The sequence below is a fragment of the Euphorbia lathyris genome, chromosome 2 (genome assembly GCF_963576675.1).
Source record: "Euphorbia lathyris chromosome 2, ddEupLath1.1, whole genome shotgun sequence".
NCBI lineage: Eukaryota > Viridiplantae > Streptophyta > Magnoliopsida > Malpighiales > Euphorbiaceae > Euphorbia > Euphorbia lathyris.
In genome coordinates this window covers 73779428-73851516 of record NC_088911.1, presented here as the reverse complement: position 1 = coordinate 73851516, position 72089 = coordinate 73779428, and the positions used below count along the sequence as shown (strand labels likewise).

The following is a 72089-nucleotide window of genomic DNA, read 5'->3' as shown; positions in this document are numbered from 1 at the left end:
TTGAGAAATAATTGATAGACATTAGTATATGTTATTTTTGGTATTTAAAACTATATTAGTTATGTATATATATATAGTGTTGGGATATTTGGGTTATTTTGTTGATTATTGAATGAAATTATTTTTGGGTAAATGTTATTTTCTTATTCATAAGATTTACTTATTATTTTCACATTTTTTTTTTGTATAAATGTGTTGTACCTATTATTTTCATATACATATAGTTTCTTTTGTGTTAATTCTTACTTTCATATCTTCTTTTTTTGATTTAAATGTATATATATATATGTCTAAATTATTTTCTTTATTCTTTTAGCCCATTCATGGGTCCATGTTCCAAATAAGTATTATTTGAGTGTGAATATTAGTTTAAAGGGGTTTATTATTGTAATTATAATAAGTAGAGAATCCATTAAGGAAAAAGGGGAAAAATAAATCACAAAAAGAGTTTTCAATTTAATTATTTAAACTAAAAGGTTTTTTTAGAGATTCTTAATGTAAATAAATAGTGTTTTCTTGACATTTCAAATCGTTTCTTAAAACATCACGCTTTAAAACCTTAGTCCGTTCCAAACGACGGATTAAGCGAGCCTTGTAATTAAAATCGTTTTCATTGTAAATAATAGAGTTTTGAATCATTTTCTTAAATGATTTGTACAAAATAAAATTGACTTGTATGTTTAAACCACGTTTTCTCATCAAAGGTTTTTATCTCAATGTTTTCAAACCTTCGAGTCGTTCCAACGGCGATTCGGGTAAACTTCATCAAACGGGGTTTTAAAACGCACCTAAATCGTTCCAACGGCGATTAAGGTGCGAACCATGTAAATAAACTCGTTTTGGAGGAACAAGTTAGTGTAGAATAAACACACGACATGACTTTTAAATACGGTTGTAAATAAACCACTTCTTTCTCCCCCCTCTCTGTGTATGTATAACATAAATGGGTGATTCATTACTAATATGGCTTTTCAATAATATATGCTCAAAACGGTTTCAAAAAAAGAGAAAGAAAAGGGTTTCAAATGAATTTTAAACTTAAAGAAGTATACGATTAGTCCGTTATCGCCTAACATGCTGAGTAGGAGGCCGATGGTTCATAACCGGGCGATGTCGGGGTGCCTAGTAGCCTTTCTCCGGAAAGGAGCTAGCCTTCTCGGCTCGTACCTAAGTTTTCCGAACCCACACCGGTCTCCCGCAAGGGATCGGTGTTCATTTTCCCATTCGTGGGTGGCGACTCTTCTATATCTCCGAGCTCCGGTCCTGCCGAGCAGCTTGATTCCACGATTGGTTGCTTTCGGCGCCAATCACCGCTTACGTCGCCATGAGGTTGTCCACCCCCCGGTCCGCCCGGGAGATTAGGCCGCGGCACCTCGTCTAACAGCGGCGGAGGTACGATTTCTACTTATACAGCAATAAATTGTTTAAAATATATTAATTTACTTTTATAATAATTAACTTGTTACATTTGTAGGTGATGTGGATGCCATACGGTCCTGACATAGTGACCCGCACTCCTAGGACTATTTATAGAGGATGGATACGATACCGGGATATCATGGAGCCGTATATGCCTGGTAGATGTCTCCGTCAGTTGGGGTATATCCAGATTGTACCCATGCCGGCTTTCAGGGGCACGAAGGTTGTACATCCTTGGAATAGCAGTCGGTATCGGTTAGAGCATCCAGTTGTGGTTGCTGACGATAGTTGGGGATTTTTCCCAGCAGCATCTACGCTCATGTTGATTATATACACTCTTGCTCAGATTCCATCAGCATTTGATGAGACGTACATGGAGTGGTACACGAGATATTCACATCCACACATCATGCCCGATATGGATGAACACCCACAGACAGTTCTCACTCGTTCGAACAGTGAGCTTGTAAGTATTTTTGATTTTATCTGTTAATACGAGTTTTTAACAGTAATATTAATTAATAACATTTTGTTTTGTTTTTTGTTTTTTGCAGTGGGTTAATCGGTGGACTACTGTGGGCACTGGCATGTTAGCAGCTCTTCGACGCGTAGATGAAGAGACGGCAGAGGTGTGGGCGGAGGAAGTGGATAAGCTTATGCATGATTGGCATTTGGCCAAATGATTAGTGATGTTTTATTTTAGTTGTTTCATTTGTACTAAACATTATTAATAGTATGTTTTATTTTAGTTGTTTCAGTTGTACTAAACAGTATTAATAGTATGTTTTATTTTAGTTGTTTCAGTTTTACTAAACAGTATTACTAGTATGTTTATTTTATTTTAGTTGTTCCAATTAAACAGTAATCTGAAGTTCAGTAATGACAAGAAACAGTAATTCCAATTAAACAGTAATCTGAAGTTCAGTAATGACAGTAAACAGTAATTCAAATTAAACAGTAATCTGAAGTTCAGTAATGACAGTAAACAGTAAGTTCACTAAAAAGTAATGACACTAAACGCCATATCCTGCAGCTCTTGATAATCTATCCCACTGTGCTCGCCGATCTGCATACAAAAGGTCCCATCCTTCAACGATACTGTCACGATAGATGTTCCAGTTAATTAATATCGGCGGCACTGGAAAATCTCTGGATAAATCCAGCCGAATATAATGTTCGTACCCACTACCTAAATGAGCAATAATAATTTCTCGTTGTGGTCGTGTAGCAGTTGCCGGTGCATACAGCGGTAGCACAGTACCACATGAAAATAAGCTCTCTCCATTCCCATATCCGAACAAAAATACAGCAGCATTGTATAATGACGCAATCGGATATAGGTTATCATAAGTTAGCATCCAATGTTCCCTTGTACAATTCCTACCATCCCAAGAAATCCGCTTAACTGCCGCTGCAATCCCATCATAGTATATTGACTCGTATAAAGTACGTTTAGCAATTATTTCATTCACTATAGCCGTTCTAACAAAATACCAACTCTCTTCATCACCGAATACTCGGTCTGCCACAACACGGAACCCACAGTTACCATCACCCTTGACATCGAGATAGGATTCAATATAAGGCTTTATGATTTCAACGATTTTGTCATAATTATGGTAATCAGTAATATCATATTCAGTGGCAGCAGTACCTATAATAATATAACTTTGGACTTAATAAACATTTAATAGTAAAAGGAACACAATCGATTCTATACAAAAATTATTACGTAAATTAAAAATAATGGTAAAAAATACCTGCTGATCGGTTAGAAGAGCGTCCACGATTCCGACCCGAACTGGAAGACCGAGCCCGTCCACGACGACTGTCACAGTACTCCCACACACTGGGCATACGTTTGGTTGATAAAGCTCCTTTCGGTCGTCCTCGAACATCGGCTTTGACTTCCGGTTCACCATATCTAGCTTCGTCTGGATGAAGTTGCCGATGAATAAATTGAGAAACATTACGTATAAAGGTTGGATCGCTTTTATCGACCTCGTCAATAAGAGAGTGAAAGTATTCCCGGTCCCCGGTCCCATGAACATACTCCAAATTGCCACTGGTATCAGGTTGACCAATGACAAGTGTTTTCCAAAATGGATGTATCTTGGAAATACTTACCGATTTACGTGAACGACACGCTCGGCTAAGCTCGCATGCACTCGGAATCTGGTAAGAGGTCCTCAACCTATGATCGCAACGTTCATCCACTTCATAACTCAACTTTTGCATTCGCAAATATTCAGCACCAAGCAACAACAAACAGTGGTGGGACACTTTGCACGTCAACAATTCGAACGGAGGTCCGGAATGCGATACAAGCTTTTTATGTCTTGAAGATTCAAGAGTGCCCCTGATACGAATAAACATGTAGTATCAATCAAAATATATATTACTAAATTCAAATATAGTAATAACAATAAGGAAATGGAATAAATTTGTACTTGATTTTGACGACTTGCAAATCAATTTCATGGTGAACCTTGGCCCAAACTGTATCGAGGGATCCAGTAGAGGAATTCAGCCATTTCTTTAAAGAAGAGTGCTCACTCTCCACTCTACAGGTTGTTGTGTTGCCAAAATGTAAGAAATCTTTAGTCCACGCAACAACAAACTTCTCTTTGTGGACTAACCATGTATTCTCAACGTAAGTTACCACATTACCTATCCTTCCCATTGTATCCTTCATCTTGGCCACTTCCAACTCATATTCATCTACTGTTTGAGAATTTATTATTTTCTTCCATCTGCCATTCTTGAATTTTGAAGCAAATTTCATGTCTTCACCCATGAGTTTGTAGACTCTGTTTTCTACATCCTTGTTAATATGCCAAGTACATAACATGTGTGCAGAATCTGGAAAAACCTCTCGAACAGGCCTCATCAATCCCAACTCTCTATCAGTCAAAATAACTGTCGGGTTTATGTCAAACCCAATCAAATTCCTCAAACACTCCATAACCCAACGATAGCTTGCTTCGGTCTCATCCTGCATAATCGCATAAGCGATCTTGAAATTGTTGTTGCATGGAGTCATCCCAACAATTTCAAAGAATGGCATTCTATACTTGTTGGTCTTGTAGGTTGAATCCATGCCAATATACCAGTGGTACGTTCGTAGTAATTCAACAGAAGCTGGATGTGCCATAAATACATGTGTTAATACATTAGTTTCTGAATCAGCAAGCGAGGCATGATAATACTTGTTCGTGACGGCAAGATGGAAAAACTGACTAACCATATCTCTACCCTCAAACCCATCCTTCCTCAACCGGTCTCTATAATTGTATACATGCTTAATTGTTGGGTTATCTTCTGGATGTTTCTTACGAAGTGCCGCCATAATAGCACACAGCTTTGCTTGATACGAACTCATGTCACGCACAATTAGCTTCGCTGCGGGACTAAGCCCGCTTATCTGTCGGTGTCCCTCCGCATAAACCATCATTTCATGATTATGCGTACTCTGCTCCCCAATATTAAGAACGATTTGCCAACCCGAATAATCTTGCAACTGCCTGACTTTTAGCCGAAATGGACAGCCGCACGCTTTAGTTTTTGTTTTCCTACTTAAACCATCTTCTAAAGGAATAGGCAATCCTCTATACCGTTCGCCACGTGAACATCTCATAAGAGTTTGTTTACCTCCGTGTTTATGCGAAGAAATAACGAGTTCGAAACCATTTTTTATTGCAACGTTTTTCGCCCATTGCATTGCTTCCATACTTGTTTGAAATACCGTGCTCGTTATGAAATAAGGACTATAATCGATTCCGTCTCCAACCCAAACTCGAGCTGCCTCCTGAAAATACATGCAAAAAAGGACTACATTTAGATTAGTCTCAAAACGGGTCCTCGGACCTCCTACACATAGGCAGGCGGGTCCAGGACCCGCCAACATGTAAAGGGAGGCGGGTCCAGAACCCGCCTCCCTTTAGACAGGGGCGGGTCACGGACCCGCCCCGCTTAAGACTAGGGCGGGTCCAGGACCCGCCCTAGTTTAGTATAGACGGGTCACTGGACCCGTCTTCACATGTAAGAGGGCGGGTCCTGGACTCGCTCTCGTCTGAAGCGGGGCAGGTCCGTGACCCGCCCCTGACAAAATAAAAAAAAAACAGAAATTAAATAACATTAAATTTAAAAAATTTAAAAATACATTAGATTATTACCTCGTGTTCGGAGTTTTCGTGTTCCGACGTTCTCGGATCCATAATTTTTGGTTATGTGCTTTGTTCGGGAAAGAGAGAGAGAGAGGAGGGTGATTTCAATTTTTTTTGAAAAATAATGAAAAGGGCATAATAGATATGTAGGGGGCGGGGGCTGTAAAAAGGGGGCGGTGTACGGTAAGACCCACAATACCATCACATGTATTGTGATTGTATCTCAAGTGGTTCACCTAGCTCCTCGACTGATTCTAGTCTTCTTTTTCCATACATCAATGAAGACATGATGCATTTTGCTCTAGTCTACATCAATTTGGCCTCACAAATCAATCGTGTGTTAAATGCATCGTCCTAATATAGTGTAACATGAATTGGTTGATCCATGCGAATTGTCTTAAATACCGAACATGTTGGTGCCACTCCACCATACAAAAACATACTATATTGCAATATCGATCCCCATATTTGTCCATAGACTATATCACAATATTACTATAAGCAGTGGCGGATCCAGGATTTGAGGGAGGGGGGCAAAACTTTATGTAAATTTTTTTAGACAAAATAACATTAATTGAATAAAAAACACTTTAGTACAAAATTGTTATTCGATACAAAATGTCTTAAAATAATAATAAAAAAACTTCTAATGCTAAGTAGATCGACGATTACGAGGTGACAATTGACATCTAGGATTTGTCATAGCTTGAAAACGATCTGCTGCCTCTACCTATACTGCTTCTTTTTAGGGTTAAGGTGCAAAAATACCCCTAACATTTTAGGTCAGGAGCAATTTTACCTTTAACGTCTAAAATTGTGTAATTTTACCCCAAATGTTTGTAGCCAATAGCAATTTTATCCCTAACGTTGATAAATTCGATCAATTTCAGACACTATTATAAATTGTTAGACAAACAATATACGTCTGTCTTAAGAATGTTGGATGTGATTAACCAAAAAACAAAACGAACACAGAAAAATATATAAACAGTAAAACTGGAAATTAAAAGGAAAGAGATAGACAAATCTGAGGCCTGTATTAGCAGTTTCCTTAAGACAGATGTCGTCGCTATTGACGATCGTCTCCCAGGATACAACAAATTACGCAAGCGAACTCAAACCGTGTGTAGCCTAGTTATCACCGGAGTAGGAAAACAAAAACAATGTGAACAGACAAAGAGCAGGAAAAATTCTAGAGAACATTTTCTAACCGTATGTGAATTTGACAATCCATTCTATATAAATAGAACTTGAAAGGATATGACTTTTCACGAACGAACACGACTGTACACGGATAGACACGACTGTTCACGTACGAATACGACTGTACATAACAGACACAACTGTTCATGAAAGGAGGTATTTGTTGGTATTAAAATTAACAAATAATTTTATTCAAAATTTTCCAACAATCCCCCACATGAATAAAATTAGAAACGAGACGATTACGACTTGGTGATAACTTTCTACATGAGATATCTGCATAGGATAGGTAGCTGTGCCTTGAACCTTCCCTTGTGAAAGTATATTTACTTTACTGGCTGACTAGTAGACGCGATGTCTTTGAACTATTCTGCCGTTTGTGTAAACGATAATATACCCCACACAGATACCAACATAACACGGTATGGTTCTCATGGTTATGTTCGTTATGGTCATGAACATCGCCTGGTTCTGCGAGAGTTTAAGAGAACTAGGCCCCACACTAGTCTCCATCGACGCGACCCCACTTCATTCTGACATAGGTGATTTATTTACTCAGAATACTGACACAATGTATCATTAAAAGCATATAGCTTAACCTTTTTCCGTTGGTGTCACTGTTTACATCTAGGAATGGACGGGGATTTAACCCCCACAGTGAACGCGCAAGGTTTATGCAATTAGGTTGTCCTTTTGAACCTATATCTTGGGATCTCCAGTCAACTAGGTAGGGTTTTCCTTCACATAACGCCTCTTCTCTATGGGCTTTAGTCCAATTCCTTTTGATGATTTTTCAATTTGATCTCGGTTTAACCTCTAGGTTAGTGGATCCGCTGTGTTATCCTTTGATTCTACAAAATCAGCAAGGATGAAACTCGTTGAGATCAATTGACTAATGGTGTTATCACACGGAAGCTTTTCTACCCGAGTTCATCATTCGGAAGCTTTTTATACCGCATATTCACCAATTGATGTGATATTTTTCTTCGATTCCATCATTGAGACGTACTTATTTTAAGGCGATTTGATTTCTACATTTTTAGTGACTTTCATAAATTAAATCTAGCCAACTAATGTTCATCTACCAGCGTCTAACTCGGCTAGATAACATCACTGCTCAGATTTGTCAATTTATGACATTTCACATTTCTAATGTAAATCAACCCTTACGCGCGAGAATATCAAATATGGAATTTTCACATATCATCATCATTTCTAAAGAAAACATATTTTCTTTTATCACTAAGTCTTTAAAATTCATACTGATGAATTTTCCTACACTTTCATTGTGGCTTACATGTTGCCACTGGTACAAGTAGGCTTAAAGCCTCTGAAGTGATCGTGTTCTTAGAACTGGATCCATCTTCAATTAACGTATGTACCAACATATGTCAAACGACAATTAATCTGTTTAAACAAACAGAAACATGACAACAACTTTTTCTTCCTGAAATTCCAAACAAACCAAGTCAGAATCAAAAAATTATAATCTGTTTAAACAAATAGACACGTAACTAATAATTAACAAAAATATAAACACTATATATATTTTATGTTGTCCACTTTGGCTCAATACAATATTTCAATTGTACTTTGTTTGTCAAGGTAATCCATCAATATATTCCTATACGCAAATATCTTTGAAAAAAAATATATATTCTGTTAGTCCAAATAAACAAACCAAACAGGAACCATAATAATAGTATAAAATTATTATTAAAACGAATTAACACTAATTATGAAAAACCTGAATTCACTTATCATTCTGCAATACATTGCGTGTAATTATTCCGATGATGATCATGTTTTTTTTCCTTCCGTCTTTTACCAGTTGTGTATTAACAGGAACGAAAAAACATTTAGAACCAATAGACAAAGTATAAAACGTTGTCTGATATGGAAGCTTTTCATTATATTGAGAAAAAACAATATCATGTAAGCAAACATTAAAAATATAACTTACTGTACATGGATAGCACAAAACCAAATGTTAATATATAAACAGAAACAATTCATCTTTTAATTTAATAAGCATAGCAACAACAAGAATTTATATATTAAATTCTTGTTCATACTTATCAAATATACTTTGATAATAATTAAACTGGTTCATGAGGAACATAAAAAAACCTTCAGCAAAAAAAGACTTTTTTTTTTTTCCTTTCTCTGCTTGGCAATCTATTCTATATAAATAGAACTTGAAATGATATGTTTTTTCACGAACGAACACGACTGTACACGGACAGACACGACTGTTCACGTATGAATACGACTGTACATAACAGACACGACTGTTCATGAAACAAGGTATTTGTTGGTATTAAAATTAACAAATAATTTTATTCAAAATTTTCCAACATAAATTACAGTCATTTTTTTTTTCTTTATTTTGCACCAATTGCATATCAATTTGTTCTAAAAAAAAGGATATAATGTTTTTATAATTTAATAATAAAATTGGAGATTAATATTTATAAATTCAGTGAATTTTTTGAATTTTTTTTGTCTAATTCGTACAAAAGACGGTATATTTTTAATATTTTTTTCACATCCCAACATATGTTTGTGATTTGTTACTGATAAAATAACGCATGTGTGAAGTGTAGATGACAAGATTTATGACCGAGAAGACAGTTTGATGAATTATTTCTCAAATTGACTCAAATTATCAGCGTTAGTGGTAAAATTGCTCTTGGCTTCCAACATTAAGGGTAAAATTGCACAATTTTAGACGTTAGGGGTAAAATTGCTCATGGCCCAAATGTTAGGGGTATTTTTGCACCTTAACCTTTCTTTTTATATCAAATATCCACAAGGCAAAACGGCGTCGTTTTGAGAGGAACCAAAACGACATCGTTTAGGACTAATTTTTTTTTTTTTTTTTTTTGGGATGAAGGGGGTAAATGCCCCTTTGACCCCCTACATCCGCCCCTAACTATAAAAATACCTCTTTCAATATTTGTTGATCTAATGACAAGTGAATGGTCGATACATGGTGAAAAGGTACACGTCCTGGATAGACTAGTTATCCACTTATTTAAAAAAATGGAATCAACAAACTTTTAACATCGTAAACCCAGAATTGTTATAATTTGTTACATTTGTCCATATGGCCTATCAGCATGTAAAACGAAATTTGGTCATGCAATTGGACTTATACATTTGATCATTTCCACTATTAGTGTAAATCCAACAATTTAAGTTGTTTCGTGGTTTTTACAACCATGCTCAACAATATGCATAATTATTATGTCCAAATAAATTCTCAAGTAAAATGGATAAGATTAATGAAGACCTTTTCACCCATTATACATAACAATAGGCTCAAGCATATCATTGAATAGTATAACGATTTACATATCTTGGCATTGTCTTAAATTGCCTTACCAACCAAGATAACTTTAATTTATTACCATTTAATATAGTCTCATAACAACTTGTAGCCCTTATCTGCATACATATTTGTCATCCCTATCATGTAAGCCATGTAACCTAAGAAAGAAGCACATATCGAGTCCTAAAGAGCACACAATCCATGGAAACACCTCTCCCAAAGATTGAGCCTTGGAATGTTTGAAATGTCTAGAAAACTCCACCATTTAATGTCGTGAGAGATATAAGTTTGTAAAAATCTAGCATTAGGAGTCTTTGAGTCTTATTTTCCCGCCTTGACATTCGGGTCTCCTCGGAAGAGGTTAGATTCTCTTCTGGTGAGGCCACGAAGCCTCCTCGACCCTTCAGTTTGGGTGTCTCAACCTTCGAATTGGGGGTGGACTGAATCCTTTAACCTTGCTTTACTAGCGAAGCAAGGCTAGAGAATGATAATACAACTGTCCTTTCTCTATGTAAGGATCATTAAGGAGAAATATTATTCGAATTCTTCTTTTATGCTAGCTTTGGTTGGTTATCTTCCAAGTTACACTTGGAGATAGTGAGGGATCTAGGATTCATTAATAGGGTGCTTCATGCAATTTACATTTTTTGAATCTTAATTGAAGTTCTATTTTAAAAAAAAAACCACTTTAGAAGGCATTTGGTTCAAATTTTTGAATCGAAATTGAAATCAACATCGAAATATTACAGAATCTAAATCAGAATTATTCTAGAGAAAGATCAGATGAAGAGAAAAAATGAATCCATTGATAGAATCAATTTACAATACCAATCGATACAAAGAAAAGAAAGGCAGGTTAGCTTTTATACTGCTAACTGCAAGTGACAGAAAGATAACAGCTGGAAACAGTTATAACAGAATGTTGACAGCTGTACTATCTCTCTAACAAACTAAAATCGAAAACTGTAAATGATTCCTATTACAGTAACAGAAAATTAACTAAAGTAACTTGGTTAATTGAGTTGGTAAATCTTATCATTCCCCCCTCAAGCTTGTAGTGTTTGTGCAAACAATGCCAAGCTTGGACATAAATTGTTCTAACTGAGATCCAGTCATCACTTTTGTAAAAAGATCTGCTAATTGATGCGTTGTAGATATATGTGGTGTACTGATGAAACCTTCTTCCACATAATCTCTGACAAAGTGAATATCAATGTCAAAATGCTTCGTTTTCTCATGGTCGATGGGATTAGCTGCAATGGCAATAGCTGAAGTATTGTCGCAGTATAAAGGAATAGGCTGAAACACAGGAATGTTAAAGTTACCAAGCAGAAATGTTATCCATTTCAATTCACAAGTTGTTGTGGCCATACTGCGATATTCGGCTTCTGCTGATGAGCGGCTGACTGTGGACTGTTTTTTACTCTTCCAGGATACCATAGAATTCCCAAGAAAAATGCAGTAGCCTGTAATAGAACGCCTAGTAACTTTACAAACCCCCCAGTCTGAATCACAGTAACCTCGTAGCCTCAGATTATCCTGAACTGGGTAATAGATGCCCCTGTATAGTGTTCCCTTGAGGAATCTAAGTATATGTAAAGCAGCATCAAGATGATGTTGTTGGGGCTCTGTCATGAACTGACTGAGTTGTTGTGTGGGAAAACAAATGTCAGGACGTGTAAAACCCAAGTATAACAATCGCCCAATCAGTCTTCTGTAGACGTCTGGTTTTGTTAAGGCTTGAGTAAGGGCCTTAGGTTGAAAACCTGATGGTAAAGGAGAAGGGACTGTGCTAGCTTCATCTAGTTGTGCATCCTTCAGAATATCTTTGATATATTTCACTTGTGAGAGTACCATGCCATTCTCGGATCTGGCTACCTCTATTCCCAAAAAGTACTTCACATAGCCAAGATCTTTAATAGTGAATTTGCTATGTAGAAACTCTTTTAAGGCAATAATGTCAGCTTCAGAAGTTCCTGTTATCAAAAGATCATCTACATAGAGTACTAGGGCTGTAAACTGACCTTCATGCTCTTTTGTATAAAAACAGTGATCATGAGTAGAGCGTATAAACCCAAATTGTTGTAATTTTGCAGACATTTCTTTGTTCCACATCCGCCCTGCTTGTTTTAACCCATAAATGGATTTAACCAATTTGCAGACCTGGTTTGGTAAGGCCTTTTTGTAACCCTCAGGTGGTCTCATGTAGAGGTCTTCTTCTATGAACCCGTGCAAATAAGCGTTATTGATATCAATTTGGTGCACTGCCCATCCTCGTGCAGCTGCAATGGTCAAAAATACTCGGACTGTGACTACTTTGGCAACAGGAGAGTAAGACTCTGTATAGTCTAATCCATAAACCTGATTATAGCCCCGGGCTACTAAACAAGCCTTGTACCTATCTACAGTCCCATCTGAGTTCCTTTTAATCTTAAAGACCCATTTGGATGTGATGGCTTGTTTTTGTGGTGGTAATGTGGTAAGAATCCATGTCCCATTAGATTCCAGAGCTTGTAGTTCTTGTGTCATGGCCTCTTGCCATTTAGGATTCAATACAGCCTGTGCATAATTCTTTGGCTCATGTTCATCTGTCATGATATTAGCAAGGAATGCCTGATGTTGTACTGAATATGTTGGTAATGTAGCAAGAAGTACATCAGGCATCTTGGATACAGGCAGAATATTGCCTACAAAATCTGTCAACCAACCAGGCTTTTTAGTTGCTCTTTTAGGCCTAGAAATTGGGGTCGCGGTTGTGGTTGTCTCTATTTGTGGAGACGGAACAGATATGGTTATTGTTGTGGCTGTAGAATTGAGTTCAGGTGTAGAGGTAATGTGATCAGTTTGTAATGAAGATAAGCCATCAAGTGGTGATGTAGTATTATCTGAAGGTATGAAGTAATCACATTCAGCAGAATCAAATGAAGCAGGTATACAAGGTATACTGATGTTATGTGAAGGGTTTAAGTTTGTAGATTGCTTATAAGGATAAAGATGCTCATGAAATATGACATCTCTACTAACTCCAATCTGACCTGTAGTGCAGTTAAGAACCAAATAACCCTTCTGTCCTGGACTATATCCCAGAAAAACCCCTTTGTATGCCCGGGCTTCCAGTTTATCTTTGTGTGGTTGTGTATTAGTGACATAACACAAACAACCAAATACCTTCAGATGTGTGTAATCTGGCTTTCTACCATATAACCTTTCAAAAGGTGTATCCCATTGTAATGCCTCTACATGTACTAAGTTGATAATGTGTGTTGCTGTTAAAAGAGCTTCACCCCAATACTTATGTGGCACCCCCTGACTGGAACAAAAGAGCCCTAGTCACTTCAAGTAGATGTTTATGCTTCCTCTCTACAACCCCGTTTTGCTGGGGTGTATAAACACATGATTTTTGGTGTTGAATACCAAAATCAGCAAACATGGATTGACAAGCACCATTAGTGAATTCAGTGCCATTGTCACTTCGAATTGTTTGAATCTCCACATGAAACTGGGTCCTTATTAAGAGAATAAATTGCTTCAACATATCACAGACTGCAGCTTTAGAAGGTAACAAAATAGTCCAAAATGCTCTAGAATAATCATCAACTAGAGTAAGCACATATTTTGACTTATTTGTAGATAAAAGATGATAAGGACCCCAAATATCCACATGTAAGAGTTCAAAAATTTTATTTGACACAGTAGTGCTCTGGGGAAATACAAGTCTGTGTTGCTTGGCCAAAGGACAAATCTCACAAGGGGTATGAACTTCACTACAATTAACAGCTGTTACATGTTTTAACTTTTTCCAGGACACATGTCCCAATCTATAATGCCAAAGAACATTGATATCTTGACTACTATTAGGAGAATGAACAGAAAAAGCCTTATTTAAAGTGAGACCTTTATTCTGCAATATATTTTGTAGAACCTCTGGTTGAAAAGAGTTCCTTGTCAGCAGGTACAGCCCTTCCTGCATGAACCCAATTGCTAGTACCTTATTAGTCTTCAGGTCCTGTAATACACAGTAACCGTGTGAAAATTGGATACCTATGTTCTCTTCTTTCAATAATTGACCCACAGATAACAAATTGTACTTGAATGTGGGTACAGATAGGACATTCTTTAGTGAAAAAATGTCACTGAACTGTATAGTTCCTTTTTGTGTAATCTCTTTAAGGCTTCCATCAGGCAATGAAACAACTTGTGGTTCAGATAGAGTATGAATCTGTATAAAACAATTAAGATGTGCACACATATGTGATGTGGCACCTGAATCTATTATCCATACATCTGCACTACCACATTTCAGTTGTTTGGTTATAGTATTACCTGCAAATCCTGAGAAACAAGTAATATCATTTGAATGTGTGGATGCAGTTTGTTGAAGTTTGAACTTTTGAAACTCCTTCTGAATGAGCTGAGAAAATGAAGCTGCATGATCTATTTCAAGACCTTCGATTACACTTCATGTTTCTTGTGCCGAGTTAGCATACTGAGATCCTCCTCCCTTCTTGTTAACTCTCTTTTTGAGTTTGAACCAATCCGGATACCCTTTCAGCTTAAAGCATGTATCCTTCAGATGACCAGGTTTCTTGCAATGAGAGCAAAACATATCTTCCTTATTTGTGACTGCACCTTCAGTCTTGAAAGAGGTCACAACATTAGCTATTTCCAGCTTCTCAAAACTATGGCCAATCTTCACATTTTGCTGTTGCTTCTCCATCTTTTGTACAATTGAGTATGCCTTGTTTACTGAAGGTAGAGGCTCCATCAGTAAGATTTGATTCCTGGCTTGCTCATATTCATCACCAAGTCCCATCAGAAACTGCATCAGATGATCTGCTTCTACCATATCCACCACTTTCTTTGTAACTGTACAGTTACAAACTGGTATAGGATTCAGATCTGATAAATCCTCCCACAATTTCTTCATTTTTGTGAAATATACACAAATTGTTAAATCACCTTGAACAAGATTAGCAAGTTCCTTCTTAACCTGATAAATCAGTGGTCCATTGGACTCACCAAATCGTTGCTCTAATTCAAGCCATAATTCCCTGGCTGATTTAACATATAAGAAAGAATCTGAAAGTTCTTTAGAAATTGATCCTAGCAACCAAGATAGTACCATTTTATCACAAGTTCTCCATTTCTTATGCATTACTACATCTGTAATTGAAGGTTCTAAATCATCACGAAGAACAAAATCTATCTTATCCTTGGCTTGTAATCCAATTTTCACAGCTCGAATCCAAGAGAGATAATTAATAGGGGTTAATGGAGCACTTACTAGTGTTAAGCCAAGATGATCTGATTTTCTTATATTCATCAATTCTGCATCTAAATCTGCCATTGTTTCTTCTTCAGAAGAACGATTTGTTTCCAGATCTGAGTTTCTGTGTTCTTCTTGATGGAGATTTTGAGTACTATCTTCTTGGTTGATCTGATTGGAATCGTTGTTAACTTGATAGAAATTTGCTTCGTCTTCTTCAAGTATCTCAAATCGATTGTTCCTCCGATTTCTCTTATTCACCATTGATCAAAAATGCGGAAAACAGAGTTCTCTGATACCATCTAGAGAAAGATCAGATGAAGAGAAAAAATGAATCCATTGATAGAATCAATTTACAATACCAATCGATACAAAGAAAAGAAAGGCAGGTTAGTTTTTATACTGCTAACTGCAAGTGACAGAAAGATAACAGCTGAAAACAGTTATAACAGAATGTTGACAGCTGTACTATCTCTCTAACAAACTAAAATTGAAAACTGTAAATGATTCCTATTACAGTAACAGAAAATTAACTAAAGTAACTTGGTTAATTGAGTTGGTAAATCTTATCAATTATACTATATTTTTTTTTTTATAAAATCTAATTAACTTTTAGATGTATTTGATTTTATGAAGAAATTAAAAAAAAAAACCTTAAATTATTCAGATTATAATAACAGATAAAAATTGTAATTAACTGATTTTGTATTTAATAACAATAATATAACCAAAGGAAAAAAAACCAGTAACAATAAAACGAGGACTGCAGAAAACATTTTTTAAAACATGAACTTTTTGTACATGAATAGTTTAAGCCTTGTTTAGGAGTTAGGATGGTTAATGGAAGTGAAAGTAAAGTAATTGAAAGGAATATAAAGTGATGGAACTCGAGGTTAAAAGTTAACATTAATTGAAAGTTTGTCTGACTATAATTGAGAGTTAAATGATTAAATCTCGTTAAAAAGTTTCCATTACTTCCATTAACCTCAAATTTGAAGGTTAAAGTTTAGAGTTAATGACTTTCATTTACCCAAAAAAAAAAGAAAAAACTCTTATATACGGTTAATTTAGCACTTTATATTCCATACCAATTAAGGTTGATTTGAGTAGTGTTTCACAAGCTGTGAATCGAGAAATCTGGCAAAAAAGCAGTGGCCTCCGCCTTATAACACTGGTTGCTCAAGCCCTCTTGCTTACTTCAAAATCTGATAAATTTGGCAAGCCACATTTGATTACTTCAAAATGAAATTTAACTACAATTTGGCCTTCTAATTTGGTTTTTTCCGTCAAACTAACTAATAAAATGGCAATGTAAACATCACAATTTGACGCATAAAAAAATCATAATTCATCTGGTGACTTGTCTTATTTCTTTTAGTAATTTAACCACAAAAATTGCATTGATAATGAAAGTCCATTTAAGATAATATTATTCATGTAAGTCAATGTTAAAGGACCATATTGAGCACCCTTTAGGCTAGATTTGATGTAAAATCAATGGAGCTCCATATTGTGGGCGAAGAGTTAGAAGAGTGTGAGGAGCATGAGAATAGGATGGAGAAAGCTGAAAAGTGAAGTTTTGTAGAATTAATGCTAAAGCCATCTTTGCTTCTATTAAAGCAAAGTTTTGACCAATGCATATTCTAGGACCCATTCCGAATGGAAAATATGCAGCTGGATTATTATTTGTTGCCTTTGAAACTCCTCCACAAAACCTTTCTGGTTTGAATTCAGATGCATCGTTGCCCCATATTTCTTTATCTCGATGTATCAACATTGTTGGCAAGCACACTTGTACTCCTCTTGGTAATACCATATTCCCAACACTTGTTTCTTTATCAACTGTTCGGTTAAGTACAACTGCGGCCGGATAAAGTCTAAGAACTTCATACAAAATCATACTTACCTGTACGTTTAAGTTGTGTATCAACAAAAAAATGTCATTAATATATATATATATATATATATAAGAAAATTAAGGAAATACTTACAACTTTAAGATGATTCAACCCTTTCAAATCTGGTATTTGTTTACCAAACACTTGCATAACCTCTTCTCTTGCACTTGTTTGCCAATTTGGAAACTTGCTTAATAAAATCATGGTCCATACAAGCAAAACAGAGGTAGTCTCTTGCCCAGCAAAGTAAAAAAGCTTACACTCATCCATCACATCATTAATGCTCATTCCCATATTCTTATCAATTTCTTTCAAGTTTGATTCCATAAGTAACCCTAATAAGTCATCTTTCATGCCTTCCCCTCTTTTTATAGCCTCTTCACGTTTCTTGATGATATTTTCAAGGGAAGCTTTTATTTCTTTATCAATATGTTTCATCCTTTTATTTGCCCTAGTCGGTAAAACTCTACATATAATCAAATAAACCTACTATGTCAGACATTAAATATTCTTATCAATAATAAAATGGCCACCAAGGTGAGACCATTATTTTCGTGAGAAAGCCCTAAATCAATGCCTTCAAAATCATGATCATCAATCTCGATATTAATAGTCAAAATTAGAATTACCTCGAACCAGGTATATAAACAGATTGTATGGTTTGCATAAGGAGTTGGGCAAGCTCTTTGAGGAGATCAAATATTAGCTTTCCGTCTTCATAATTGCTTCCAAATGCAGATCTAGAAATCATATCACATGACAAGCTTTGAAGACATGGCCAAACATCTATCTCGCATGTCTCCTTTTTTGACATTAACTTGTTCCAATTCTCAATCATCGTATTACAGCTTTCATAAATTTGAGGTAACATAAGCTGGAATGGAAGAATATATAAAAATCCATGAAATTAACATTTGGAAATTAATATAAATAGTACCTTCAACTTGTCTTGATTAAACGCAGGATTGATAATCTTTCTATGCTTAGCCCACTTGTCCCCTTCATAGCTTGCAAGTCCTGGTACTAACAGCTTAAACAATGGATTGATCTCCACCTTATGAAATTGATGTATTTTCGTAAATACTTGTTTAATATGTTCTGGATTCATGATGTTTACAGTTGGAATTGGTCCAATCCACATAAATGAATTCTTACCTGCGTTTTTCTATAAACTTAAGTTCATATTAATGGAATAAATAATATAAAAAGAAGAGGAAAGTACCGTAAGAGTGGATGAGATGACGGAGAAAAGGAGCCCCACGGGAAGAAATATCGTGAGAGAAGTGATGGAAAGGTTGAGAATGAGCTTGGTTGATCAAGTACATATTCTCCTTTAAATCTCCATAAAAGAATCTGTATGGATTCCCTAAAATGCCTTGCTGTCTGAGAAATGCTTCGAGCTTTTTAGGCCTAAACCACAACCAATTTCCCAATTTCCAAGCCAATGTCACAATTGCTACTAACATGATGGATACTGCCATTGATAATTCCATATCCTTGAGAACAACTATTTTGTATTTGGGATTCAAAGGATATATAAGCTCCAATTTAATTTTGTTATCATCTACTGTTTCTCATTTGGTTCCAAAATCTGCTTCACTAAGGAATCTAATTCAATCATACTTCCTTTCCATATATATATATATAAGGCTTTATTTCATTTAGGGTAAATTTCAAATAAAACCCATGTAGTTTCACTAATTTTCAGATAAATGACTGTGGTTTACTTTTTGTCAAAACGAGGATCGAGGTTTCGCACTTTTAATAAAACAAGGACTTTTTGGATTAATGCTATTAAAACCATCTTTAACGACCTAAAAATGAAAATTTTTAAGAATTAAAGTTGTTTAATGTCATATTTGCTATGGAAACTACATTTTCGATTTTCGAAAGTCATCTTTTTTAGAACTTTCTCTCTCTAAACATTAACTTTCTCTCTCTTTACCAAACATCATATAAATAATCTCAAAATAAATAAAAAAATTGAAGAATTAAAGTTGCTTAGAATATTAGTAGTTCTTAAAATATATCATTTTTGAAGTCGTCAAGGGTGATTTTAATAGTATCAATCGAAAAATTCTTTATTTTGCTAAAGTTGAAAACCTTAGTCCTTACTTACAAAAAAAAAAAAAAAAAGTAAATCACAGTCCTTTATCTGAAAATTAGTGAAACCACATGGGTTCTATTTTAAATTTACCCTTTCATTTATTATTGGATAAACAATTAATTTATTAATTCTTATTTTTTAGGTAAAATATATACAAAAAAAAAAAAGGGTAAATTCCAAAAAAAAACTCATGTGGTTTGATGTTGTTGCAAAACAACCCTTGTGGTTTGTTATTACAAAAAAAAAAAAGGACTGGTTTGCGCCGTTACCCGAAAAACGGAAATGGACTTAACACCGTTAATTTGCTGACGTGGCACAGGGGTAGAGTTGGAAATTTGAAATTTTTTTATTTTTTTATTTTTTTTATTTTTTTTCTCTCTCCTCTTCTTCTCCTTCCTCCTCCTCCTCCTCATTCTTCCTTCTTCTTCATCCTTCTCCTTTTCCTCCTCCTTCTTCTTCCTTCTTCTTCTTCCCCATCCTTCTTCCTTCTTCTTCCTCTCCTCCTCTTCTTCCTCCTCCTTCTTCGTTTTTTTTTCTTCCATTCTTTTTTTTTAATTTCCGATTTTCGAAGAAATCTGGAAATTTTCGAAATCTGGAATCCAGATTTCGGAAATTTCCAGATTTCTCCTGAAATCTCTCGCCGATTCGATGATACTCCGGTGAGCAGCGAGCTTGTTCTTGACAGAGATTCGAATTCCGGTGATACGAAGACAAAAGGTGTAAGTTACACGTCGTTCCTCACCAATCCCAGAACTAACCTTGTTTTTCAGGATTATTACTATCTAATGTTGCGAAAAATCATCGTCGGCGATATAGATGTTAAAGTGTCGTACAGTTTTCTAGCGCCGGGAGCCGACGGGAACAGCGGACGATAGTGGATTCAGGTTCGACTTTCACGTTCATGGAGGAACCAGTATTTGAACTTGTAGCGAAAGCATTTGAGAAGCAAATGCGTAATTACAGTATTGCCATTGATGTTCAGAATCAGACCGGTTTACGGCCGTGTTTTGATATCTCCGGCGTGAAATCGGTGATTGTACCGGAGTTGATTTTTCATTTCAAAGGTGGAGCTAAGATGGAACTTCCATTATCGAATTACTTCGCGTTCCTTGATGTGGGAGTCGTCTGTTTAACGATTATAAGTAACAGTCCCGCCGCCGACGGTGGAAGCCGCGGCGATGGTCCGGCGATTATTTTGGGGAATTTTCAGCAGCAGAATTTTTATGTAGAGTATGATTTGGAGAATAATAGATTTGGATTTAAGAAGCAAAATTGTGCATAAACAAAGGATTATCATTATAATTGACATTATTACTGAGTTCACGAGAAATAAGAGGAGGAGGAGGAGTTGACGGTGGGGATGGCGGTGGCGGAAGTGGTGGTGGTGGTGGTGGAGGTGGTGGCGGCAACGGTTAGAAGAAGAAGAAGAAGAAAAAAGAAAAAGAAAAAGAAAAAAGGAAAAAGAAAAAGAAAGAAAAAATAAAAATTAAAAAAAATAAATTTTTTTTTCCAACTTTACCCCTTGCCACGTCAGCATTTTTAATGGTGTTAAGCCCTTTTCCGTTTTTTGGGTAACGGCGTAAACCACGGTCCTTTTTTTTGTAAAAACAAACCACAAGGGTGTTTTTGAACAACATGAAACCACAGGGGTTGTTTTTGGAATTTACCCAAAAAAAAAAACACATCCAATCCGTTGTCTCTCCTCTAGTGAGAGTTTTACGCTGTCTTGTCTCTCCTCTAATGAGAGTTTCTTCTGTTCCTGTCTGTGTTCCCTGAGTTTGACTGTCAGTGCTCTGTAAGCTTTGTCTTCTGCGTTTTGTTCTCCATTCCATTCCTTGTTCTGGATGACGTTTTTGTTGGTAAGTCTTGTGGAAGTTTTATCTGAGTTGTGGTACCATGGATACCACTTTGGCTAGTTTGTCGATTACAGAGGAAAAAGAGGTTGCACTGGATTTTTCGGAGGTTATTCGGCCTATGGAAGTGCAAGCTCGAGAGCTATCGTTGATAGGCCATTTCGTGACAGACAAGTCTATCAACTTTAATGCCATGAAGAATAGACTTACGAGTCTATGGAGACCTGGGAAGGGTATCACTATTTATGAACTAGGGCCAAATCTGTTTGAATTCAAGTTTTTTCATACGGTGGATCGTGATAGGGTTGTAGTAGGCGGCCCATGGTCCTTTGATAATTATTTGCTGGTATGGAGTCAATGGCCTGATGGAGTATTACTTGAGGAAATTCCATTAAGGCTCACACCTTTCTGGATTCTGTGGGAGCAATGTCGGAAAGCATTGGGAAGAAAATTGGAGACTACATAGGCAAATTTTAAGAGTATGATGGGCCTAATGGAATTAATGCTAGACGTGCTTTTATGAGAATCCGAGTAATGTGGATGTTAGCCAATCGCTTAAAAGATGCAAGCACATTCGGAAGTCCTCAATGGAATGGTCCTATATCCACTTCAAATACGAGCAGATGTGCACTTTTTACAGATGCGGGATGATTGGGCATTCAGAACGGTTCTATGAACAACTTTTTCATATTATTACTCGACTGGTCAAGCAGTAATGGGGAGAATGGCTAAGAGCCCCGCTGAGAAGAGGAGGAGATCAAATTGGTGCTCGCTGGTTAAGGGATTCTAATGTGAGCTTAGGGGAAGGTTTATGGACTGCCGAACGAGTAGACGAGATGGCCAAATCCTTTACAGGAAGGCCACATCTAGTTTTTATATCGTCTTCATCTACACAATTAAGAGCCGGTTATACCAGTAGAGAGCACGCCTAGGGATGGGCACCCAGTGATAGCTGCTACTAGTATGGAGGAGGATGTTGGTTTGGATCTCTTAGAATTAAAGAAAAGGAAGAGAGAAGATGGGGCCGCTGATGTATCAACTACATCATGAAATAAGGAAGTGGAGCCACCTCTAATTACAGAGCCTATTTCTTCTGTGAATACTACAGATAATACACATTCTCTAGATACAGAAACGGTGAAGGTTGTAGAGCAGCCTCACCCATCATTATAAATTGCTTGAGCTGGAACTGTCGGGGTACGGGGAACCCTTGGGTAGTTCGTGCATTAGGCGAGTTGATCATGAATCACAACCCCAAAATTGTGTTTCTCATTGAAACACTTGTATGCAAAAGTAGGATTGATTTTTTACGAAGAAAGTTTAAATTTAAAGGCAGTCTAACAGTTGATTGTGTAGGGAGAAATGGTGGATTGGCCCTGTTATGGAAAGATAAGAAGAGTGTCTCGGTGGAGGGTTACTTGTCCCATCATATTAAGGCTATTATGCATGAGTAGGTTATGGAGGATTGGATGTTAGTGGGGTTTTACGGTTACGCGGATAGAGCATGACATCACGAATCATGGCAGCTTCTTCAGTTATTGGCTTTTCGTTCAAGCAAGCCCTGGGTTGTCCTGGGTGACTTTAATTGCATCCTCAGTCAAGAGGAGAAAAAAAAGGGTGCTCGGTTCCCTTCTCGTTTAATAGCCGTATTTTGGGACACTGTATTTGCAACAGTGTTAGACGAACTGAGCCTATCCAGGGAACGGTTTAGATGGGAGAGAAGTCAGGGTTCTGATTTTTAGATAAGGGACAAGCTAGACAGAGGCTTCTCATCTGCTACCTTGTTTGAAACTTTCCCACATTACACGTTTGAAATATTGGCATCGACTTATTTAGACCACACACCATTGTTATTAGAAACCCGCCCGAGACAACAAATCTGTAAGAAATAGCGCTTCAGATTCGAGTCTGGCTGGATCAGAGAAGAAGGTTTTGACAGTATGTTACGGGACTATTGGTCGGCATGGGGATCATAGGCTATATTAACGAAGCTGGTTGCATGCTCCGCTTCGATGGAACAATAGGGGACGAATTTTAAACACAAGTTCTTAAGTCGTATTGCATATTTTAAAAGGTCTTTAGCGGGTTTACGGGATAAAACGAAGCAACAGTCAATTGAGGAGTTTTACACAGCTAAGTGTCGACTAGATTATTGGCTGGAGGTTGAAGAATCATTTTGGAAACAATGTGCAAAGGCTTTTTGGCTTACTGGTAGTGATTCTAATACGAGGTATTTCCATGCTCTTGTGAAGGTTCGGTAAAAATAGAATTACCTGGCGGGCTTGAGAGATTCAGATGGGACGCTTCAAACGGAGTGCCATGAGATGGGTAATATCATTCTTTCCTACTTTACTAATTTATTTGCAGCACCTACTAGTCAAGCCTTTCATGTTTTATCTGTAATGCCTCGGCTAGCGACTAATGAGGCTAATATGGCCTTAATTGCTCCATTTTTTATTGAGGATTTTAGAACTGCCATTTTCCAGATGCAGGCTGATAAATCATCGAGACATGACGGTCCGACACTAGGTTTTTTTCAGCAGTACTGGGACTTGATTGTGGAGGAGGTCTTTTGTGCATGTAAAGGGGGTATTTATACTATATTCTACAACCATCGAAGTAGTTCTTCATTTAATTCCCTTTAATGTATTTAATGATACATTCTTTATATCAGGTCATTAGTGCCTTTAAGGAACCATTTAATGCTATTAATTATAGTGGTTTCTTGGTAACGGCTTAGTGACGCTATAGGCGGATCTACCTTAGATTGTGTGTCCATGTCTGCTTGGAGGACGTGGGTCATTTATAGCGTATGGTATTTATAAGACGTATCCACTTGGTAAGGTCTTTCATGGCGTATAGCTTCTGGCGTACGCCACTGCCTTGACCCAGTGGATCTCATCTGGTGGCGGGACTTTGTTTACCAATTAATCCTTTTACTTATGGATTTTTATGGATTTACCTCAATGATAATATCTGGATTTTATCAATGTATTAATAATATCTAATATTATTTATACATACATTATACTTGTCATGTTAACTTATGTACATATATATATAATATCCAATATTAAATACATATACACTATAATTGTAACTTAGGGCCCGGTTATTTTACCTACTGTTTTCTGTTGCTGTTTGTTGTTTGTTGTTATAGTTTGCTGTTTGCTGTTGGAAAAAGCTGCTTTTCCAAAAAGCGTGGATTATCTCTTTTTGTAAAAAGCTACTTTTCAGGTGTAAAAGACAAACAAGAGGTCACTAACCAAACACCTAAAACTCTTCATTTTCAAGTGAAAAGACAAACAAGAGCATGAAAATGAGCAACCAAACACCCCCTTAATATATATATATATATATTACAAACACATATATACATGTATAAATTTATCTGAATTTATATTTCCAATTTACTCCAATTAAAATGAAATTTCTATTCAAACAATTTTACCCATTTCTTTGTTTAATTAACTTGGGTCAGGCTGAACTGGATTTCAATCCAATTGAATAGCTCCGTTCACCTGGGCCCATAAGACATTGATACAATGCTCTTAGCTAGATTTATGCAATTGTTTACATGTATATTAAGATATTCTGATAAACCTTTTGTTCCATCAAGCCTCTTCTAGCAGTAATCCTGGTAGGCTTATTTAGAGATGATGGTCAGATCGAGCATCTGGTTCGTCTTACCAATCATACAAGACGTTAACTAACCTTTATGGTTATCCAAGTCAGACAGTAATCTTGTGTGTAACCATTGCGAAGCTAATAGTAACCTCTTAAGTAATCTCATGCTATGTGATATCAAGTTCAGACGAGGCACGATTAAGTCATCCTCATCCGATGCTCAGACATTTACTTGATCTCTAGTGAACTGATAAGTTCAAAAGGGCAATTGCATATTGCCCCCATTCGGGCATGGTCATATGCTTCTCAGTCCCACTAATCAAGTGGGCGGTGATATCTTATCTCTATAAGAGATTCAGTAATCTGTCACTTCACTCATGGTTTCTAAGCATGACATATAGTGCACCCAACTACATCCATACTTAGCACCATGTTACTGGCCCGTTATACGATCAATCAAAGCACAATGCAAACCTAGGCCCCATAGTGAACTTGGTCTAAAGATTCAACTTAGAGTATTATATGAGAACCACTTATGACTATTCTAACCATGTGGTGTTCCCATAGATCAATCCACAGCTTACTATTTCATAAATCCTAATGTCCTTGAATTGACATCTAATGTTTATAATCGGTAAAAACACCATCGCAAGCAAGGAACATACTACTCTTTAGTTTAGTTATTGTTCCTATGATAGTAACAGACTAGGGATCATATTAATATTTTGTTGCCTCGCGACTTCACCTGACCAAGTTATCAACCTGCCAAACATGAAGAGATCACTAATCTTGGTTATATATATATATATATATATATATATATATATATATATATATGTAAACATATCAATCCATTACTGGATTGATATGAATTGTGTGCAGTAGGACACGTTGTGTCCTACTGCACACTCGAGACTATATCATACTCCAACAAAGACTAGGTTCGCGGACATACTTACCTAACTAATCGCTAAATGATTTAAACTTTAGTAAATAGTTTTTCCTAAAATTTCCAAGTTTATTTACATTTATACATACTAAGGAAATATGCAAGATACTTGTAGGACCTTACGAAATGCTTTCAATAAAATAAAGATATTAAATATCCCATGAAACAAATTCATTAAAATACATAAATGATTTATTAAATAAATGGATTTATTAAATTTGATTTTATTTACTTTAGGACTTTTAAGAAATTCAAATAAATATTAAAAAAAATCTCATACAGGACGAAACTGATAATGAAAATATCTCAAATAGGCCCCACAATTATAACACAACAATAATTAAATCAAAAGATGATCTGAAATTTTATGCCTCTCAGTGTGTTACCTTTGGAGGATGCCTCTAATATTTGGTTTGTATCTAACACTAGGAGAATCGTGTGTTGCTCTTGAAGTTTTGAAGATTCCTTTTAGATCTCTAACGTTCAAATTTTTTATCACACTGAAATTGCTAACTTTATGCTATTGGCGAACAGACTTTTAAATTTAGTCTAACTTTCTCCTTCTTAAAGACTAACTTTCTCGTTCTAAAATATGAAATTTTTACTAAAGATATCTTCTCTCTCACTTCCTTTCATTCTTCAATCCCTCCCAATAGAAAATGGGGACTCCTATTTATAAAAGTGCTAGAAAGGAAATTTAGGTGAGGCTTGTGCTTCAATTAGTGGCCTCACTAAGTAGGCATATCCTTCCTTAGAGAGGCCCCGCCTCCTCTGGAGTCCTCCCTCGTACGAAGTTGTGGTGGTTCTTCTGCATCTCAATATGCATCGATCATTTTTTTTAAATTGCAAAAATACTCCTTGCATAATTTTTAGAAATTACAAAATGCTCCTTTCATTTATCTTAGTTTTCTTTTGGATTGGTTATTTAGAGATTTTTAGAATCTTCTTCATTTTGGCATCACAAATCCCGATTGTGCTTCTACCCTTCATCGGATAAAACCACTTACATCACCGGAACCATAAATTCGTATTCACAACGGGTTAAGGTTTTGTTAAATATATATTTTATATGTCAAACTTTTGGATGGTAAGTATTAAAATGTTAATAAAAAAATGACATAAATATTTAAAAGTATTAATATATCGTCCTATATCTTTTTAATGTTACAATTAACATAAGTAATAACATTACACATGACCCACAAACATGATACAAAATCAATATAACCCAATGATTATGATACGATATTTTGGATTGAATTAGAATTGAATGAAGAATTGTCACCCCGAATTGTTGATGTAGAATGGATACGTTATTTCCACGGTTGAGTTAGATGACAATCACAACTCTATTTTATTCAACCATGAACAATCGGTTGAAATTAAAATGTAACTAATGTTAAATATAATTCTTCAAAAATAAAGTTATGAAAATTGTAAAAAGGTGTCATACTGGTAATTTTGTCTTTTGACATTAATTTCATACACAAAGTCAAATATAAAATATAAACCTCCATTGTAATTACATGTAACTATGAAATAACCATGTAGAACAAATACATATTTGTTGAGTATCCTCATATACAATTGATTTTTAAAAAGGGTAGCTAGAGCTAGAGCTAGAGCTTATGTAAAATCAAAGGAGCACCGTGTTGGGGGCGAAGAGTTAGAAGAGTGTGAGGAGCATGAGAGTATGATGGAGAAAGGTGGAAAGTGAAGTTTTGTAGGATTAATGTCAAAGCCATCTTTGCTTCTATTAAGGCAAAGTTTTGGCCAACACATATTCTAGGACCCAATGCAAATGGAAAATACGCACCTTGATGCTTAGCTGCCTTTGAAATTCCTCCAGAAAATCTTTCTGGTTTGAATTCAGATGCATCATCTCCCCATATTTCACCATCTTGATGTATTAAAATTATTGGCAAGCATACTTGTACCCCTTCTGGTAATACCATATTCCCAATCCTTATTTCTTTACCAACTACTGTTCTAATAACCATACTTGCTGCTGGATAAAGTCTTAGAACTTCATACAAGATCATACTTACCTGTTTAAGATGACTCAACCCTTCAAAGTCTGGTTTTGCTTTACCAAAAGCTTGTAGAATCTCGTCTCTAGCAGTTCTTTGCCAATTTGGATACTTGCTAAGTAAAATCATGGTCCAAACAAGCAAAGAAGAAGTAGTCTCTTGTCCAGCAAAATAAAAAAGTCTACACTCATCCATTACATCATTAATGCTCAATCCCATATTCTTGTCACTTCCTTTTTCCTCAATTTCTTTCAAGTTTGATTCCATAAGTAACCCTAATAAGTCATCTTTCATGCCTTCACCTCTTTTCATTGCCTTCTCACGTTTCTTGATGATATTTCCAAGTGAAGCTTTTATTTCTCTATCAATTTCTTTCATCCTTTTGTTACTCTTAGTTGGCAAAAACCTACACATAATACAATATTATCATAAACTCACCAACCATAAATGAAATATGCATGTTTTTTCTGTATGGTAAATCCGATTAATTCAGTGGATCAGACTTTTTTTTTTTGATAAATTTTTCGATTATTTTTTTCGAGGCTTGTCACCCTCTAGATGGATCCTCTCCCAATTAAAGTTTTCTGCATACACTAAGACTCGAACCCAAGATCACTAGAAATTAAGATATGTTAAATTAAATTCACTGGAAATTGAGCTCTAAACCTAGTAGGTAATTATGCACCGTTAATTTATCAACAAAGTTTCCATGTGGCAAACTTCTTTGAAGTTGCATTTACCAGTATTTAATTCAAGGCACGTTTGATAAAATTGAAAATAAAGTGATGAAAATTAAGTAATGAATTTTGAGTGTTATATTATAAATGCTAAAACTATTAAATGATATAAGGTGCTCTTTTTATAAAACAGAGAATCAAGTGCTAAAAAAATTATAAATTTGAACTATTATTCCCAAAAAAAAATGATGTAGTTATTAAATACAAGTATTGAATTTAATGATATTAAGTTTTTTCAATATATATAATTCTTTTATGACAATTTTATAAAAAATGGTAACAGAAATATATTTGTAGAGTATATAAAATAATTTTTATATAAAAATTTTAAGTTAAATATTGTTAGAGAATGATGGCTATTAGACTGAAGTGAAAGTATGTGAAAGCATTCAAGTGAAAGAACAACTACGTGAAAGTGTGTGAAAGATAGGATTGAGTGATGTATTCAAGAAGCATAGATAGGATTCTATTTAGTAGTAATCGATACGTGTAAGATAAAGGACATATGTGAGAAGAAGTTTGTTATTGTTATGGAGTTAGTTAGAATACAACATCGTCTTGTATATATATACATTGTATCCTCTATTAAGTTCAATAGGAAGAATCTGTTTTACTTCATTTGTTTGTTTAACTTCAATGTTTTATCATGGTGTCAGAGAGATATGGAGAGATCCATTAATGAATAGCAAAACCATTTTCTCATGAAAGTTGTTAAAGAAGATAATGAAAGAAAGGAAGAAATCGCATGTTGAAGTTTTACAAACCGGAGAAGGAAGAGTATCGAGTGAGTAAGAAGAAGAATAAGATCAAAGTTTAAATCTTAACTCTAATCACAATAGTGAATGCAATTCAAAAAAATCGAAATTCAAAAGATCGAAGCTTCACTGAAGAAAGAAGAGGTATGACTACTAACCAAAATACTACTAATAGATGATAATCCTAGTTTAGTTCTTGTAAGCACTGTGTTAAATGGTAGAAATTACATTCCATGGAGGAAATCGATTCTTCTTGCATTAAGCAGAAAGCATAAGACAAATTTCATTCTTAAAGATGGAGAACCCAAGGAAATTGATTCAGAGGAACACTTGACGTGGAAAGAAACACACGATTTCATGTCTTCTTGGATAATCAATGCCTTAACTAAAAAATTAGTAGATGTGTTTCAATTTGCATCTTCATTGAGGGATCTTTGTAAGGAGGTGGAGCAAAGGTACGAAAAAAGCAATGACCCTCTCATTTTTCAGTTATGGAAAGACATATGAAGTCTGAATTAAGGTGATTTATCATTAGTTCTTTTATATAATAAAATTACATTAAATGATAAAGAAAAAAACCCCACCCCATATGATTTGAACCCATGACCTCCTTAGTCATAAGTAGACTCTCAACCACTAGACAAGACCTTCACCATAAGTTGATTTATTATTAGTTGAATTCTTCAATAAAATTAAAAGAAAATGGGATGAATATGTTATAGTGAAGCCAAATACCTCTTGTAAATATGTATAGTCGTGGAAAATAGCATAAGATCAGGTGGAAGAAGAGCAATTAATGCAATTCCTCACAGGGTTAAATCTTGAGTTCAATCATGTTTGTGATCAGATTTTATTGATGGATCCACTACCATCATTAAACAAGGCTTATTTTATGCTTCAACGCATTGAAAAGCAAAGGACTACATGCATGGATATTCACAATCATAGGATAAGTGACAATAGTAGTGGTGGTAATGTGAGGAATTCTAACAAACATTTTAGGAGTTACAGTGACACTAATATTGGCAATAATGGTGGTTACAATAAGAGCAAGAATTTTATCAGTAACATGAATTTTAGCAAGAATAAAGAGAAGTTGTGTTCTTACTACAAGAATAGTGTGGGCATGAAAACTTTATTTTACGATCAAAATGTATATAGGGTAATTCAAAGGAAAATGAGTTATGGGACATAAGCATCGGGCACACATGATAATAAGTAAGCCATAAACACTATCCATTAGAATATGCATGGTCAGATTTTATGGAAAATGACAAATATGAATCAATGGAGGCCTTGGTTTATAGAGATGCCGGGAGGGTTTTGAAAGGGAAAATGGTGCAAGAAGGTAGTCTAGAATATGAATTTCTGCATTTGTTGGTTCTTATGCAGGTAATGTATCACAATCTACTTCTACTGCTTCCAATTTGAATGTTTGGATGGTTGATACAGTTGTCACTACCCATATGACTTTTAATTTTACTAATATAAACAATGTTGTGAAGTTATTAACACTTAAAATGGTCTTTTTGTCAACTAATGAATGTGCTCTATGTTCCTAAGTTTAAGTACAATTTATTGTCAATCAATAAGTTGTTGAAGGATCAAAATATTTCAATGTAGTTTTGGGCTAAGTATTGTGTTTTTCAAGGCCAAGGTTGTGAAACGGCATTAGTAATTGGAAGGATGCAAGATGGATTGTATTATTTGTCTAATGTTTCGTTGACTCAAAATTTAGTAGATCGATATATGAATAAAGCTTCAATATTGTCTGTAACTGAAGAATTGGAAGGTAAAAAGGCCATTGATATTGAGTTGTGGCATAAAAGGCTAGGCATGAATCTAGAAAAAAGTTGTCTCATTTGTTTGAATTCCCATCTATAATACATTTGCTAGTTTTAATGTGAGTTTAAGAGCTAATGATTAAAGGGGATCTTTTTGTAATAGTTCAATCCAATCAATAAAGTTGTTTGAATTGGTTCATCTAGATTACAGGGGCCCTTATAAGCAAGCTTTATTGACAAGAGACAAATATATGTTAACAATATTTGATGATCATTCAAGGGCTATGTGGAAAATTCTATTTTAAAAAAAAAAAAGATTAGGTGCCATTTTTGGTGGAAAATTCATCTTAATGATAAAAAATTAGTTTCAAGTAATCATTAGTACATTAAATTTTACTAGTTAAGCCACACAATAAGTGTTGAGGAAAAATAGTATTTTGCATCAAAGGCCATATGTATACACACTCAAGCAAAATGGGATAGTTGAAAAAACACATCAAGTTTAACAGTTTTAGCTCGAGCTTTGTTAAAACAGGGTCAGTTATTACCAATCAAATTTTGGGGTAAGGTTTAATGTACATCCAACCAATGTTTTAAAATGGAAATCACATTTCCAGATTTTGTATGGGAAGCTATATCTTTATATGTTGAAGGTCTTGGGATTCCAGGGGTATGCCATGAATAATCATCCAACTATAGGTAAATTTGATGACAAATCTTCTAAATGTGGGGGGGGGGGGGGGGGGGGGGGGGGCACAAGGTCAGTTTGGTTGGAATGTGTATGTTATCGTCATATTATATAGAATCTAGAGTACAGTTGAAGCCCCGTTTACATGCTTTTCTAGCCTTATTTCCCTGATTTATAGTGTATTCTTCCTAATATTCATATAATAAGTGTTTTAAGTTGTTTCAGGAACAATCGAGCATGAAACGAAGCGAAAAGGGGCAAAATTCAAATAGTTGCTTGGCGAGCTACACACTTATTCGTCGAGGAAGTCATCAACGAGCAGTTAACCATTAAAGACAAAGTCAATAAAACAGAAATCGCGAAAAATGACACTGCTCGGCGAGCTGAAGCAATGCTGCTCGACGAGCTAGGACCAAGGAGACAGACCTTTTCCTAATGCATCTCTACTTCGGGAGTTCCAATCTAATTTAATATCAAACATTATATTCCGAATTTGAAGAGGCCAAGAGATCGAAATAGACCAGGATGGCGACCCCAAGCACTATAAATAGAGGCTTAAACTATGTATTTGAGTATTCAGTTTCAGAATTAGATTAGTTCTTAGATTAGCTTAATTGTAACTTAGTTTTACTTTCCGTTTTCACATATTTTGACTTATATTTAGTTTTAGCTTAGTTCAGATTAATGTTTATGTTCCATTATTAGTTTAGTTAAGCAAGCTTTCACATTAGTTTGTTTTGTCACCACTTGTTCTCAAGTTTAGTCCGTCTAATTCAAGTTTTCTCTTCATCTACATTCTCTTCGTCTTTTATTCTTGAATTGATAAATCTAACTTGCTGAACATGAGTTCATCTTCAATCCATCCCATCAGGCTTTCGTGTCTTAGCTCATGCATGAACTAAAACACTATAGTCTAGGATGGCGGTGAATCGTTTTTAACGAGTATGGATCGTTAATATGTGTTTATGTTCTGTTGTAGAACTTAACTAGAGAATTAACTAAAAGGATTGCTTACCTCTATTTAAGAAACCTAACCAAGTAATTAGGTAGATAAGTTGAATTATGAAACCTAACCAAGTAAACGAGTCAACTTAGCATATTAGTTAATCTTATACCTTAATCGGATAGTGCGGCTTCATGGTCTAGGTTACAGCTTAGCATTGTTTTTTGTAGCGTCTAATGCCTTCAACCTGATGGGATACGCTGGCAACACTTATTACCATAATTAGGAATGGCAAAAGACCATGAATGAGGAAATTTTAGCACTAGATGTTGTATGTATATATATTGTTGGTGATGTTTCAAGTAGTTACAAAATGATTTAATATATTTGGAACTCTTAAACTAGGTCCAAAAAATTGAATGGTCATCTAAATTTATATAGTGTCTCGTTAGCTTTCTAAACTTGCTTAAACTGGTATGATTAATCCCCTTAAATTTACGTGGCAGAGCAATGGAGGGTTTGGACAAATCGAAATGTTTGTTACTTTAAGCAAGTTCAGATAGATCACTGCAATCAAGTTCACGGGACCAATATATCACTTTAAACAAATTTAGAAGACTAATAAGTCCTTTAAGCAAGTTCAAAGGGGAATAATAAGACACTTTGTAAAATCAGGAGACGAGTCAGTTTTTTGGGCCAAATTGCTACAAAATTAATTAATAGTGAAGTAGTAATTACCTCCAACCAGGTATATAAACGGATTGTGCCATTTGCATAAGGAGTTGGACTAGCTCTTTAAGGAGATCAAATATTAGTTTTCCTTCTTCATAATTGCTTCCAAATGCAGATCTAGAAATAACATCACATGACAAGTTCTGAAGATATGGCCAAACATCTATCTCGCATGACTCCTTTTTGGATATCAATTTGTTCCAGTTCTCAATCATCATATTACAGCTTTCATAAATTTGAGGTAACATAAGCTGTAAGATTAATCAAACATTTGAAAATTAAAACTGAAGAATATATATTAGTTCATGTAAAACAGATTTAGATAAAGGAATGACTATACCTTCAACTTATCTTGATGAAATGCTGGATTGATAATCTTTCTATGTTTAGCCCACTTGTCTCCTTCATGACTTACAAGTCCCGGTGCTAATAGCTTATTAAATAATGGATTTGTCTTCACCTTTTGCATTACATGGATCTTCATAAATACTTCTTTTATATGTTCCGGGTCCATGATGTTCACTCTTGGTATGGGTCCAATCCACATAAATGAATTCTTACCTACATTGTTTTTCCATTTAGATATACATCTAATACTTCCACCAAAAAGAAAGTAGTTCTACAACTTTTTTTCTTTTTTTATAAGAGTAATAAATAAATTTTTGAGATAAATTATTCAAAAAACAATATAAAAAATTAATAAAATATAATAAAAATTAAATTAAATATTTGGTTAAAGTAATATATATATATATATATATATATTTATTGGTTATAAGTTTCCACAAACTTTAACCTTTTTTTTTATTTTCGTGTGTTTTTGTTGAATATCTTGTTCAGTAGAGAGATATTCCAAAGTCTATTGATTCAAATATGCATAAGACAAAGTTGACAACTTTATTCTACCATTATAAGAATGTCGAGCGTTTTGAAAAATATAAGAGAAAAGATAAATATGCTAAGTCGTTATTTAGTTTTAGAGATTTGATTGAATAGTATTTATATGTTGTTGTTTTTTTGTACAAGGTACTAATGAAGTACAATTTGAGAACAGTGTAAATAAAGGTATTTTATATTAATGCATGTATTTGAACTTGTTTGAAGTCAATTCTAGTGGCTTTCTGTCACTTTATGTTACTTCTAGATGAGCTGAAAATTGGTGAAACATTTCATTCAATTTTAGAGAATAGTTTTCAGTTAGTTATACTTGACTTCAATCAGTTTGAGACAATTTCAATCACTTTGACATGATGTTAAAGTTGGTCATAGTCATGTTTAATTTCTTTTAAGCTTATTTTGTTTGAGTTTTAGCCTCTTTCATTTACTTCATTTATTTTCAATTACTTTATAATGAGGTGAAAGTGGTTATATTTTATGAGTAATTGCATTAAAGTTGTGTTTATTCAATTGTTATTTATGAAACATTGTACTACCATTTTTTCTCCATAGTTTTGTAAATGTTGTTAATGAAAAGTTGTTGGTTGATGTTCATGAACATTTTGAAAGTTGTACCAAATTTATTTAACATTGTTTTATATGCTTCTTTATTGCTTCAATCATGTTCATATGAGTTTCAGTTTATTTCGTCAAATATAACTCAATTTCATACACTTTCAGTTGGTTTAAGAAAATGTTTAATTGTGTTAATTTTTTGTGGTTTTGCACTTTAACTTAATACAAAACTTGTTAAAACATTGTCTTTAATGTTTGTTCATGTTTTCAATCAGTTTGATAGTACTTTTAGTATATTTCATTCAGATTTAATCAATTTCATCCACTTTCAATGGATTTCAAAAAAAATGTGAATTTGTGTAAAAGTGTGATGTTTCCTTTTTGAAATTGATGTGAAACTGCATTAGACATTGATTTTAATGTTTTATTAATTGTTTCATTGCCAAGCAAATGACTTGTAGTTGATTTCATTATGAAAAGAATATGATATTGATTTTCTTGGTAAGCATTTATAACCGTGTTTGGTATTTCAAGAAAGTTGGACAACAACATTTTAGCATTTTATTTATTTATTTACGCATGTTTGACATTTTTAGAATATATAACCTATTTTGTAGTGTTTAGGTGAAATCCTCTATGAATATGATAAGTGATCAAATGGATTGACTATATATATATATAATTTTTTGAAAAAGTGTTTGTTTGGTAAACTGTAAATTAAGTACTGAAAAAATAAATATAAATGTTGAATATTATAATATTGAAAGTATTAAGTGATGTAATTGTTTGATAAATATTAAACATATGTGCTGAATTTAAAAATAATAGTTAATAATTTTAATTTAATTGAAAATTTAAGTGATTAGTAATAAAAAAAACAAATATCAAATACACCTAAATTAAATAAGTTCTTCATATATTAGTTAAGTGATTAATATATTTGTGGTATTTGTTAAAAAAATGCTTTTTTTTCTTATCAAATGCACAGCTAAATTAATTTAATGAGAGAAAAAAATGCCAAAATACCACCAATAATTTTCTTTTTCATTTAAATTTGATTTTCAAATACTTTTAAGATGACATCACTCCAAAATAAGAGTATATAAAGCATATGTAATAATTACCATTTTTTTTATCGAAAATGAAGGGAAAGAAACATAAAAGGGAGAGCAGGACTACAAGTAAGCTAAAAGTCTAGGAAACAAACTGCCCAACAAATCTTCATGGAGGATATACAGAACACCAACAGAAGCAATAGGAAGAACCTCAATACCAAGGGGAGCTTCATGAGCCAAATTAGCAAGGAAGTCAGCACATCTATTACCTTCTCTGTGAATGTGACTGATTTTGGACCAAGTGAATTGCGATAGCAAACTCCGAATGTGGCGAATTAAGACATGAGATGGATGATGGTTCGAGCAACCATTAATTATATACTTAACAGCTTCGAGACAGTCAGATTCAATCAAAATCCTGTCAATACCTTGTTGTAGGGCCAAGTTCAAACCAGTAGCAATTCACATCTAGAAACATGCCCCTGCAGCTATATGGTCCAAGAGCCATTCCCATCTAGAAACAGCCCCTGCAGCTATATGGTCATTGTTATCGCGTCTGAAGCCATCTGTGTTAAGTTTAATAGTAGTATCTGAAGGTTTCTTCCATCATATCCATGCCTCAGATTTCCTCAACAACACTGTTTTATGTCACAGATTCAGCTAGCTAGTTTCGTTCTCTCTCAGTCGACGCTCGATGAAGCCATGCTTGTCAATAGGAAGGGCAAAATATTTTTGTCTCCAGTTGTGCATACCATATCGAGAATCATAAAGAAGGATACATTTTGTAAACCAGCCCTCCTCAACCAATTCAAACAAGCTTTGCCAGTGAGTGTTAGGAATAAAACTTTTCCAAACATCAGAACTTATAGGACAATCACGTAAGGCATGCGTGAGAGTTTCTACTACATCATTACATCTAGAGCAAGTCCCAACATCTACAAGGTGCCTTTGACAACGCTCCACATTTGTCAAAACCCGTCCATGAAGACTAAGCCAAGCAAACGTCTTAAATTGGTGAGGCACTTTTAGACTCCAAGCAAGCTTGAATCTGTTATTGCTCATATCAACAGGCTCATTATTTATTAAGGTATTATAGGCTGATTTACAAGAGAACTTTCCAAAGGGTAAAAAAGCCAGTGGGGAATATCATGAACCCCTGAGTCACGAGAAACCGAGATACAATGGAGTCACGTAGCAATTCGTCAAAGAAGGCTTCCAAAATCTCCCAACGCCAATGACCATCAGTGTTAAGAAATTCCTTCACTTTATGATTAGAGAGTTCAATCGGGATAGGAATCACATCATGATCTATAAGCCTGTAATTACTGAGCCATATATCATCCCAGAATGAGACCAAACTACCATCCACAATATTCCAAGCCAAACCATTACAAAAACTCATTAAAAACTGAGATCAGACTACGCCAAAGGAAAGAGCGATTGCTGACAGCTCTTTTATTGCCCCTAAAGATCACGTCCTTCGTATATTTAGTTGCCAGAACAGTAACCCGAAATTGATTTGGTTCCTTCCAAATTTTCCACAAAATTTTCATCAATAGAACCTTATTACTATCCTTAGCCTTTCAGATACCCACCCCTCCCAAGTCTTTCGGGTTACAAACTGTGTACCATGGGATAAGGTGAATTTTATGATCCTCACCATTGCTACCCCAAAAAAAAATCCTCTAATTAACTTATTCATCTTCTTCAAGACCCTCGCAGGCAGCATGTTGTTTTGCATAATATGATTCGGGGCAGAAGAAGTAACAGAGTGGACCAACGTAATCCTTCTAGCCAAAGAAAGGGATTTCGATTTCCAGGAGCTAAGTTTAGCCTGCATTTTATTAAGAGTGTTAGCAAACGTAGTCATGGTGACTCGGTCATGAAGAAGTGGGACCGCCAAATATTTACCAAGACATTTGGTAAGTGAAATATTACATGTAGCGCTTAAATGGCGAGCCAGACTATCAAACACATTTTTTGAAATGCAGAGCTTAGATTTTTGGAGATTCATGCTCTCTCCAGAGTAAATGCAAAAGATATCCATAACCTCCATAAAGTTTTGAATTTGAGAAACATCGGCTTCTAGAGAAAGATCATGATGTCGTCTATGAAGAAGAGGTGCCTGATATCGGGCCCATCCCGGGTCAATCTGATAGGCTTAAGTTTTTTAAAAATCAATTGCATCTCTCAAGAGATGGTCCAGGTGTGCCACACACATGACAAAAAAAAGTATGGGGAGATAGGATCATCTTGTCTAATGCCCCGAGAAGGGGTAAAAGAGTCAGTTATCTCCCCATTGATCATAATCTGCATAGAAGTGGAGGATAAACAACGACTAATGACATTCCACTGGAGATCAGGAACTCCAGACTGGAGTAGTGAATCAGCAATAAAGTCTCAATTGAGTCTGTCATAGGCTTTCTCTAAATCAATATTAATTGCCACAAAACCTTTCTTCCCCTTCTTGATTCGCATAGAGTGAATGACCTCATAGGCAACGATAATACTGTCAATAATTTGACGACCAAGAACGAAGCTACACTGAGTAGGAGCAATGATACTAAGGAGAAGAAGCTAAAGTCGATCAACAACAATCTTTGTAATGATCTTGTACATAACGTTATAGAGACTAATTCGGCGATACTAGTAGAGGGAAATTAGTTACCTTGGGGATAAGCACTAAGAGAGTCCGATTAATAGCAGCTATGTTCTCAGAGCCTGGAAAACAATTAAAGACGAAGCCATATAAGCTATCTTTCACTAAATCCCAATGCTTCTGACAAAACGCAACAGGAAGGCCATCCACACCTGGAGCCTTATAAGGATTCATATCAAACAGAGCTGCTTTAATATCCTTTCTAGTGACCGGATGGGAAGATCTCAGTAAACTCAGAACTAGGAATCCTCGGGTAGGTATTAGAAGATTCTAGCATGTCCAAGCGTCGAGAGACCCCCTCCTCAAAAAGACTCATATGAAAATCTTTGGCATGCTCACGAATCTCTTTGATGTCATAAATCCAAGAACCGTCTTCAGATTGGAGGGCTTCAATTTTATTGTTTTTTCGACAAACAATAGTGGGAAGATGGTAATATTTGGTGTTCCCACCCCCTTAGGTGATCCATTTCTTTCTGGACTTCTGAAACTACAAAATCTCCTCTTGTCGCAAGATAGCAAACAACTCATTCTAGAGGGATCTCTCGAGCTGGGAGAGGTTGTCGATGTAACCATTAAACAAGGAACGTTGAATCTTAGACAACCGGTTAAGGATTGTCTTTTTCCGATTGAAAATATTACCAAACACCGCCTTGTTCCACAACGTAGCTTTATTTTTGAAGTTATTGGCAGCAATAATTGGATGGATTTTGTTCCCACAAGCTTCACTGACAACATTCTTGAAGTCCTAATGCTCCTCTCAGGCCATAAGGTAGCGAAATGTGCGAAGCTCTTTATCCCCGACTAAGCCTTTCATCTTGAAAATGATAGGGGCATGATCTGATTGTCGAAAAGGGAGATTGATAACTGAAGCTTCAGGAAATTCCGTCCTACTCTTAATGTTACCATAAGCTTTGTCTAAAAGGACGAAAAGGAAACGACGTCTCCAAGTGAACCTCGCACCACAAAAGCCCAAGTCCATGACACCACAGTCGGCCATAACCATTTTGTGGTTAATGGCTCTATGATTATAAAGACGGCTTCCCCCTTTCTGGTCGCCAAGCGAGCCAATATCATTAAAATCTCACATAATGAACCACGGGGCGTCCAAGTCTCCACTGGTAAGGGAGGCATTGTCCCATAACATATTTCTGTCTGACAAAGCGGGGGAGGCATAAACAAATGTGAAGAAGCAAACAAATTTGCCATTTTAATTAACCTCACAGTGAATAAATTGCTGGTGCATTTGAAGAACCTGAATTTTAGCAATAGATCTCGCCAAAAGACCCAAATCCCACCTGACCACCCTTGAGCTTCCGAACGAACACATTGCCAGCCCTTGATTTTCTTAACAATATTCTGAGCAACAACCCAACTCACTTTAGTCTCGAACAAGACAAATAAGGAAGGCTTATATGAAGCCTCAATTGGCCTTTAAGGTGTAAACGAGTTACCTTATTAAATGTGATGAGGGCCCACATAATTAAATCCCACCTAGAATTGGAATCCTTATGCAATAAGGACATTAGTTCTAGCTGCCGCAGATTGCATTCCAAAACAGATTTGGATTTCTTTATTTTTTTTTTAGTTTTAAATTTAATTGTTTTCCTTTTCCTTTAAGGGTTAGGACTAACTTAGCCTATAAATAAGCCTAGTATTGTATTAGATGGGGGAGATTTGATTAATAAAATTAATAAAACTAAAACGAGAGTTCTTCTCAGATTTTCTTGGTTTTGTCCAAGTGTTTTCTAGATTTCTATCTAGTGTTTATTATTTCTTTCCGTCGGGTTTTTGATTAAACTCGCACCCGCGCACCCGCTGTATCAGTTGGTATCAGAGCCTCGTCGTCCTCCAGACTTCTACGAGCTGAGAATATGGTCCAACCTAACAACACCGGTGAGCAAGTTCCAATGGCACAATTCAATAGTTTCGTGCAAGAGATGCGTGAAGCAATGCAAGCGATGCAAACACAAATCGAGCAACTAACTATCAACAGACAACCCGAAAGACAAGTGGAGAATGTTGAAGGGGAAGCTAATCCTCCCAATAATCACAATCGACGTCCTAGGGTTCGACGAAATATCGAAGTAGAACCTGAACTTGACGATGATTTTGATATTTTTGATGATGAAGATGTTTTTTATCCGAGACGTAGAAATAATAATAGGAGGAACGATAGAGGGGATGAATACAAGATTAAACTGGAACTACCTAGTTTCAATGGGGATTTAGATGTCGAAGGGTTTCTTGATTGGATTCATGAAGTTGAACGCTTCTTTGATTATGCTGAGGTTCCTGAATATAGAAAAGTTAAATTAGTCGCATATAGGCTAAAAGGGGGAGCTGCAGTATGGTGGGATCAGCTGAATGAACGTCGAAGGAGGGGTGGTCAAGAACCTATCTCCCTTTGGTACCAGATGAAGCAATTACTAAAAAGACGATTCTTACCTCCTGACTATGAACAATATATTTTTGAGGCTTACCAAAATTGTGTTCAGGGTAAAAGAAGCGTACATGAATATACTGCTGAATTTTATAGATTATCTGCTAGAGCTAATTTGTCGGAGACGGAAAGCCAACAAACTTCTCATTATTTAGGAGGTTTAAACCCAAATATTCGCGAGAGGATTGGGGTTCAGATGATCATTAAAGTTCAAGATGCTCGAGATTTGGCACTAAAAGCTGAACAATTGTTGAAAGAGAGGCCAAGGGAAACCTATCGAAGATATGGAGGCGAGAATTTTGCGAACAATCAACAAAGAACAATTGACAAGGGCAAATATGTGGCGGGATCAAGTGGAGCAAAACCAATCCAGAAAACCGGTAAAGACACACGTGATGAGCCGCAACATCGAGCTAAAGGAAACAACCTACCTCCTAAGACTAATAACGATCCCTATGCAAGACCACGATCTGGTAAGTGTTTTAAGTGCAACGAAACTGGGCACCACTCTCATGAGTGTCCAAAGAGGCGAACAGTAAATATGGTAGAGCATAATGAAGATGGAAACGATTTCGTTTGTACAGCTGACGAAAGTGAGGATGAAGATGATTGTGTTTTTGAGGAGGAATATCAAGTAGGTGTTATTCAACACTTAATGCTCACCAAAAAGCATGATCAGGAACAGAGGCATCAATTGTTTCGAACCACATGTAGGGTTCAAGGAAAACTTTGCAGTTTAATTATTGATGGTGGCAGCCAAGAGAATATCATCAGCCGGAAAGCAGTTTGTAAGTTCGGATTGACCCCTGAGCCACATCCTGAACCTTACAACATCGGATGGATAAAAGATGTCGGTACAATTCGAGTAACTCAAAGGTGTTCAGTTCCCATAACCCTCGGCAAATATTCTGATAATATTTATTGTGATGTTATTGATATGGATACTTGTCATGTTTTGCTTGGAAGGCCTTGGCAATTTGACTTAGATGCCTTACATGCTGGTAGGAAAAATACTTACCAATTTCTTAAGGATGGCGCAAGATATACGCTAATGCCACAAGTTAAGAGGACAACTATGCAGCAGGAGATAGTTCCAGACAAACAAGTTATGCTTGTTGGCGGAAAGGAGTTCTTGAGTGAAAGCAGGGAAACACAAGTTATGTATCTGTTGGTTATGAAAGGCGAAGAAATTAAAGGCGATCCTCAAGTCCAATTACCAGTGGAGGTGCAGAACATTTTGAAAGAATTTGCAGATGTTATTCCTGATGATTTACCTAAAGAATTGCCTCCTATTAGGAACATTCAACACCAAATTGATTTTGTTCCAGGTGCTAGTTTGCCTAATCTGCCACACTATAGGATGAGTCCTAAAGAACAAGAAATTTTAAGAGCACAAGTGGAAGATTTACTTAACAAGGGACACATTCGAGAAAGTATAAGTCCATGTGCTGTACCTGCCTTGCTAACACCAAAGAAGGATAGAAGTTGGAGAATGTGCATTGATAGTCGTGCAATTAACAAAATCACAATTGGCTACAAATTTCCCATTCCAAGGCTTGACGACATGTTAGACCAATTGAGTGGATCGATAATCTTCTCCAAACTAGATCTGCGCAGTGGTTACTATCAGATTCGGATTAAACCTGGACATGAATGGAAGACCGCGTTTAAGACAAGGGATGGCTTATATGAATGGTTAGTAATGCCGTTTGGGTTAACTAATGCTCCGAGCACTTTCATGCGTCTGATGAACCAGGTATTACGTCCTTTCATTGGAAAATTTGTTGTGGTGTACTTTGATGACATTTTAGTTCATAGCAAATCCAATGAAGAGCATATTGAACATTTAAAATTGGTGTTTAATGCATTAAGGGAAAATAAATTATATGCAAATTTGAAGAAATGCTCATTTATGTTAGAAGAATTATTATTTCTAGGATATGTTGTTGGGAAAGATGGGATTAAAGTTGATGAAGAAAAGGTGAAAGCCATTCGGGATTGGCCAACACCAAAGTCTGTAGGAGACATCCGTAGCTTTCATGGCTTAGCTACATTCTACAGAAGATTCATTAGACACTTTAGTACTATTGTAGCTCCATTAACCGAATGCCTCAAGAAAGGAAGGGGTTTTGTTTGGGGTGAAAAAGAAGAGCAGAGTTTTGCTTTAGTTAAGGAGAAATTGTGTACTGCTCCTGTTTTAGCTCTTCCTGACTTTGATAAACTGTTTGAGGTGGACTGTGATGCAAGTGGGATAGGCATTGGTGCTGTATTATCACAAGGGAAGCAACCTATTGCTTTCTTTAGTGAAAAACTGAGTGAATCGAGAATGAAGTGGGCAACGTATGATAAAGAGTTTTATGCTGTTGTTCGTGCCTTGAAGACTTGGGAACATTATTTGATTGGAAAGGAGTTCGTATTGTACACTGATCATCAAGCTCTAAAATATTTAAGTAGCCAGAAGCAATTGAGGAATGCTATGCACGCCAGATGGGCATCCTTTGTTGATAAGTTTCCTTTCAAACTTATTCACAAGTCTGGTCAACAAAATCGTGTAGCTGATGCTTTAAGTCGTCGGGTACATCTCATTAAAACTCTTGCTATTGAAATTGATTCTTTTGATTCTATGAAAGAGTTGTATGCAGATGATAAAGATTTTAAAGCCATATGGGAGTTGTGTGTGACAAAGCAACCATGTGATGATTTTCATATACATGATGGGTTTCTAATGAAGGGGAATCAATTATGCCTGCCTGGTACTTCTATTCGTGAGAAAGTCATTAGAGACTTACATGGAGGAGGTCTTTCTGGTCATTTTGGAAGAGATAAGACTATTGATGCTGTAAAGAGTCGTTATTATTGGCCAAAGTTGAGACGAGATGTTAACAATATAGTCATGAAGTGTTATGTCTGCCAAACTTCTAAGGGTGGAGTGAAGAATACTGGGCTATACATGCCGTTACCAGTACCAAGTACGATATGGGAAGATCTATCCATGGACTTTGTTTTGGGTTTACCCCGTATGCAAAGAGGCATGGATTCTATTTTCGTAGTAGTTGATAGATTTTCTAAAATGGCACATTTTCTTCCTTGCAAGAAAACTGCAGATGCATCATCTATTGCGAAGCTGTTTTTTCGAGAAGTTGTTAGACTACATGGGGTTCCAAAATCTATTCTGTCGGATAGGGATACCAAGTTCTTGAGTCATTTCTGGAAGACTCTTTGGAGTTTATTTGATTCATCTCTGAAGTTTAGCAGCACAGCACATCCTCAAACTGATGGGCAGACAGAAGTAGTGAATGGAACATTGGGCAATCTTCTAAGAGGGATATGTCAAGATAAGCCTAAAACTTGGGATTTTGCAGTTGCTCAAGGTGAGTTTGCATATAATAGTGTTGTTCATAGCGCTACCGGGAGAAGTCCTTTTTCTGTGGTGTACACGAAGGTACCAAATCATACTTTAAATCTTGTGAAGATACCCAAATCTATTGGGTTTAGTTCTTCTGCTGAAAAGTTAGCTCAAGCGGTCCAAGCAGTCCATGAAGATGTGAAAAAGAGGCTTGAAAAGAGGAATGCGAAGGTGAAGGAACAAGTTGATAAGCATCGAAAACTTCAAGTGTTCGAACCGGGTGACGAAGTCATGGTTTATTTGAGGAAAGAGAGGTTGGCACATGCCGCGAGTTCCAAACTTCAACCGAAGAAATACGGTCCTTTCAAAGTCTTAGAGCGGATTAATGCAAATGCCTACAAGATCGAGATGCCACAATGGCTAGGGAAAATTTCTAATACTTTTAATGTGGCGGATTTGTCTCTCTATGTTCCTGATTGTGGGTTGGACTATCCGGATTTAAACTCGAGGTCGAGTTCTTTGAAAGTGGAGGTGAATGATGAGGGCCCACATAATTAAATCCCACCTAGAATTGGAATCCTTATGCAATAAGGACATTAGTTCTAGCTGCCGCAGATTGCATTCCAAAACAGATTTGGATTTCTTTATTTTTTTTTTTTAGTTTTAAATTTAATTGTTTTCCTTTTCCTTTAAGGGTTAGGACTAACTTAGCCTATAAATAAGCCTAGTATTGTATTAGATGGGGGAGATTTGATTAATAAAACTAAAACGAGAGTTCTTCTCAGATTTTCTTGGTTTTGTCCAAGTGTTTTCTAGATTTCTATCTAGTGTTTATTATTTCTTTCCGTCGGGTTTTTGATTAAACTCGCACCCGCGCACCCGCTGTATCAAAATGCACCCCGCATCTTCCAGCATAGACAATCCATAAATTAACGGGGGTAAAGAAGAGGAAAGGGGCCTTAACTGAAAGAATTGGATCCAATATCAGGTCTGTTGAAGCTTGGCCCTGAAATTTAACCCATAAACTTTTTGTCTGAATTTTTCTGTCTATCATGTGGACCATGTTTGGTCGGGCTATGCATAGGATGTTTCATGTTATCCTTCCACACTCACTTTTACATTACTTTGAGCATTCTCAGAAGTCATTAAATCTTCACTCTCCTTGTGAGCATGTTGAGCAATCAAGTCTTCCTGCATTGTATTCAAGATATCGAAGCGCGAGCTTCCATAGGTGTTTCATCTGGATTTTTTTACAAAATCGTTGGTAGTAGTCGTAGGCTCTTCCTTGTTCCTTGGATGATCCTTCGAAACTTTCTCAGGGTTGCAATTGTCCAGAATTAGAGGTGTTCAAGTTCTATGACGAAATGTTTTCTTGGTTGTCATCCATGGTCTGTAGTCGTTAGCCACATCATCTCTAATAACTCCATCCAAGTTTGACACATTTTGAGCTCAATTAATCTGATCATCACTGCCCTCCACCCTATGAGCTAAGTCTAGGCAACGATCCTGAAGGTGTCCATGTTTACCACATTCAAAGCAAATAGTGTGAAGACCTTCATATTCAATACGGTAAACTCTCTCTGGGTTTGAATTTAGATAACGGGGGTTTGTTTAGGTCCACCTCCACACACACTCTTGCAAATTTCCCCCGTTCCATCTTAATTGTAGTTTTTTCTACGTGATGAACATTACCAACCATTCTTCCCAATTTTGTAAGGAACAAAAGATTGTAGTATTTAATTGGTAAGCCCAGAGACCGGACCTAAGTAAGGACCTTGTTCACATCAGCATCGAAGGGGTCAAAATTTGGTTTCCAAGCTTGCACTGTAAGGATATGGTCAGTAATTAAATAAAGCCCCTCATATTTGGCATGTTCATAATCAAAGTGATTGGAGAACCTGGCAATATAGAAGTCATTTGACAAATCAATAAGTGTTACCGTACCTTGCCCTGCCCAAAGCTTTTGGATTATGGACTCTAGAAAGCGAAATCCAATCTGTTGGCCAAACAATTAAATGATTAGGAGCTCCATGGTTTCCACATAGTTTTCTTCTCTCCTAAAGACAGCCGAATGGTAGGACACTTGAGATCCTCACCATCTTCATCTTCAAAATCTGAAATTTCCTATGCCGACTCGAAATCAGGTTGCAAGTTTGTTTCCTTGACTGAATCCATTTCAGTATCATCCTGGTTTTGTCCTAGCAAAGTGCCCTTCCACGATATTTTCCTCTTAGTAGGGGAGGAAAGAGTTTCAGTGGAGTTAGATAGGTCTGAGCACCCATCTGGTCCTTTGGCTTTTTTGTTGCTTTTAACCTGCTGGTCAGCGGTGGAGTCTGGCAGTGCTTATGGAAGGACTCCCAAAGAGGAATCTCCCATGGATAAGATCATTGTTCACGAGAGAGCTGCTAAATATTTTTCCTTACTAGAGATAATTACCAGTATTTTTATATAATAATAAATAATTTAACCGAATATATATATATATATATATATATATATATATATATATATATATATATTCTTAGAATTTTATATATAATGCTTAAATGGGGTTTTTATGAGGATAATAAATTCATAAAAGTTAACATATCACTATGTATGTAAAATTTTAAAAAATATTTAATTTTCAGTTCAACTAGATCAAACCTCTTACAAAAAAAAAATATACATATGGATGGTGAATATATAAAAAAACTACGTGATTTCACGTTTTGCCAAACTAGTATTTGTAAAAAATATTTTGTCCAAATCGGGACTGAAGTTTACATTTTACTAAAAACGAGAATCATTTAGTTTGACACTAAAACTGACTGTTAACGACCTCAAAAATGGAAAATTTCAAGAATTAAAATTATTTAAAACCACATTTACTATGGAACCAAATTTTTTATTTCTCCGAGTTTTTCACTCTCTAAATATTCACTTTCTTTCTGCTTATCAAACAACCCTAAATGATCTCAAATTTAAAAAGTTGAACAATTAAAGTTGCTTAGAATATCAAAGTCTTTGAACTTTTCAATTTTAAGGTCGTCAACGCTGATTTTAATTTTGAGGTATTTGTTTTTAGTAAAGCGAAAAATCACAGTCATCTCCTGGTCGTAAATGAAAATCTCAGTCCCTGACCAAAAAAATTACAAATACAAATTTGACAAAACGTAAAAGTATAGAAGTTATTTTTTTACTTTACTCGAAAAAACAAATCAAATTTGTTCTTTAATGTTTTTGGAAACATGTAAGTATAACTCTAACCTAAAAAATTGATACAATTTCATCCTCGACATGTCCAATCTTTAAGCAATATTTAAATTCATGTAACAGTTACATTTATGAGTTTCATTACCTAACATTACTTTTATTTTGAAATGTTAAGCTCAAAATTTGACTATTTCTTCATTACGGGTATATTTGAATTTTCTAAACACATTAGAGCAAATTTGAATTTTTTTCTTTTTTTTTTTTCTAGTTAAAGTAAAGCACATGATAAAAGAGGAATTTTTTAGTATCTATCTATCTATCTAAGTTTACATAATAAACAAAAATCACGTCATTACATATTAAAAAAAATTAGTAATACCAAAAAAAAAAAGTCAAAAAAATTAAGAAAAGGTGAATTTCATCTTCAAATTTTTAAAAAGCTAGTTTAAAAATTTTAAATTTTATTTTGTGTTAAATACTAAAGTCCTAGCTAACATTTTAAATTTGGGATAAGATATAAAAATAGACTTAAGAGCAATTTTATTATTGACATCATAAATGAATAGTGCAAGTGTTAGAGAAATTTAGTCAATTGAATACATCATTTAATAATGAATATTTGTTATCACAAAATTGATAAGGTATTAAACCTATAAATCCATTAATCATAATATATGCAAATGATATTTAAAATCCCCAATTAAAACTGCAAATTCTGGAGTATAAGGAAGTAGCGTACCGTAAGAGCGGATGAGGTTACGGAGAAAGGGAGCGACACGGGAAGCAACATCGTGAGAGAAATCATGAAAAGGTTTTGATTGAAGTTGCTTCATCAACGTCGTATGCTCCTTCCAGTCTCCATAAAAGAATTTGTATGGATTCCCATAAACCCCTTCTTCTCTCAGATACCTTTCTAGCTTTTTCGGCCTAAACCATAACCAATTTCCCAATCTCCATGCCAATGATACTATTCCCACCACTATAATTGCGATTCCGATGGAGATTGAACTGCTGCTGCTTGCTATTTCCATTTCCTTTTCCTTGACAAGAGAAGAGAAAGATAAGTATTTGGGGTTGAGAACGGTGATACGATACCACCGAAGAAACAAAGGATATGTTTTGTTTTGTAGCTCTAGTATTATTTGATTTTTTTCTTTTGTGGCCCCAACCAATCGTTACTTCTTTTTTCTAAACCCACCACCTATTCCTTCTCCTAAGTTTATAATATTTTATGTAAATATGTTTTAACCTCACATAACTCTAATTCAATTCAATTAGATACAGGATAAAACTCTAATTGAGAATGTATTTATCAAAGTCAAATTCGTTCTAAAGACCATCTAGAAGAAGAAGAAGAAAATGACTACTCCGAGAGAGGCTTTCTCAATATGTCCGGAATCTAATCATCCGTAGATAAGAAACCATTACCAACTTGTTCACTAATCATGAACAAAGTGATAATCTAATTCAATGTGATTTGTGCGCGCCTGAACATCCGGTTTACTGTGAGATAGATGGCACCTATATTGTCAAACCATAGCTGAACCGGATGAGGGATGGTGAGTAGTTCAACTTTTGCATTGATAAATGCCTTGTATTCACTCTCAGTGGAGGATCGTACAATTGTGGGCTGCTTACAAGTGTTCCACGAGATAAGGGTGTGACAAAGATAAATACAGAATGCACTTGTGGAGCCACGATAATTTGGGCTGTCACCCCAATCATTGTCAGTATAGCAATGAATAGCACTAATCGGATTGGAGGAGAAAATGATGCCATGATCTCTAGTTCCATGAATGTAGTGTTGGGGAATTTGGAAAAGAAGAGAAGTGTAGGTTGTCAGCAGGTGAGGGATTGATTGCCGGAGGGGGAAGAGTGATTGGGCATATGCAAGGGACAAGATAGCTGACGGGTGGGCAAGAAGACCAAGAAAGGTTATTAGAGAATAGGTGAAGGAGCAGCACATTCATTAGTATGTGCAAGTAGGGGTGTCAATATGGGTTCATCTTAGGTGACCCATTTAGGTCAACCTTATCACGATCCGTTTAATAAACAGGTTGACACGACACAACCCGTGTATTGATACGGATTCACCTAAATAACTAGTTTACTTAAAAAATATGATTAAAAATTAATATAACTCGTTTTAACCTATTACCTTACTATATATTAAAACCTGTTAAATGGGTTGTATAACTCGTCAACCCGTTAACCCATTATAACTTTTATATAAAGGTTATTGTTTGTATAGAAAGAAAATAATATATATGATTAGTCATAAGTTTATATTTATAAGCAAGCCAATGGATAAATAACAGGATTGGGATAAAAAGCAGTAAGAAATAGGATTGATAAGGAATCCCAGCGAATTGAAATTATTAATAATTAAGAGAAAAGGAAAGGAAGTTTGAAATTGATTCGGCAAAGAGGAAAGTAGAATTTAGGAATTCCAAATTGAAACGGAGAAGAGGAGAATCAGTGACTAAAAAACGAACAACACAGACAAACCAGAACGAACAAACAGAAGACCCAAACTGGTAGCAAGAAAAAGGTTGGAAAGAGCAAACAAATTCTGTGAATATTAGAAGAAAAACAAAAAACCACATGTGATAATAGAAAGCAATGAAACAGAAGTTAACAAGGGCAAGGGCAATGAACAAAAGATTAAGATGAGGAAATAGAAAAATAATAGAACGAAGGCAGCAGATACATCAGTCTAAAAAGAAAAACGAATAGAAAAATAGAAGGACAAAGGCAGCTGATAACAGATAGACAGACGTTGGAAGGTAGAAGAAGATGATGACAGACGAATTTGCAGCAAGGATGAGAAAGAGATTGAAGAAGAGACGAGCAAGAAGAAGATGGCAGACTAGAAACTAAGAAGTCAATCATAATAGAAAATTTTAAAATAGGAGCCATGGAACGCAGATGATGCTGCACAGAAAAATATAGAAACCAAGGGTAACATACAATATTCACTCTTAACAGTTGGCCAATAAAGAATGGAACATAAACACTAACAAAATAAAGGAACTAGCGGAAGACTGTAATCAGGATTTTGAACCAGTGGGGGCAAACTATACAAATAAAATAATAAATTGACAATCAGAGGGTGTTTGTTTCAATTTTTCGAACAAATGTTTAGCGTTTCACTCCAAACTGTAGAAAATATAACATTTGGTTAGGTTTATATAACCACATCGTTTAGTATTTTCTACGGAAACTGTTGTTTGTAGCTATTTGTTGTTGATGAAATTATATTTTTATTTCCACAAAATAGGTTTCTCATTTAACATTATTTATATTTTTATAACATAATTGTCGTAAGGACAATGTTTTCTTCATTCAATAAATTTTTTATTTTTTTATATAGATTATTTTTATTTTTTTTTTTTGGTAAACAAGGAAAGGAAAAACAAAATGAAACAAGCCCAACTTAGTCTGGGATCAGCCTAGGAAAGCTGACCCCGATCCTGTCTTCAAGCAGAAGGGGTAAGAGAAAGGAAGGAGGACTAGAAAGAATGGAGACACCCAGCATCCTCTCATGGCCAGCAGCAGCCAGGCGGTCCGCAATACGGTTTTGCTCTCTGTAAATATATATTATTTTTATTAATTTGCGTAACATATTTTTTATTTTATAATAAGATAAGGTGCAAAAATACCGCTAACATTTATAGCTAGGAACAATTTTATCTTTAACGTCTAAAATTGTGTAATTATACCCATAACATTGGCATCCAAGAGCAATTTTACTCTTAATATTGACAAATTGAGTCAATTTAAAAAATAATTCATCAAACTGTCTTTTTGGTTATGAATATTATCATATGTACGTCAAATATGCATCATTTTATTATCGTTATGTCCCCTCACCCAAACTTTATCTAGCATTTAAACAAAGGCAAATTTACTAAACAATTAAAAGTATAAAATTGAAAGAAAAAAGAAACAGCTACCAATAAAAGAGCAGATAAAATAAACTAACAGTGAAAAAACAATGACTGCCAAAACATGAAAAAGGAGATGATTACAGCTGTCCTCTCTTAAAATCACTTGGTTCAATGATTTAGTCCCTACTAAAATCCAACGGTTCGGAAAAAAAGAAGATAAGAGTAGTTGACAGAATATTTATATATTTGACTTTTTTTTCAATTTCATTTTAAAGAAACGATGTCGTCCACTTCTAATTAAGTGAAACGGTGAGTTTCAAATTAGTTTTGAAAATAAATAGAATATAAATAAAACACATGGTCTTCTTCAACCTTTTTACGGAAACAGTTGGGGGCAAATAGCTTCCAACCCTTAACAATGGTGAAAATGGTACCTGGAAAATTTTAGTTTTCTCAAAGTCAGTGGGGGCAAGTGCCCCCATTTCCCCCACTGTAGATTCGTCCCTGACTATAATGAAAAAAAAACTTTGCCAAGACTATAACTGAAGTAAAGAAGGTAGGGACTAAACTGTCAACTATACAACGACCACAATCAGTGTTTAACCAAGAAGTAAATCACCATCCCGAGGAGGACGGTTGAAGAGAAGATGTCGAGTCACTGATATATGTGAAGGAGGGAGGAAGAAAAAAAAACAGCTTCAACATGTTGACAAAAACCGAGACATGGAAGAGAGAGAAGTCGATTAGAGAGAGAGAGGTATAATGTGATTGAATTAATTCCCTTAATCAGGGTTATTATAGAGCCCTGTATATACAGTGGATTACATGAGTTAGAGTTTAACTAGGATTGACAATACCTAATATAGATAAACATAAACACTAATTATTAAATAACTCTAAACAACCCTAATAATTATCTGTTAGTATCTAATTATAGGTAAAGAGATAATTAACAATAATTATCTCCAACACTTTGAACAACATAAACAATAAAAATGTAATTAGCTTTTTTTTTATATAATTTGGCAAATGTTCTAAACTTCTTTGAACTAACATAAACAAAAAAAAAAAATCTCACAAATCATTTAAGCTTTAGATTTTTTAATGCACATAAAATTGAAGAAAAAGATTCCTGAACATAAACTTCAATTTCTATTAGCCTTTATTCAATGTCAAGGAAAAGGGAGTAAAAAGAAAGGACTGATTTATGTTATCCATTTGAAAAAAAATCACCTAAGAGTTCCAAGCAATGAAGCGTTGCTTTCTCGTCGGCCGAGTTAAAGTACATCGCAGCTGCGGAAGCAGCAAATGAGGCAGTTTGGATTAGGAAGTTCGTGATAGAACTAGCAGTGGTGCCTGACATTAAGAATCTCATTACTTTTTACTGAGGTAATAATGGAGTCATTTCACAAGCAAAGGAACCATAGTCTCATAATGGATCCAAGCATTATCTCATGTGATACCATTTCATCAGAGAGGTCATAGCTAGGGGAGATGTGAGAATAGAAAGAGTATCTATAAAGGACAATGTTGCAGAGCCGTTGACAAAGGCCTTATGCCAAAGAGTTCATGATCGTCATTTGAATTCTTCTGGGATTAGTTTTAGGAACAATTGACTTTAGTCTAAGTGGGAGATGTTGGGGTTTAGTGTCTTATAGACAATTATTGTAGGATATAAACCAATTGTAAATGAATCGTTCATTATCATTTGTTTTATAAGATATAGTATGTTTAACTGTATAAAGACATTAATCTTTTCTCAGAACTAATAAAGTTAAATAAAAGAAATCTCAAGTTTATTTAAGTGATCATATAGTGTTCATATAAGCATGAAGTGAGACTAAACTTTATAATAAACCAATAAACTTAAAACAACCCTAAGTCAAGTAATATGTTCATAGGATTAACATAGCATTATTGAGACTTGCATAATATAGAGCTGACCTCACAAGCTTTAGATATTTGGATGTCTAGACAGTTACATGGATCCGAAGGAGTTCATTAAGATTGGGGACCCAACTTGAGATAACAGGATGGATGGATTTATCTAATGTCATATGTTTCATCTCAAATGGTATTAGTAGGTATAAGTAATCCTCAGACTTAAATAAACATTAATTAGTGATTCTGGATTATGAAGTGTGGTGCTTTGACTCTGTCCGAACACGATCCACTATAGAGGAGACTCTAGGATGTGTGAGGACAGGCGTTGGGTATCACATAAAGTAATTGTAGGATAGTTAATGTTAGATTGAGCATTCGTCACTCCTGATAGATATGAGATATATCAATGGCCTCTTGTGGAAGAATTAACTAAAACCTTTGCAAGATGATAGGGTTAAAAGAAGAAATGTAGATTTCACTTAACATATCTATTTAGAGTTAATTCTACCTGGACAAGTAAAACAAACATCTCATTATATGTAACTTGACATATTTCATAGTTACAGATTCGTCTAAGGATATAGCTGATGAAGGATCGAATTATACAAGACCTAATGCGGAAAGGTAAACGTCAGAATCAACCTGACTTCTTATCACTCTAGGGAAATGTAACGATTCTGTCAATAACAGTTTGCTCACTCATTCCGTTATATGTTTAGTTTGAATTGATTTGGTTAAATTAATTTAAATAAACATATATGACTAGTTGCAGTAAGAACCTAATGGGCCACACACAGAATTAAGACCGAAGGACGGAATGGTAATTTAAGAGGGAGGACATGTATGGGCCAAAATTTATAGGAGGGATATTAAGTTGGATTAATTGATTTATTTAGATAATTATAATTAGATTATATTTAGGGTTAAATCAATTAAAGGATAATATTAATTAGATAGTATAATGTGACGATATCTCTAAATTATTATCCTAAGTTAATTAGGTATTCTAATGGGATTAGAATTATATTTATATTAGATATAGATAATATTGATAAATCCTTTTATTTATCTAATTAGAAAACCTAATGGGATTAGAAATCTAATTAACTAAACCTAGTGGGATTAGGGTTAGGAAAATCAAAACACTATAAATACCCCCTACACTATAGAATTCGGCAAAAGCAATTTTATAGAAGAAAAATTCTTCCCAGTCCTCACTCGATAAATTAATTTTCTCATTACATTCATTTCTTAGTTCGTGTGGATACCATTAGAGGCAAGCTACACTTGGTTACTTTAATTGGTTGATTACTAACGTTTTAGTTTTGTTTTTGTTCGTGATTGACGGTTGATATCCTCGTGGGCACTTCATTTATAATTGTAGATAGTTCGTTAATAAAGGTACATGTGTTTAATCCCTCTTTATATAAAATAACGATTAACGGATCTTGGGAAAGAGAAATAGATAAAATAGATAAAATTTTATAATTCAGTTGTGTTGGTGTGCCCTAGTTCGTAGCCATTGGTTCTGGAATATGTATTAGACATTTTGTATATTATTTGAATACATTGTATATGTGTTATATGAATAAAGGCAATAATTCATAATGTTTATATCTTGTGCTATGAAACATGTATGGAGTATCCGTTGATTGATAATCATGAAACGTCCGAGACCTGTTCTATTCGTGGGAACGAATATAACTAAAGGTCTATGCATCCAGTATTTGTGTAGTTGTGTAGGAAGCACTACTACAACACTTGTATAGTCAGATATGGATACAGGTACGCATTGATGTAGCTCAATGTGGGACTGGACCGGTCCGCTCTAGAAAGATTCATGGTGGACGTGTCATTGATCTTTCTAAGTGTAGAACTCTATTATTATAGTAAATGAGATGGGATGTCGTTCACTTTGATATATGCCTAACAAGTCTGTAACAGGATGCCAAATATAGGTATGTCGGGTGGATCATTGAACACGTAATTGCGGATAGATGAAGTGAAAGGATTGCCACTCACCTAACGGTGAGCGAATATCATCGATCACTTGATAAGTGGAACTGAGGAAGTGTATGGTCATACCCTGATAAGTAGTTTACTTATTTGATTCATCGGTTCACTTTTGATCAAGAAATATAATAAACCGCACGGAGAATGACGTCCACCATGTCTCTAGTTTATAATATGGATATGTAAATGCTAAGAGATATTGAGAGATCATCTATTGGGTTTCATGTGTCCTCTATAAACGGCTGAAGTAATTCATATCAGCCATGGGCCTTAATGATTTGCTAAAACCCACTTATGGTCATTAGGCTTTAGGCCCATGTTTGGTTGAGGACGAACCCTTAGGATCGTGCACACACAACTCGTGGAATTGAATAAATGAATAATCTTAAATACATGTTATGTATTTAATCAGAATGAAATATGTTAATTAATTATCAATTAATTAACAAAAGGATAAATTGATTATTTGTTATCTAAACAAGTTAATCAATTTAATATTTAATTTGGTTATGGTTAATTAATTAAGTTTCCAAATGTAATTAATTAATCAATTGATTAATTAGATTACATAGGATAAAATATTAATTGAACCATAATGCAATTTAATTCTATTGGGCCTTAATTATATATGTGGGATAATTTAATTAGGTCTATTTGATCCTAATTGAATTAAATATAATCTGTAGGCTTATATTTATGATTAGAGATCAATGAGGGACTAATTAGATATTAGCTAATTAAGTGGGATAATTGAATTAGACATATTTGGACCTAATTGAATTAAATATAATCTGTAGGGTTTATATTTATGGTTAGGGACCAAAGAGAGACTAATTAAATATTAGCCACTTAACCTAAACCTAATTGATGCAGGTATATATTCATTAGGTTAAGGAAGCTAATTAACCCTAGCCTCCATAATAGAATTTCGGCCCCTAGTCCCTGGACTATCTTCTTCACGTTTTTGACATTCTGAATTGATTACGGCTAGCACCGATTCAGTTCCTATACGGTTGGTGCACATGATTAAGGAGATTCACTCGACTTGTTGATTCCTGCAGCCATCTCTAGAAGAGACATCACCCGTAAGTCCTAAACAGAACATCAACCATAAACAGGATCATGCTTCATACACATACTCATAGTCAGTTCTAGCTTCATAAACAGAACATCAACTATAAACAGGATCAAGCTCATAGTATATGACTATGCTTCATATACAACCCTTCACTACATATTCATGTAGGGTTAAGGTATTCAACCAATCAGTTCATATGACTATGCTTCATAAATGCACGCTATATATATATATATACTTCATACATAACCCTTCAGCTTCATACAAGTAGCACTAAGCAGTTCCACAACTTGAACCTCATTTACTATGTACTTGCCACTTGGATTGTACTAGCTGAAAAGTGAGCACGATGATGAAGTGTATGATATTGTCACCATAAGCTTAAAATCATAAACTTGTGGTGTTATAATCATATATCTTCATCATAATGTTGAATGCTTTTCCGTAAGGTAAAAAGCCAAGTGGAAGATACATAGTGAAGGAGATTTAGTTGACTAGATGACTATGCTTCACTATGGTGACTATGCTTCATACATGCAAGCTTCATACAAACGAAATCAGTTCATAGCACAACCTACTTCTTTATTTAGTTGCAACGTACTTATTCAAGTCATTTCACTCATGCTTCATATACATACTCATAATCAGTTCGAGCTTCTATAAACAGAAAATCAGTTTATAGCAATACACATACACAACCCTTCTTTATCACATACTCATGTCTGACTATTGTATACAAACGAAATCAGTTCGCGGCAATTCCTATACACAACCTTTTATCATATACTCATGTCTAACTAAGGCATACAACAACATCATATATACATGCAACCAATCAGTTCAAACCAACATAACAATATATGTACTCAATAAGTTAAAGAAATCTTTCCATATATTGTAGGCATGAACTAATTGACCATCTCCTCAATCAGCCTTCCCGTGTACTTAAGCATTCTTACTATCCCTACAAATATTAGGTTCAAAGAAAAAGGAATCAGATGAGTTCATAATCCCTAACGTTAATAATATTTGCAAATAAAAAGAGAAAGATCTACCTATCTCAGTATCACCCACAACAGCATCACGAAGTATATATTGCCCTAGGTTAAAAAAGATAAAGATCAGAGATATACCCTTTTCAACGACAGGTCTGAAAATTCATAGATCCTTATTCCATCTGCTGAAATCCACATATGCAAGAGTAAATCAGATGAGGAAAAGATAGATTAAGGAACAATGAAACTCTAATACATCGAGGAATGAAGTAAATATGGCTTACCATTACCGTGTTTCAACCTAGTGATTTGCATGTAGAAAGTAACTGGAGATAGCCAAAGAGAGGGGTGAGAGAGATGAAGACTGAGCTGCACGAAACCTAGTTAGGGATTTGGGATGAGAGAGGGGTTATATATGAGTTGAAACTTTAGTCAAACGTATTGAGCGCCTTAAATTTAATATCCGTTTTTGTTGGTCGCGTAAGTGAAAATTTCATTACCGTTTTTTTTTTCTTCTGAATATAATGACAGTCATTTATAACAAGTGTCATCTGATGATTAAGTAAATTTTGACTTAAACGCACGCTTTCTTTAGACGACAGAGTTGTGTCTTCCGAAGGCCACATGTGAATTTAGCTGGTTGACATTTACGTTTTCAGATGACATACTTTTAATATATTGTCATAAAAAACAATCAGACGACACGAAAACAAATGTTTGTCATGTATCTTGTGTCATGTGAAAGGGAAAATGACATAGTGATCATATATATATATATATATATGGGTGAGATCCAGTGTGACAAGAGGTTAGGGTGTGACAATGAGCTTATTGTGTGACATAATAAAACTACGTAGTTTTGATGATAATTAAAAAGGGCAATGTGGTAAATTTGTAAATAAAATGAAAAAGGAGGATAGAGAAAATTGTTTTATTTCTTTTCTTTAAAATACATTTTTTCGACATCTCTAACATCGTTTTTTGAAATTTTTTGTACTATTAGACTCGTCTAAATTAGACGGTCATTTTAAGATCCCTGAAGCTCAAGTAAAAAAATTTCAGGTGAACGGAATCCGGGTGGACATTTTCCGATGAGAACAAAAGTGCCCAGCAAATTCTCAAAAAAATCCAGAAAATGTAAAACATTATTCTAAGAAACTTTAATTCTTGGATCGAAGCGGGATTTCTTACGGTTTAGTCCCAATAAAACTTTTTCCTTAATTTTATCAATTTTACATGCTTCAACAATTTGTTGGGTCAAAACTGTAAGGAATCTCACTTTGAGCCAAGAACTAAAGTTTCTTAAAATGATGTTTTAAATGTTTTAAAATTTTTTGATAATTTTCTGGGCACGTTTTTTGTCCTACTTACATTGTTCCAAATCAGTGTACCATTTGTTCCAACATAATACTTATATTGTTCCAACAGAAAATTATTTTATTTCGTTTCTTTAAAATTCATTTTTCCGACATTTCTAACCTCGTTTTTCGAAAATTTTTATACTATTAGGATCGTCTAAATTAGACGGTCATTTTAAGATCCCTGGAGTTCAAGTAAAAAAAAAATCCGGTGAACGGAATCCGGGTGGGTGTTTTCTGGAGAGAAAAAAGTGCCCAGAAAATTCTGAAAAAATTCTAAAAAATGTAAAATATTATTCTAAGAAATTTTAATTCTTGGGTCAATGTGGGATTTCTTACGGTTTAATCCCAATAAAACTTGTTCCTTAATTTTATCCATTTTACAGGCTTCAACAATTTATTGGGTCAAAACTATAAGGAATCTCGTTTTGAGCCAAGAATTAAAGTTTCTTAAAATTATGTTTTACATGTTTTGGAATTTTTTGATAATTTTCTAGGCACGTTTTTTTGTCCTACTTACATTGTTCCAAATAAGTGTACCATTTGTTCCAAATCAATGTACCATTTGTTCCAACATAATACTTATATTGTTCCACCAGAAAAATGTTTTATTTCTTTTCTTTAAAATACATTTTCCCGATATTTCTAACCTCGTTTTTCGAAAAATTTTATACTATTAGACTCGTCTAAATTAGACGGTCATTTTAAGATCCCTAAAGCTCAAGTAAAAAAAATTCCGGTTAACCGAATCCGGGTGGGCGTTTTCTGACGAGAAAAAAAGTGCCCAGAAAATTCTCAAAGAATTCCAGAAAATGTAAAACATTATTCTAAGAAACTTTAATTCTTGGACCGAAATTAGATTTCTTACGGTTTTGACCCAATAAATTATTGAAGGATGTAAAATGGATAAAATTAAGAAAAAAGTTTTGTTGGGACTAAACCATAAGAAATCCTACTTCGACTCAAGAATTAAAGTTTCTCCAAATAATGTTTTACATTTTTTGAAATTGTTTGAGAATTTTCTGGGACTTTCTGGTTTTTTTATCGGATAACGCCCATCTAACCGTCGGATTCCGTTGATTTGGGACTAAATCGTAAGGAATCTAATTTTGAGAAATTAAAGTTTCTCAGAATAATGTTTTACATTTTCTGAAATTTTTTGAGAATTTTTTGGACATTTGTTTCTCACAGAAAAACAGATCGTCGGATTCCATTCACGGGAAATTTTTTTACCCGAGCTTCTGGGATCTTAAAATAACCGTCTAATTAAGACGAGTCCAACGGTATAAAAGTTTTTAAAAAACAAGGTTGGAAAAGTCAGGAAAATACATTTTAAAGAAAAGAAATAAAACAATTTTTTCTTTCCTTTTATATATATATATATATAGAACACTTATATGTCATCCCTTTGTTTCTGATTTACTTTTCATCAAAGACAACCAAACTAAATGAATATGATCATCAAGGGTTAATACACATATTTGCCCTTGTGTTTTCTCGGAAAAACAGATTTGCCCTTAAATCAAATAAACCCACAAAACTATCCCTGGATTTTTCATAAACCTGCAATTATACTCTAATCTGACAGAGCTGCTAAACGGCGATGACATCAAACCTTCTTACCTCCAAAAAAACTTCAGAAAAGAACAACCAATCACAAAAAAAAAAAATATGCACATTCAATTTCGATTAAAAGCAAGTTAGAAGAAAAAATTGGTCAAAATTCATTTTCATAAAAGCTCAATCAACCTAATAAAATGGCGTCTAAACCTCCTAATTAATCCAAAAGCAATAGCAATAGAAAACAATAAGGAACCAAATGAATTTTGATTATCGTCATCCAATTTTGGGGCAAATATGTGTATTAACCCGATCATCAACAATAGTCAGGAAATAATGTTTTCCACTAAACGAATTTAAAATAGGCCTTACATATCCATGTGAATAAGTGAAAACAACTATTTGCTCTACTTAAACTAAGAGAGTAGTTTCTCTTATTTTGTTTAGATAAGTGACACATGTCACAAGTTGTATGTCTTTTGTTGACTGGAATTTGCGGTTGAATGTTGTGCAAGACACTACTCCTTAAACTAGAAGGATATCCAAGGCGCATATGCCAAACAATGCTACTAACAGTGATAGAGTTTGTGGTGTTGAGTTGTTGTGTATAATAAGTATCTATGTGGTATAGGCCTCCAACCATTTGAGATAAATTATAGGCACAAATTTAACTTAGCAGACAATCTACTACTAGATATAAAATTATAATTGAATTGTGTTACATAGAATGCATAATGTAAGATGAGTTTATCATTGAGTTGTAATGTGCCAATGTGAGTCATAGACATAATTTGGATTGATATGTTGTTTGTATTCCTTGAAAAACTTTAAGTTGCAAATAATATGGTTAGTTTCCCCTGTGTTAACTATCCAATTGTCATGTGTAGTATAGGGTGTAGATAAGGAAGATATTATACCAAAATAAAAGGAATCAATCTAGAGATGACTATTGGCTAATGTAATATGTTTTCCCTTCGAGTCTCTCCATCTTGCCTTTGAGGGATGAGATTCATAATCTCACTCTGTTGAGATATAGTAAGAGTGAAACATGTTGTCGTTATATTCTTCTACATCATTTAGATCAACTCCCTACATCATCTGTTGATTGTGTGTGTGTGTGTTGAGCATTGACATGATTTGCCTTAGGGCACCTTTGTTGTATGTTCGTGTTGTCGTGTCCTAGGGGAAAACCATGTTTTTTGTAGCATATATCTTCCATATGCTATGAGATTCATAATATCACTCTGTTGAGATATAGTAAGAGTGAAACATGTTGTGTCATTATATTCTTCTACATCATTTAGGTCAACTCCATACATCATCTGTTGATTGTGTGTGTGTGTGTGTTAAGCATTGACATGATTTTCCTTAGGGAACCTTTGTTGTATGTTCGTGTTGTCATGTCCTAGGGGAAAACCATGTTTTTTGTAGCATATATCTTCCATATGCTCCTCCTTATCACAGTAGGTGAAAATGGTTGTTTGTTTGTTCCCTGATCGTTTGTTGTTAGGATTGGAATTTGTGTTGCTATTATACCTTCTATTTTGTGAATATGATTAGCTCTGTTGAGATCTTTTTTTTTTTGCAATTGTTGTAGGCAACAAAGGGTATGATGAGAGTTACTCTACCTTTCGCTTTGAGTGGTGAGATTGCAAACATGATTAAGGTTTGACATAGTTCCATTAGCAAGATTTGAGAGCAAACAATAGCAAAGTTAGAGTTTATGCCTCTCAGGAAGGTTATAACCTGATTTGAGTCTTGATAACATCTAAATTTAGCTTTATGGCACCACATGAACAACATGGATCACATGTGCACTTTGGTAGGGGTCTAAATTTTGATAATTCATCCCCTAATAGCTCCATTTGAATATAGTAATATGAAATAGTGAGATTACCTTGCTTGAAAAATTGGATCTACGTTTGCAGCTCTCCAATCCTGATATTGTCTCCCTATGAGAAACGCTCCTTGAGATCTTCCCAAAATAATTGAGCAATATCGAACCAAATGATTCTTTGGCCTATTTAAAGAGAAACTGCGTGCATAATTCATGTCACGGCCATGGTATTACAACATTAGCAATTCTAGAAAATTGGCTCTGTTTGATCTAGTGTTATGGTGGTTCCATCTATAATTTCGTATTTGTTTCTGGATATTAATGCCATCCTCAAGGATCTGGACCATTGATGACAATTTCTTCCTATTAATACTGGTGTAACAAGAACTAATGTTGGATTTTCATTTGCAAGTAGGAAGTAAGGACTATAAGTTGTTATCGCTGCCATTGCAGATAATAGAGATGCATGAAGAAATTTGAAAAAAAAAAAGATAAAGATCATATAGATCTATGAGGAATAAAAAAAAGTTCTCTGATACCATCATAAAGATTTGATGAACATCATCATTTGAATGTATATTATTTCATAATATTTCATTGATTACATCAGGCCCAAAATGAGGGTATATATAGGTATAAAGGTACAAAACTAGCGATTTTGTATAGTTGTGCAAGAGGAAAAAATAGTTATTATCGATGGGTAAAAAGGTAATTTAATTTAGTATAATTATTTTCCACCGTTGGATGAATCTAACCATTCTCATTTCTTTCAGTTGACACAGATAGATGACTTGGTAGATTTCCTTCTTCTTCGTCTCGTTGAAGGAGTTTTGAGGATTTGGTTTGATGTGGTGTAACAGCTGCAATGGACATATTAGACAAAAGTTCATTAGTTTTATTAGAGGCATGTTGTACAACTATTCGAACATCCAAACTGTTTGTCCTTTATGACAAAACAACATATAATTTCTCATGTGTGAAAATAGGTTCACTTAGAAATAAATCTATATGTTTAAGAGTGTGGCGCTGAGTTTTATATTAATAGTTATGTAATAATAAATTCTAATAGAAAATTGTGTATTTGTAGAACAAACAGAAGTTTCTTTTTCACTATGGTTTAAGGTTATGCGAGGTATGAAAACTTTGTTGCCAATAAAACAACCTTTTAAAATAGTTCTTCAATGACTTTATTCCCAATTCACTAATAAAGAATCTAGTTCCATTAGAAATGCCTATTTATGGGGTAAGATTTCGCATGAGCATAATTGGAGTGTTGATTTTAAGTGAAAGTTGATGATTGGGGAATCCGTTAGGGTTGATGGAGTTCAAGCATTCAACGGGATATAAAATCTGAAATTCCTCTTGCATTATTGTTATTTATTTCATGCTTTTTTATTTTGTTTCAAAAGACGACTAATATGCATCAATATAGGAGTCTAGTATAAATCTCATGATTGGATGAGATGGTAATCAGACATCCTATGGAACTATGGCTTTTGGACCCTCGGTCATACTTAAGATTTCTCGAATCAACTTCTTTAGCTCGGCATTGAACTCAATCGAAGCAAGGATAGTAGGAAGAACTTGCTTGATTTCTTTTCGGAGATCATAAATTCCAACATTCTTCTTTAGAACCTCGGTTCCCTTTTTAGGATCCCAATCTAGTCAACTCTCTTATCTGTTGTCTCTTCCATGGAAGCTTTTTTAGTTTGGATACTGAAAGTAAGCTTGATTCCATAAGATAAAAGGTAATTCATTAAAGCTCTACGGATTCCTTCTTCAAGATTCTTAGATTGAAATAGATTGATCCATGGCCTTGAGTTTTAGACAGAAAATATTATTATGCTTGAATGAAGTGATCGGATGAATGATTTTAGTAATATACATGACAAAATGTGTAATGTAAATATGTGAACCTGAAGTATTTTTTGTGAGACACAAATGAATGCGATTCTCCATTTCTCTATATTTATATATAGTATGTAAGAAAATTTGTTATCTCCAATTAGTTATTCCTATATGTCTCTGATGACATTATATGCTTATCTTAGAATTATATGATTAAAGTAGGATAGATATATCATATATTATAAATGGAGAAGGAGACACGCAATAAGATAGAAAATTGAACACATTATATATTTTTTGTACAGTAATTGAGAATTTGCAACAAAAAGATTTAGGGTTGTCAATATTTAAAAGGTGTTGTTATATCAGCCACCATTTCTGTTGAAAACAAAGCGAAATAATATAGAAATTAAACAAGCAAAGATCGAACATAATGAATTATTATCGAAGTTCGGTAGTTTTGAATTGCCTATGTCTCCGGGAGCGATGAGCGGTTTTCTTATTGATCGAGTAACCGAAAAATACAGTTTTTACATGTATTTACGTCTTCGTTCCGCTCGATGCGCTCCGCTCCACTCGCTCCTCTTCGCTCCACTCCGGGATAAGCCCCTTTGATATTATGAGCCATATACAACAAATCTCCACCTTGGCAAATAAACCTGCCCCTTAGAAGATAAGCATCCTCTAGACACACTATGTGGACCGGCTACCACTCGATCTTAGCAACTACGAATATCCAACAAGTCCAAACAATGGCTGAACTTGTCAGAAGTAACTGGTTTGGTCAACATATCAGCTGCATTCTCTGAAGTATGAACTTTCAACAACAAAATCTCCTCAGATGCAATCAACTCTCTGACCTTATGATACCTAACAGCAATGTGCTTAGTTCTAGTATGATACACCTGGTTCTTTGCCAAATAAATGGCACTCTGACTGTCACAATTGTTGGTGTGCCCTAGTTCTTAGGCATTGGTTCATGTATATTATATTATGCTTTTGATTATTCTTGCATAGATACACTATTATTGATAATCGTAAAACCATATCTCAAGTCTATTCTATCATGGGAATAATTAGGACCACAGACTTGTATATTCGACGACTGTATGGTAGTAATTGGTACTAGCCATAGCACTTGATAAGTCAGTTGTGAATATGGGTACATGTTGTATACATGTGACTGGATCGATTCGCCCGAGAAAACTACATGGTGGTTGTGTCATTAGTTTTCTTAAGTAGGTCTCTAACTGTCTTCAGACCAGATTTCATTATAATATCAATGTGGGATCCGGTTCACTTTGACATACGCCTAACAGGTCTGTAATAGGATGCCAAATACGGGTATGATTGGGTGAACAGGTGAACGTGTTGGTATTGATAGTGAAGTGATGGAATTACCACTCACATAATACTAAGATGATATCATAGGCCACTTGATAAGTGAGATTGATAAGTGTGTGGCCACACCCAGATAAGTAGTTTACTTATCTGATTCATTAATCTACTTAAGATCAAGAAATATCATAAACATCAGAGAGGATGACAGCCGCCATGCCTCTAGTTTATAATATCGATATCAAATGGTAAAAGACGTTAAGAGATAACTACAGGGTCTCTACATCTTTAGACTACTGAAACTCTATCTTAGTTAGGGGCAGTAATGGTTTGCTAGAACCCACTTATTGTCTGTGAGCCATAAGCCCACTGCTAGCTAAGGACAGTCACATAGGATCGTGCACATCGAACATCTGAGTTAGAACTTATAGAACGGTACATTGGAGAGATGAAATTAATTAATTGATTGACAGTAAAATGTCAAGGTAATTAATTAGTGGTTGATTGATTGATTAATAGATACTTTGTATCAAGGTAATTAATTAATAGTTTTAGGAGTAGAGTGTTTAATTGATTAATTAGTTTGCAGGATGATTTAATTAACTTGTAAATTAATAAAATTGCATTAAGTGAATAATTAATTAAACTAACACTTTAATTTATTAATTAGTGTTGTTTATTTAATTGGGGTAATTAAATTTAATCCAATCATAACTAATTGCATAAAATAAATACTATTGGTATTTATTTAAATAATTAGGTTAAAATTGGATTAGTTTTGTAATTAACCAATTAACCCTAAACCAACTAGGTTTAGAAATACACATTATATATAAATTAAACTCCTAACCCTAATTAGCATATATAATTTTCGGCCACCATACATTCACCAAAAGGTGAATTCGCCACAAACCACTAAATTGAATAGTGGGATTTTATTGGCTAATAACACAATCTCTCTCGTTGTTCTTCCGTTCTTCGGCTAGCACCGGTTCTGGCTCAATAGCTGTTCGTGCACCTGACTACGGAGATCTTACTACCTTGTAGATTCTTCAGCCGTCTCTAGAAGAGACAGTCCGGGTATGTTTATATCCCTAAACGGATCAAAAAGTTTTATTCAATAAATGGTTAACGGACAAAGATCAAATTAAAGGGATTAGAAATAAATTTTAAACCGCAATTCCGATGCGCTACAGTTGATTAACTGGCAATAACCCCTAACAGTGGTATCAGAGCCATGGTTTAGTCCGTTTTGATTGATTGAAAAATTAATATGATTTGGTTTTATTATTTTTCCAAATCAAGTTTTTGAAATTTCCTATTAATTCCTCGTGTAGAAATTGTTCTAGGAAGTTTTCAATTTTATTTATGTCTGTATTTTTGGTGTGTTTGGTTCTGAAATTATTTTAATAATTTAAAAAAAATACAGCAGCGTTTTTTTGTTAAAAAAAAGGAAAAAAAAGTTTCGGACACGGAATAGCAGTCGCGGGACTGCTGTCCGCGAACAGCAGCCCCGCGGCTGTTGTTGGACGGACAGCAGCACTACTGCTGTTCGCTAGACATTAGCCACGGGGCTGCTGTCCCGGGTCCGTCAAAAATTCAGAATTAGTCTAATTTTGGATTTAACGGGACTGATTTTAATGTTTAAAATTTTTCACGGGTAATTTTAATAAAATTAGGGCCCTAATACCATTTAATTTATTAAACATTTTTTAATAAAACTAATTGGTATTAAAATGTTTTTGATTGGCATGCATATTTAATTTTTGATCGAATTGATAATTTGTATAAAATTGAATATGGTTAATTTGTGAAATTGGCCCAATAGACCGTGACACCGGTTTAAATTGGGAGGGCTAAATTTTAGATATGTGACGACCCTAAAACTCAGTGGGAGCGAAATTATAATTTTGCATACAAATGGATGTTAACCGTTTGGGCCTTTATGGGCCTTAGTCATATATGGCAAAATTGGCGATTTCACCCTAAGTAACTCGGCTTAACTTTATTAGATGATTTTGGAATGCCATGATCATGCATTATATTTATATGTTTTACCGTGCAGTAATGTGTTATAGAGTTCTATGGGCCCTAAATTAAAGTCGGTTTGTAATTTAATTTATTTTGGGAAATATGGCCTGCGTGCCATTCTTTCATTAATGTAATTTTAGAATAGGTTCTATTCATAAAAAATTGTAATTGGTCGTGAAGAAGCCCAGATGGTCCAAGCCCATGGTGGGAGCCCAAGGAGACTTGAAGCAAGCCCGTGAAGATTAGATAGTTTATCTAGTTTCACTAAGATGTATTATAAGGCCCATAGAGTCTCTATGTTTATTTTAATTTTACAATTGCTTAGTATAACATGAAATATAAGTAGCAACGATCACCAGATCATCACCCGCGATAATTATATGTTAAAGCCGTATCACTTAATTAATCCAGATAATGAAATATTGAGTCGCTTAAAAGTGCTTTCAAGATTCACACCTCTTCCTCCCAGGTAGTGCTACAGTGTATGACGTGCCCTAGCAGGTATGCTGTAGTAATTAGTGGGCCGTCGAGGGTTAGGATACTTCGGTATGACTAACGCGTGTATGGTGGTTGGACTCAACATGGGTAGCATTAGCTCAGAGCGAGCCCTACGCACAGATGGGCTAAGTGTCACAAAGCCCATCAAACCAAGAGTCCTTGTGGAGGATTGGATAGTTTATCCTACCAAATCGTCAATGGTCGACGGCGGAGCCCTAGCTCGGTCTATTATTGATGGATTGTGGATCTTGGTCAAGACAGCCAAATAAATATCACCAATAACAAATTAAAATGGATTATTAATTTGATCTTTGGCTTAAGCCCTTTATTCTAACTCTAATGTAATTTTTCCACGTAGATAAAAATCACCAAGTTACATAAAAGAAATAATGACTGCAACAAGCAACAACTCACTCAGACCACTCCTGGAAAAGGAAAAACTTTCAGGGACTGATTTCCTTGACTGTCCTATGAACTCACAAAAGGTTTGTAGACACGAGTGGAAGGAATCTGTACTGATTGCTACCTTACCAGCCAACAAAGGGAACACACCTAAGGGAAAGGCCAAGTCCAAGTCCAAGGCGAACGCCCAAAAGGCCAAGTCAAAGACAAGGAAGGCGGCAGCTCCTAAAGGTAGGTTGGCCTTGGCAGATGATATCTGTCATGAGTGTAATAAGAAGGGACACTGGAAGAACACATGTCCAAAGCTAAGGGAGAAACAGAAGGCTAAAGCTTCTGGTTCTGGCATTTATGTTGTTGAGATAAATCTGGCTATTTCTACATCTTGGGTTTTAGACACTGAATGTGGTACTCACATTTGTTCAAATGTGCAGGGACTGAGAAATAGGAGGTTGTTAGGATCTGGTGAAGTGGATCTTCGAGTCGGCAATGGTGCTCGTGTAGAGGCCTTGGAGATCGGAGATTACACTTTAGAGATGCCTACTGGTTTAGTTTTAGAACTTAGAGATTGTTGTTTTGTACCTGCAATGCGCAGGAATATTATCTCAGTTTCTATGTTGGATATTTCCGGTTTTAATTTTAATATTGGACGTGGTAGGATTTCTATACATCGTGGTAATATTGTTTATGGAACCGCATTTCTAGAAAATGGTTTGTATATCCTTGATCTAAAACGTAGTGAATCAATCTATAACATAAACGCTAAAAGGATTAAGACTAATGAACTAAATCCTACATATATGTGGCACTGTCGTCTTGGCCACATAAATGAGAAACGTATAACTAGGCTTTACTCTAGTGGAGCGCTAGGGTCATTCGACATGCAGTCTTATGACACGTGTGAATCTTGTTTAAGAGGGAAGATGACAAAGGCGCCTTTCACCAAAATTGGTGTAAGGGCCACAGAGCTATTGGAACTGATACACTCAGATGTATGCGGTCCAATGAGCACTAGTGCTAGATCTGGTTTTCTGTACTTTGTTACCTTCACAGATGACTATAGCCGGTATGGGTATGTGTATCTGATGAAACATAAATCTGAAACTCTTCTGAGATTCAAAGATTTCAAAAATGAAGTAGAAAATCAACTTGGCAAGAAAGTAAAAACGCTCCGGTCTGATAGAGGGGGCGAATACTTGAGCCAAGAGTTTGTCTCATTCTTGAGAGAGTGTGGGATTGTATCCCAACTCACTCCTCTTGGTACACCCCAATGGAATGGAGTGTCAGAAAGGAGGAATAGGACCCTGCTCGACATGGTCCGCTCAATAATGAGTCAAGCTTCTCTCCCTATCTCCTTTTGGGGATTTGCTTTGGAAACTGCTGCTCATATAATTAACAATACATCGAGCAAGGCAGTTGAAGGAACACCATATGAATTATGGACGGGCCGAAAGCCCAACGTTTCCTTCATGAAGATTTGGGGCTGTGATGCACATGTCAAGAAATTGATAAGTGGCAAACTAGAGTCCAGATCTGTTAAATGTCAGTTCGTGGGTTACCCTAAGGAAACTAAGGGTTATTACTTCTACAACCCAGCCGAGAATAAAACATTCGTGGCTAGGTTTGCAGTCTTTTTGGAAAAGGAATTTCTTTCCAAAGTAGACAATGGGAGCAATATTGATCTCGCTGAGATTCAAGACTCACCAACTCCTACAGCAGATGTTGACGATGCTCAGGTAATCGATTTAGGTCCTCAAGAAATTGAGGAGGTTGAACCAGTTACACAGGAACCTAGAAGGTCAGATAGGACGCGTCATCAGCCCGAGAGGTACGGCTTTGTCATGACTGATGATGGGGACATAATGGTCGATGACCAGGATGATCCCAAGACTTATCAAGAGGCTATTGAAAGCCCACAATCAGATCAATGGCATAAAGCTATGGAGGCTGAAATGCAGTCTATGCGTGATAACCAAGTGTGGAACTTGGTGGATCCATCTCCGGGTGTTAAAACGATTGGCTGCAGGTGGTGTTTCAAATTAAAAGCCGATAACACCTTCAAGGGGCGACTGGTGGCAAAAGGTTATAGACAAATCCAAGGAATTGACTATGATGAAACCTTTTCACCAGTTGCTATGTTCAAATCCATTAGGATAGTACTAGCCATAGTTGCATGGTATAACTATGAGATATGGCAGATGGATGTTAAAACCGCTTTCCTGAATGGGAAGTTACTCGAAGATGTCTACATGACACAACCAGAGGGTTTTATCGATCCGAAGTATCCTAACCGAGTATGTAAGCTTCAAATATCCATTTATGGATTGAAGCAAGCATCTAGGTCTTAGAATCAGAGATTCAATGAAGCCATAACTGAATATGGTTTCGTGCAGAATCTTGATGAGCCCTGTGTGTATATGAAATTCAGTGGGAGCATATCCACTTTCCTGATATTGTATGTCAATGACATATTGCTCATTGGAGGCGATATACCAACATTGCAAGGCGTGAAGTAGTGGTTGAGTAAATGCTTCGCAATGAAAGACTTGGGAGAAGCTGAAACGATCTTAAGGATCAGGATCTACATAGATAGATCCAACAGACTTCTAGGCTTGAGTCAGGCAACGTACATAGACAAAGTTCTTAGAAGATTCAGCATGGACCAGTCTAAGAAAGGATTCATGCCTATGCGCCATGGGTTGAAACTTGATAAGAAAGATTGTCCTCAGACAAAGCAGGACAGAGAGAACATGGAAAAGGTCATATATGCATCAGCTATAGGATCCATCATGTACTCTATGTTATGTACAAGGTCGGATGTTGCATTTGCACTTAGCATGACTAGCCGGTACCAGTCAGATCCCGGCGAGGAGCACTGGAAGGCAGTTAAGGCTATCCTAAAGTACCTTAAACGTACTAAGGACCTTTTTTAGTTTTTGGTGGGCAAGAGGAGCTGGCAGTATCAGGTTACACTGTCGTGATTTTCGAGACTGATGAGGACCGGAAACAATCACAGTCTGGTTATGTTTTTCTCCTGAATGGCGGTGCCATTAGTTGGAGATCCTCGAAGCAGCCTACCATTGTCGATTCTACAACGGAAGCTGAGTACATAGCTGCATGCGATGCTGCAAAGGAAGCAGTTTGGATAAAGAAGTTCATAACTGACTTAGGTGTAGTTCCCACTATCCTAGGTGTAGTTGATGTTTTCTGTGATAACAACGGTGCCATAACACAAGCACTGGAGCCCCGATCACACAAGAGATCCAAACATGTACTTAGAAAGTTTCACCTCATTCGGGAGATCCAGGCGAGAGGTGACATTACATTACAAAGAGTTGATACCGAGAACAATGCCGCAGATCCATTTACCAAGGCACTTGCACAGCGCCTACATGATGGTCATACCAGATCTATAGGGATTAGGGCAATGCCTGCTTGGAACTAGTCCAAGTGGGAGACTGTTGGTGTGCCCTAGTTCTTAGGCATTGGTTCATGTATATTATATTATGCCTTTGATTATTCTTGCATAGATACACTATTTGTGTTACATTAATAAAGGCATGAATCTAGTTCATTTATATCTTGTGCTATAATATGAATAGAGAATCCATCGATTGATAATCGTAAAACCATATCCCAAGTCTATTCTATCATGGGAATGATTAGGACCACAGACTTGTATATTCGACGACTGTATGGTAGTAATTGGTACTAGCCATAGC

The 72089-nt window shown here is 35.4% G+C and overlaps 2 protein-coding genes and 1 pseudogene across 2 annotated transcripts; 1 reads left to right on the top strand and 2 right to left on the bottom strand.

The window, feature by feature from the left end:
• Positions 1–16735: 16735 nt before the first annotated feature.
• Positions 16736–18868, bottom strand: LOC136220569 (cytochrome P450 72A397-like). The gene is made up of 5 exons (XM_066008385.1): positions 18509–18868; positions 18224–18441; positions 17916–18160; positions 17380–17752; positions 16736–17294 (listed from the first exon to the last, which is right to left on the bottom strand). The coding sequence occupies exons 1-5, from the start codon at positions 18777–18779 to the stop codon at positions 16866–16868; spliced, it is 1536 nt and encodes a 511-aa protein (XP_065864457.1). The 5' UTR covers positions 18780–18868; the 3' UTR covers positions 16736–16865.
• A 593-nt stretch (positions 18869–19461) lies between these two features.
• Positions 19462–20676, top strand: LOC136217125 (probable aspartyl protease At4g16563; annotated as a pseudogene).
• Positions 20677–27272: 6596 nt separating this feature from the next.
• Positions 27273–48776, bottom strand: LOC136218600 (cytochrome P450 72A397-like). Its single transcript, XM_066005576.1, has 4 exons — positions 48378–48776; positions 33832–34052; positions 33498–33742; positions 27273–28258 (listed from the first exon to the last, which is right to left on the bottom strand). The coding sequence occupies exons 1-4, from the start codon at positions 48667–48669 to the stop codon at positions 27442–27444; spliced, it is 1575 nt and encodes a 524-aa protein (XP_065861648.1). The 5' UTR covers positions 48670–48776; the 3' UTR covers positions 27273–27441.
• Between the last annotated feature and the right edge of the window lie 23313 nt (positions 48777–72089).

Excerpts from the sequence above, each read along its gene's own strand:
- LOC136218600 (XM_066005576.1), bottom strand. The coding sequence starts at position 48,669 with ATGGAAATAGCAAGCAGCAGCAGTTCAATCTCCATCGGAATCGCAATT. Across the intron at positions 34,053-48,377 it reads TAACCTCATCCGCTCTTACG|GTAAGAATTCATTTATGTGG; the intron begins GTACGCTACTTC and ends AAAACAATGTAG. Across the intron at positions 33,743-33,831 it reads TTCATCAAGATAAGTTGAAG|CTTATGTTACCTCAAATTTA; the intron begins GTATAGTCATTC and ends TTAATCTTACAG.
- LOC136220569 (XM_066008385.1), bottom strand. The coding sequence starts at position 18,779 with ATGGAATTATCAATGGCAGTATCCATCATGTTAGTAGCAATTGTGACA. Across the intron at positions 18,161-18,223 it reads TTAATCAAGACAAGTTGAAG|CTTATGTTACCTCAAATTTA; the intron begins GTACTATTTATA and ends CTTCCATTCCAG. Across the intron at positions 17,295-17,379 it reads GGTTGAATCATCTTAAAGTT|GTAAGTATGATTTTGTATGA; the intron begins GTAAGTATTTCC and ends TTAAACGTACAG.